Source organism: Elephas maximus, chromosome 7, assembly GCF_024166365.1.
Source record: "Elephas maximus indicus isolate mEleMax1 chromosome 7, mEleMax1 primary haplotype, whole genome shotgun sequence".
NCBI lineage: Eukaryota > Metazoa > Chordata > Mammalia > Proboscidea > Elephantidae > Elephas > Elephas maximus.
In genome coordinates this window covers 61168375-61240463 of record NC_064825.1, presented here as the reverse complement: position 1 = coordinate 61240463, position 72089 = coordinate 61168375, and the positions used below count along the sequence as shown (strand labels likewise).

Genomic DNA, 72089 nt, shown 5'->3' with positions numbered 1-72089 from the left:
AATTGGAAAGACATCTAATTTTTCTATCAAAGACCTTAAGTCCTTTTAGACATGGGCTGGGTATAAATAAATACAGTTGTATATACTGACACTTGGAACATATCTCTTTAATGTAGCAACAGAAATCTCATGAGAGGGTTCATCAAATACTTGAGTGAAATGCAGATAAACAATATTGATACTCATTCTTTAATCCAAGATCTAATATCAAATTCCTTGTAAAGCCTTTTCTGACCACCCTCCAGCTGGGTATAATTAATTACTCATTCCCTTGTGGTCTTAGCAGCATTTTAAACACATCCAATGTTTTTGTTTCATAATTATTTTTATATGTATGTCCTCTCCTGCAAATTGTGAGCTCCTCAAGGACACAAACCAGATCGTATTCATTGTTGTATCCCCATTATAGTGTCTGGCCACTGATAAATAACAATAAATGTTTGTTGAATTACTAATTAACATTCATTTTAATATTAGTTAATTGGCCTAACATACTAATATTTATTTTTAAAAGTTAATGAAGTTCATTGTCATAAAATTCCTAGTGAATCCATGGTGGGTTAAAATGATCATTATTATTTTTATAAAAATTACCTTGAATAATTTTCTAAATCACTGAATGGTAAGAAATATGGAAATAAGTGTAGAATTATAAAGCACTATACAAATGTTAATTCTTATTGTTATTATTTTTATTGATACTTCTATAGTTTCAAAAAGACTCTCGATCAAACCTTTGGTAATTCAGTGTTGTATAAATAGAAAGCAATCCGATGAAGAGTAGCTGAGACCCAGGGTGGCTGAAACCAGAGGAAACCAGCAACACAGCATAGATTGAGAATTTTGTAGGTACACACAACTAGGTGATACTAGTTAGGCACTGGCCAACATGTAACAACAAAAAAAAAAAAAAAGGAAAGAAAAATGTTTTCAGGATGAAAATTCAGAAGTTATCTAAGAGAATCTCTGAATGCCTAATTAATGAAGCTGAGGGAACTTCCATATGTCTAACAGCAGTTTTTTGACTTTCAAAACAGAGGAATCCCCTTATTAAAAACAAACAAATCCAAACAAACATGACAGGCAATCCCAATACTTAAATCCAGTAAGATTGAAGAAGGGGCATGAGCTCAGAGCCCCACTAGCTTGGCTTTTACCTTTCTCCTGCCTCCTGAAGTGGGCCCTCTTTCATCTTCTTAAGACTCTAGGGCTGCAAGAAACACAACATGAAAACATGGTTAAGGACTTTACCAGCCTCCTTCCTGTACTTGCAGCTCCACTTTTTCCTTGTTTTCTCTCTCACATTCCCCTTTCTTTTCATCTATACTTCCCTCTCTTTCATACCTTTCATCTTTTCTTCTATTTTAAACTTCCTATCTCTTTGTCCTATTAAGTAGAGGAGGAATGGTAGAGGGGAAGTTGCGGGGAAAGATTTTGAAGAATTGACTTTCTTGTAACTGCATAAGTGTAGTTAGGTTTGTAAGGATTTGTAATTCAGGTACTATTTTACTGCAGGTCTTGCAGAGCACAAAGCCTTTGGTAAGTGTGGTGGTGACTGCAGCTATAGAGATAGGGAGAGAGAGAACCTGGAAAGAAGGGAAAGTGATAGAGAAACTTAGTTGAGGTTGGCCGGTTAGCTACATCTGTCTGTAGTGTATGCTTTCAGAGGTAACATTTTGGAGGTTCTGTGCTTTGTTTCAACAGGAAGGATTAGGTAGCATACTTAAAAGAACTTTGTGAAACTACCATATAAATGATAGTCTGAGACCATATAATTATAATGGCAAGAGTGTAAGACTTCGGTGTCCTAAGTTTTGAGTTAAAGTACTGGTTATTGTTTTTTGCTGTCAGATTGTGAGCTAGTGACATGACCTCTTCTGAGTTGTGATTTCCTCAACTGTAAAATTATGATAATAATAAATGTTCTACTCACCTTACAGGATGGTGGTAAGAATAAGAATAGAGTGTGGTAATATATGTGTATGCACTTTTGACATTCTAAGCACAATGCATGTATTATTGTTTTCTATCCTTTCCCAGGTTCCCCAATTTGTCAATCCCTGTAAAACTTCATGTTCTTTACTTGAGACTTATGATCTCCTTATTTGCCTCTCAGAAATGTGTCAAGGAAGACACATATTTTGATGGTGAGCTATTATCCTCTCTATAAGAAATTTCAACCCTGTGCCCTATCCTCTCACCCTTTACTCACCTCCTTCAAGCGACATTTGTCTAGATTATATTCCAGAGAAGTCCTTGTCTATGTCAGTCACTCTGAAGATGCCTTATGCTATTTCTGAGTGAGTGAATTATGTCTGCCTGTGCAAGTCATTCCAGAGAAACTTTGGGATGTGTCTGTGTCAGTCATTGCAAAGAAACTCTGGGCTAAGCTTGTCTGGGTTCATACTGCTGTTGAACTCTGGGTTGTGTCTATGTCACATTCTCAAGCTTTACACCAGGGCTGTACCAGGACCCCAGGTAAATCTTGGCCTGTGGCTGGGTCACTCCCTTTAAAGAAGCCCTGAGCTATGCAACATAAGTCACTGCACAGAAGCTCTGAGATGGGCCTTTGCCAATCACTCTAGAGAATTCCAGGCTATGTCTCAGGGCTGTTTCAGTCCCTGCTGTTTACTATAGACAAGCTATTCCCCTAATGCTTCTTCCTTCTGAGGTGAAGTCAGAGGTTCACTTTCTGAAAGGTGTGAGTTTTGAGGAATTCTCAGGAGTGCAAAAATTCATGAAGATTCTTCAGTATCATAATTGGAGGAAGTTCTTCACTGTAGCTTCAATTTTTCCTGTACTTCAGAGGATTCAAGAGCAAAGGGACAAAACTCAGCCTGTCTATTCTCCAAGGTTTGTACCTGAGACAGGTTAGCATAGCATGTCAATCTTCTTTTACACATCCCCTTACTCTTGATTCTCATTGGGCTGGTTCAGGAGTATCTCTGGCCTGAACCAGAAGTTTTCAGGCAGGGAGAAGAAAACTCATTAATCATTGCCTGGACCAAGTGGAGAATATTAGTGAAGACTGTAAGTAGTGGATTGGGATGCCGTTGGCTGAAGAGGCTATTGACTTCAGAATAAGATGAGGAGAAAAGTCTGACTGATATTCTCAAAATCCAACCCCTCTGGAATATAAATTGAAGTTGAGGGAGTAAGGTAAAGTCTGTACCTTGTAATAAAATTGCCCCTAGATGATCAGAGTGTCTTCCAAAGACTCTAATGGACCTCCGAACTTCATTTCTTACAGTCCTTATGCGAAGATCATTTATTCTATGCATCTTACTATAACCACGTAACCATATTTGACCTCATTATTGCTTGCTTAGTACCCACCGTAGGCCATGCACATATGTTCTTTGTCCACAAAGTGAATGACTAAATTTATCGACAAGGAGTTTTTAAAATACTCGACCTTCCTTCTCACCCCCCATATACATAGTTTGCAGTTTTCCATTTTGATTGATTTCCATGGTACATTCACCTTGTACTTGGCTCTAGGGAAATGCCCATATTCCCAACACAAGTGATAGTAGTGAGGTGAATCAGTAGATTAAAAGAGAATGGCTATTTATTGTTCCCCTTGTTAGACCTTTCTTGTCTAGTGTTTAATCAACATCCCTGCTCACTAATATGTACCAGGCACTGGGGATTCAGTAATAAATTTAATAAATAACTGTCCCTGGAACCACGGAATATACAATTTAGAAAGGAAGACAAATATCAAAGAACCGTGTAAAAATGTGAAAGGACAGCTGTGATGAATGTGTGACTAAAATAACATGATGCAGCTACAAAAATTGCATCTCCATTTCCCCTTTTCTTGGATTTAAACTATGAGCATGAGACTTGAATAATAAGTAAATAAAGTTATTATGAACAGCAATCCCAAAGCCTCAGCCATATCTTTGGATAGCTGAGAGAAAAGTCTTTCAGAGGTTAATTAGTCAGCATGAGATACTTTCTCAGTCCTAGCAATCTCAAAGGGGCCCAATATGAAAGTGGGATATGAAGAAAAAGAACCATCCCCACCCTCATTGTAGTTTGAGTTCATTGTGAAGAAGATGAGAACAGTAAGAGAATATTTATATTCTACTTATGTGTTGGAAACCCTGGTGGTGTAGTGGCTAAGAGCTACAGCTGCTGACTAAAAGGCCGGCAGTTCAAATCCACCAGGTACTCCTTGGAAGCCTTATGGGGCAGTTCTACTCTCTCCTTTAGGGCGACTGGTTTGGCTTTTTTTTTTTTTTTAATGTGTTAGACTCTACTGTTTCTGCTATTTATATCCTTGGGAGATGAGTTTCAATATTCATATGGTTTTTAGTTAAAATTTTTAGTTAAAATTACTCAGAGAACTATCGAGAAAATTAGATGTATCAGCAACTCACATTGGTGGGTAAACGTTGAACTTGGGGAGGTCACCACATGTTGAACTATGTTTTAAGATTTGGGATTTCAACGGTCATTTTTGAATGTTCTGATTAAAGGATTTGGAGTTTTTCTTGACTCAAGGCTCAGACTTGATGAGGAGCACTTCTGAAGGGAAACCTGCAGCAGACATTGTAAGAGTTCCTCTTCAGTCTTCTTGAGTCACTGATGAGCTTGACTGCCCTCTCTTAGCCTCTGTAAACTTTGCTTCTAACAGATTGCACCTGAGCCTTTCTAATAACTGCCTCATGCACAGGAGCCCCTTTAGCATAGCAAAAGCCAGAGGTCCCTGGAATTTTACTTCGTCCGTCTTCCCCATCCCACAGACCTCCTATGGGGCAGTTCTGCTGTGTCCTATGGGGTTGCCATGAGTCAGAATGTCTCGAAGGCAACAGGTTTTTTGGTTTTTATATGCATGTATATATATCAGTGCCTAACATCAATAAAACAGCTATGTAACTGATGAGTTTTAAATGGATATTGTGCAGAAAGTATGGAGAATTCCTGTATATCTCCCTCTCCATGCACACTGTTTCTCCAATTATTAGCATCTTTCATTGCTGTGGTACATTTGTTAGAATTGATTATCCGATGATGATACATTAGAATTAGCTGAAGTCCATAGTATCCATTAGTTAACTCTTTATGTTATACAGTCCAATGGATTTTGACAAATGCATAATGTCATACGTTCATCATTACAGTATCATACATAATAGTTTCACTTCCCTAAAATTGTATTGCACTGTACCTATTCATTCCCACCCCCCTCCCACCCTGGCCCCCTGGCAACCACGGATCCTTCAGCATCTCTATAGTTTTTACCCTATTTTTAGTATAGAGTTTTGCAGAACATAAGGTGTTCAGGAATGCATATGTCATATGTGCAGTTTTTATTTTCAAAGAGTGACAGGTACATTGGAGAAGATAAACATAATAATAATACAGAATGGTATGCACATAAGTTATCTATTATTAAATAGATTCCATGGGTAGTACAAATGGTTAATATGCTTGGCTGTTTACCAAAAGGTTGGAGGTTCAAGTCCACCTAGCGGCACTTCAGAAAAAAAGGTCTAGCAATCTACTTCTAAAAAATCAGCCACTGAAAACCAGGTAGAGCACTGTTCTTTTCTGACACACATGGGCCACCGTGAGTCAAGATTCAACTCAATGGCATCTGGGTATTCTTAAACTTGGAATGGGTGCATATAGGAGAGGGTAGTTTATGTGGCTTGGTGGGTCACAGATGGACCTTGAAAGATGAGATGGATTTGGTAACAATAAAGGTGAAAACAACCTTTCAAGAAGTGAAAATAGCATACCAATATCATCAACTGCTAATTGTCTGAACTGTGAACTCAGAAGTTTGAATGATAGGCACACTTTCTCTGACTTACTCATCTATTCCTTTTTCTTCAAAATTATTTTGTTAAAATTAAAGTTTCATAGCGCTATTATTTTTACCTAGAATATTTTAAAAATTACAAATATTTGATGACAGATGTTATTGATGAGACTGTGGGGAAACAAGGAACTCTGGTAGCACAGCGGTTAAAGCATTCGGCTACTCAACAGTGTCAGCGGTTGGAACTCACCAGCCGCTTTGCAGGAGAAAGATATGGCAATCTGCTTCCTTAAAGATTTACAGCCTTGGAAACCCCATGGTTCTACTCTGTCCTGTAGGATTGTTATGAGTTGAAATCAACTCAACAACAGTGAGTTTTTGGTGGAGAAGCAAGCACCCTCGTACCTACTGGTGGGAATGAAAAATAGTACAATCATGTTGGAGAAGAATTGCTAATGTACAGTAAAATATCATACGTTTTTATCTTTTACCCAAGAAACCCAATTGCTAGTTTTCCATCTGTCAGCTACACTGGCCAAAATGTAAAAACACGTATGCATAAAGGTGTTCTTTACAGTGTGATCTGTAAAAGCAAAAAAATAGGTTAAACTATGGTATATCCATAAAATGAAGTAATAAAAAATCATGAAGAACCTTTCTGTTGTTAAAGAAGACTTATATTAGTGCGAGGTGAATCTTTTTAAGGTTCGGAGGAAGAAGTACCATGATCGCAATTTAAAGAATTACTTAAATAAGGCAGGAGAACCTAAAAACAAGATAGAGGGTCCATGGAATCTCAGGTTGTCTTTCTGGAAAAAAATTGATGCAGGAAAGGAAATAATTATTGGGATTATAAAAATGAATGCATGAGGATTTTTGATCCACTTTCCTATATCCACACTAAATATCAATAAGTTTTAAAGAACCTACTTTGCCTCAAGGGCATGAGAACTGAAATATGACAGTGAGTAAAGTTATGCATTGGGAGGAATCATAGATTTTTCTATCAGATGAATGAAGTCAGATTTTCCCAGAGGAAGAGAAAGTGACAAGATGATTTTAATGGATTTTTCTCTTTCATTATGTATGTTCCCAAGTTCAAATTACAAGCAATTTCATACTGTCCTCAGTGTATATCATGCAAATGCACATTAGGAAAGTGAACATCTGAAGTAACTTGGCTACAGAAGTGTCCAATACCGATTGCACCGGAAAAAAACTCAATATAAGTTGAGAATGGACAGGTAGAGGAATTCTGGAAGTAGTAGTGATAGCTCTAAACTACTTCTGTGCTTCGTTCCCTCCACTGAGCTTTCCGATAGCCATTTCAGCAGCTTAATTTCTTCCCAGTGGAGAAGTGAAAACAAGGAGAGAGGAATTCCAAATGTAAAACTGATTGTTCCGCAGTAAGTAGAACCTAGCCTTACATTTTTTATGTCTGTGGTATACGTTAGCTGAGGCGTCGGGCCTTGTGAAAGCTCCAGCTGAGGGCATTTTTCACCTCATTATTTCTCAGGCTATAGATGATGGGGTTCAACATGGAAGTCACAACAGTGTAGGACAATGAGAGGAGCTTCTTGCTGTCAGGGGAATTATTAGACTTAGGTCGAAAATAGGTGATGCTTAAGGATACATAGAAAAGGGAGACAACAAGGAGGTGGGAAGAGCAGGTAGAAAAGGCTTTTCGCTTTCCTTTTGCTGATGGAATCTTGAGGATGGCAGCAGCTATGTGAGTGTAGGAACATAGGATCAGCATGCAGGGTATCATGACAAACAGAATAGTTCCGATGATGGCATAGATCTCAAACATTGCTGTGTTTGCACAGACCAGCCTCAGCACAGTTGGGCTGTCACAGAAGAAGTGGTTGACCTTGTTGGTGCCGCAGAACGGAAAGCTGAAGAGCCACATGGTCTGCACAATACCTGCTGGAAAACCTGGAAACCAGGAGGCTGCAACCATATTGGCACAGGTCCTTTGGTTCATGATGATTGGGTAGTGCAGAGGGTTGCAGATGGCTACATAGCGGTCATAGGCCATGGTGGCCAGGAGGGCACATTCACCCACCCCAAAGAAGAAGAAGAAGGACATCTGAGTAGCACAGCCAAGGAAGGAGATGGTTGTGTCCTGGGCAAGCAGGGTTCCCAGCATCTTGGGTACAATGACTAGGTTGAAGCCAATCTCCAAGAAGGACAAATTCCTGAGGAAGAAGTACATGGGATTGTGCAGCATCGAGTCAGTCAAGGTAACCATAATGATGAAGCTGTTTCCCAACAGAGTGATGAGATAAACGATCAGAAATGTCATGAAGAGTAATGACTGTATTTCAGTAGGTAGGGAAGAGAAGCTCATGAGGATAAACTCACTTACTCTTGTCCTGTTTCCTCTAGTCATAGGTATAGGCATAAGTATAGACATAAGTGCTCAACAGTGAACATGCAAAGATATTCTTGATTGGAAGAGTCAGATTCTGGATTTGTTGTTCAGATTTTGTCTCAGTGTCAAGGTGAGAGAAAAAGTTACAGTCTCAGTTGGAAGAGGAGGGGTATCGTGTTTTCTGAGAATAAAGACACAAGGAAGAATGGCTAGAACCTAATCTCTGAAATGGGTCTTGATCAGCTTATGAAGGAATTGGTATTTCTCTATATGATTTTTAAATGTACAGAAAAGCCATACAAAGTCAGAAACATGAGATATTCAATTTCTGAAGGAACTACCAAAGGACAGATTTTGGAAGACAGGGATATTCCCGAAAGTAGCTAAAATTGTAGAAACATGCCCCATTGGTCATGATGTCACTAAACAACAGAGACATGTCAATTTATAAAACCTTCAAAAAGCAGACCGATGAATTTAGTAATTTTCCTGCTGTATATGAGTTTCTTGCCTGATTGAAATTTGGGAGATGAGAGAAGAGCTAACATGTATTGATGACCACTTACAGGCCACATAGTTTACATATGCTATTGCATGGTTTAGGTCCTCATATCTCAATTGTATAGGTAAGGAAATTGGGCTCAGAGAAGTTAAAGAACAACAATTACAGGGCAGATTATGAACCCAAGCCACATGTGTTGGGTGTCAAAGTCTTTCAGATTTTTACTAAACTATGCTTCATTTTATGCTTCATTGGACTGCTCTGCATTGATATGAGGACTAAGTCAGTAATACATAAGATAATTCTAATTGTGGAGAAACTGGAACCCCAATGTATTGTTGATTGGAAAGTAAAATGGTAGATACACTGTAGAAAATGGTTTGGCGACCCTAAAAAAAGCTGAACTTTAGAACTTCCATGTGATCCAGAAATGCTAATTTTAGGTATAGGCCCAGAAGAAGTGCATACTGCAATGCAAATAGAAACCTGTACACCAAATTTCATTGCAGCGCTTTTCAAAATGGCCAAAGTGTCCATCAACAGACGGATGGATAAACAGAATGTGTTATATCCATACAATGGAATGTTGCTCACTCATGAGGAGAAATGAAGTCCTGATGCATGCCACAACATGAATGAACATTGAAAACATTTTATTAGTTATTGGTAAGTGGCAGCGAGTTAAATTCGACTCATAGCAACCCTGCATACAACAGAAGAAAACACTACCAGGTTACACACCATCCTCAAAATCGTTGCTATGTTTGAGACTATTGTTGCAGCCATTATCTCAATCCATCTTGTTGAGGGTCTTCCTCTTTTGAGCTGACTCTCTACTTAACCAAGCATGTTGTCCTTCTCCAGAGACTGGTCCCTCCTGATGACGTTTCTAAAGTATGTGAGATGAAGTCTCACCATTCTCACTTCTAAGGAACATTCTGGAAGTAGTTTTTCAAGGATAGATTTGTTCCTTCTTCTGGAAGTCCATGGTATATTCAATATTGTTCACCAACACCATAATTCAGAGTATGAATTCTTCTTCTTTCTTTCTTATTCATTGTCCATATTTTGCATGCATATGAAACCCCTCCCCCTTGACCTTGAGTCAATTCCGATTCATAGTGACCCTATAGGAAAGAGTAGAACTGCTCCATAGGGTTTCCAATGAGTGCCTCGTGGATTTGAACTGCAGATCTTTTGTTTAACAGCCACAGCTCTTAAGCACTATGCCACCAGGGTTTGTGCATGCATATGAGGTGATTGAAAACACGATGCAGTTCTACTGTGTTCTGTAGGGTCACATGAATATATAGACACCTGTTATGGATTGAATTGTGGCCCCCAAAAATATGTGTATTCTTTTGTCTAGGCCATGATTCCCAGTATTGTGTGATGGTCCACCATTTCGTCATCTGATGTGATTTTCCTATGTATTGTAAATCCTATCACTATGACGCTAGTGAGATTGATTATCAGCAGTTATTTTAATGAGATGTATAGGATTAGATTGGGTCTTAAGCCAATCTCTTTTGAGATATAAAAGAGAGAAGCCTGCAGAGAGACATATGGACCTCATACCAGAAAGAAACAGAAGGCAGGAGAATAATGTGTCTTTTAGACCCAAGGTCCCTGCACTGAAAAGCTCCTCAACCAGAGCCAACACAGAGAGAAAGCCTTCCCCTGGAGCTGACACTCTGAATTTGGACTTGCACCCTACTGCACTGTTAGAGAATAAATTTCTCTTTGTTAAAGCCATCCACTTGTGGTATTTCTGTTATAGCAGCACTAGATGACTAGGACACCAACAGATTAAAAACATGTTACCATTTACAATCACTTAAAAGAAGAAATACATAGGTATAAATCTAACAAAACAAGTACAGGACTTGTAGGCTGAAAACTACACAACAGTCTGAAAGCATACCCCTTGAGATTGGAGACCAGACAAGGATGCCTTTTATCACCACTCTTATTTAACATTGTGCTGGAGGTCCTAGCCAGCACAATTAGGCTAGATAAAGAAATAAAGGGCATCCAGACTGGTAAGGAAGAAGTAAAAGTATCTCTATTTGCAGATGACATGATCTTATACACAGAAAACCCTAAATAATTCTCGAGAAAACTACTGAAACTAATAAAAGAGTTCAGCAGACTATCAGTATACAAGGTAAACATACAAAAATCAGTTGAATTCCTCCACACCAACAAAAAGAACATCGAAGAGGAAATCACCAAATCAATACCATTTACAGTAGTCCCGAAGAATATAAAATACCTAGAAATAAATCTTGCCAGAGATGTAAAAGACCTATACATAGAAAACTACAAAACACTACTGCAAGAAACCAAAAGAAACATCCGTAAGTGGGAAAACATACCTTGCTCTTGGGTAAGAAGACTTAACATTGTAAAAATGTCAATTCTACCAAAAGCCATCTAGAGATACAGTGCAATTCTGATCCAAATTCCAATGACATTTTTTTAATGAGATGGAGAAACAAGTCACCAACTTCATATGGAAGGGAAAGAGGCCCTGGATAAGTAAAGCATTACTGAAAAAGAAGAACAAAGTAGGAGGCCTCACTCTACCTGATTTTAGAACCTGTTATACCTCCACTGTAGTCAGAACAGCCTGGTACTGGTACAACAACAGATACATAGACCAATGGAACAGAATTGAGAATCCAGACATAAATCCATCCACATATGAGCACCTGATATTTCATAAAGGCCTAAAGTCAGTTAAATGGGGAAAAGATAGTCTCTAACAAATGGTGCTGGCATAACTGGATATCCATCTGCAAAAAAATGAAACAAGACCCATACCTCACACCATGCAAAAAAACTAACTCAAAAGGGATCAAAGACCTAAATATAAAATCTAAAACGATAAAGATCATGGATGAAAAAACAGGGACAATGCTAGAAGCCCTAATACATGGCATAAACAGTGTACAAAACATTACTAACGGTGCAGAAGAGAAACCAGATAACTGGTAGCTCCTAAAAATCAAATGCCTCTGCTCATTCAAAGACTTCACCAAAAGAGTCAAAAGATTACCTACAGACTGGGAAAAAGTTTTTAGTATGATATTTCCAATCAGCATCTGATCTCTAAAACCTACATGATACTGCAGAAACTCAACTACAAAAAGACAAAAAACACAATTAAAAAATGGGCAAAAAATATGAACAGACACTTCACTAAAGAAGACATTCAGGTAGCTAACAGATACACAAGGAAATGCTCATAATCATTAGCCTTTAGAGAAATGCAAATCACTCCAGCAAGGCTGTCATTGATCCAAAAAACACAAAATAATAAATGTTGGAGAGGTTGTGGAGAGACTGGAACACTTATGCACTGCTGGTGGGAATGAAAAATGGTACATCCACTTTGGAAATTGATTTGGCACTTCCTTAAATAGCTAGAAATAGAACTACCCTATGATCCAGCAATCCCACTCCTTGGAATATAGCCTAGAGAAATAAGAGCCTTTACACAAACAGATATATGCACACCCATGTTCATAGCAGCACTGTTTACAATAGCAAAAAGATTGAAGCAACCAAGGTGCCAATGAATGGATGAATGGATAAATTATGGTATATTCATACAATGGAATATCACACATCAATAAAGAACAATGATGAATCGGTGAAGCATTTCATAACATGGAGGAATCTGGAAGGCATTATGCTGAGTGAAATTAGTCAGCTGCAAAAGGACAAATATTGTACAAGATTACTATTTTAAGAACTCAATAAATAGTTTAAACAGAGAAAAGAATATTCTTTGATAGTTATGAGAGTGGGGAGGGAGGGAGGGAACGAGAATGGTTTTCACTAATTAGGTAGTAGATGAGAACTATTTTAGGTGAAGGGAAAGGAAGACAACACACAATACAGGAGAGGTCAGCACAACTGGACTAAACCAAAAGCAAAGAAGTTTCCTGAATAAACTGATGCTTCGAACGCCAACAGGGACAGGGGTTTGGGAACTGTGGTTTCAGGGGACATTCAAGTCAACAGGCATAATAAAATCTATTAAGAAAACATTCTGCATCCCACTTTGGAGAGTGGCTTCTGGGGTCTTAAACGCTAGCAAGCAGCCATCTAAGATGCATCAATTGGTCTCAACCCACCTGGAGCAAAGGAGAATGAAGAACACTAAAGACACAAGGTAATTATGAGCTCAAGAGGCAGAAAGGGCTTCATAAAGCAGAGACTACATTTGCCTGAGACCAGAAGAAGTAGATGGTACCTGGCTACAACTGATGACTGTCCTGACAGGGAACACAACAGAGAACCCCTGAGGGAGCAGGAGGGCAGTGGGATGCAGACCCCAAATTCTCGTAAAAAGACCAGACTTAATGGCGTGACTGAGACTAGAAGGACTCCGGAGGTCATGGTCCCCAGACCTTCTATTAGCCCAAGACTGGATCATACCCTAAGCCAACTCTTCAGACAGGGATTGGACTGGACAAAGGGATAGTAAATGATATTGGTGAAGAATAAGCTTCTTGGATCAAGTAGACACATGAGACTATGTTGGCACCTCCTGTCTGAAGGGGAGATGAGACGGCAAAGGGGCTCAGAAACTGGCCAAATGGACAGAAGAAGAAGGGGAGGGAAGGAGTATGCTGCCTCAGTGGGGGAGAGCAATTATGAGTATACAGCAAGGTGTTTATAAATTTTTGTATAAGATTCCAACTCATTTGTAAACTTTCACTTAACCAAACCAAAACCAAACCCAGTGCTGTTGAGTCGATTCCGACTCATAGCAACCCTATAGGACAGAGTAGAACTGCCCCCTAGAGTTTCCAAGGAGCGCCTGGCGGATTTGAACTGCTGACCTTTGGTTAGCAGCCGTAGCACTTAACCACTACGCCACCAGGGTTTCCAAACTTTCACTTAAAGCACAATAAAAATTAAAAAAAAAAAACAACTATACAACACTGATGAAAGAAATCAAAGACCTGAATAAACTGAGAGACGTTATGTTCATGGATTAAAATGTTCACCATAGTAAAGATGTTAATTCTGCCAAAATAGATATACAAGTTTAAGGCAATTCCTATTACAATCTCAGCAACATTTTTATAGATACAGACAAGATTATTAAAATTTATATGAAAACTCTAAAACCAGAACAGCAAAAAACAATTTTTAAAAGTAATTGTTAGTCGCCGTCGAATCAATACTGACTCATAGCATCCCATGTGTACAGAGTAGAACTCTGTCCGTAGGGTTTTCAAGACTGTGACCTTTTGGAAGCAGATTGCCAGACCTGCTTTCCAAGGTGCCTCTGTGTCAATTTCAATCACTAAACTTTCGGCTGATAGTGGAGTGCTTAACCATTTGCCGATAAAGTGAGAATAATCAATCTACCTAATTTAAAGACTTATTATATAGCTACAGTTACCTTTATCTAATTCACAGATCAATGGAACAGAGTAGAAAACCCAGAAATAGACCCATAAACATATATGCTCAACCGATTTTTTACAAAGTCGCAAAAGCAATTCAGGGGAGGAAAGATAGCTTTTTCAGCAAATGGTGTCGGAGTAAAAAGCTATCCATAGCTAAAAAAATGAACCTTGACCTGACTCTCACACCTTATGCAAAAATTAACTTAAAATGGATAATGGACCTAAATGTCAAACGTAAAATTTCTAGACAAAACAGGAGAAAATCTTTGGAACCTAAGGCTAGATAGACTTGACATCAAAATTGTAATCCATAAAAGGGAAAACTGATAAATTATGCAACTTCAAAATTAAAAACTTTTGTTCTTGAAGAGATATTTTGAAAAAGCCACAGCATGGGATAAAATATTTGTAAACATGTATCAGGCCTAAGGCTAGTATCTAGAACATAAAGAATTCTCAAAACTCACCAGCAAAACAAAAACAAAAAAGCAACAACAATCCAATTAGAAATGGGCAGCAGACTTGAAGAGATGTTTCCTTTAAATGGTCATGCAGATGGCAAATTAGTACAAGAAAAATTGTTCACCATCATTTGCTATTAGGGAAATGCATATTAAAACCACAATATCAGTACACTTCTGTGAGAGTGGGCAAAGTAAAGAAAGTAGTGACATCACCTAATCCTGGTGAGGATTCAGCTTGTATTCTAAAGCAGAATTCGTTAACGAAAAGATTTGTTGTTTTCACCATATAAAACATAAATAAATTTGAATATTAAAAACCCCAAATAGTGAATTAAAAGATAAATTAAAAATGGGGAACATGTCTATAAAATAGATGACAAGAGATCCTTATGGATTTCTCCAAGTGAAAATTAGGTGAATATGCATTCAATTCACAAAATTAGAAATGGAAGTGGCTAAAAAATATGAAAATATCTATGAAATATATGCAAGTTCAGAGTCATGAGAAAGGAAATACAAAAATTTTAAAAGGAGATTATTTTGTCTTTTATATTTTTATAAAATAATACTTATTTTGAGCAAAAGTGAAAGGACATAAACATTCAAACACAGTGGGTTCAAATAACTGGATTTCACAGTATGCATCCAGTCTCTGGAAGCCCTGGTGGTATAGTGGTTAAGTGCTACAGCTGCTAACCAAAAAGGCCCACAGTTCGAATCCAACAGGCACTCCTTGGAAACTCTGTGGGGCAGTTCTACTCTGTCCTGTAGGGTTACTATGAGTCAGAATCGACTCAATGGCAGTGGGCTTGGTTTTCTTGGTTTATCCAGTCTCTGAACTAGCAATTCCATATCTACAATTTTACATTATGTGTAATTTTACCTATTGGAATTCTCCTCTCCACTCTATAATAGAATAATTGGAATAAGTGAACAGCAACAACAAAAAAGGACAACCTAGTTATATAAAATAAAATCTTGCTTAAAGAAATTATGCTATATCCATACTATGGACCGTTATGCAATCATTTAAAAGTATGTTATGGAAGAATATTAAATTGCATGAGGAAATATTCAATACACTCTGCTGATTTGATAAGGTATGCTACAAAATAGTATGTTCAATGTAAAAACATGTATTTTTAAATGAATCTATCAATGTTTATTTAAATGAATATATTTAAAATAAGTCTATTATATATCATCAGAGTAGTAGTGGTGCAGTGGCTGAGAGCTATGGCTGCTAACCAAAGGGTCGGCAGTTTGAATCCTCCAGCCACTCCCTGGAAACCACATGGGGCAGTTCTACTCTGTCCTTTAGGGTCGCTTTGAGTCAGAATCAGCTGGACAGCAACCAGTTTTTCTTTAATTATTGTATATCATTAAAGGAATATATCATTGATAGATGAATGCTTCATGTATGAAGCATGCATTTAATTCTTAATATCTTAGTGGCACAATTAGAACTGTTTACATGTAGTCTTTGGGTTTTATATTTTTTACATTACCCACAGTGAAATGCATTACAGTACTTTCATTTAGATGAACAAACACAAATTATTAAGAATAAAATATTTTTAACACAGAACAACCCATAAACAAAAGAGAAAGGTAAATGAGAATCTGGAGAATATATTTTCAGTAATGGCAACAAATAATAATATGTGTCTGTCTACCTCATATATATATAAAGAGCCATATGGATCCTTAGAAAAAATACAGCCTCCCTGAAGGAAAACTGGCCTACACAAATATTTAATTCACACACACACACACACACACACACAATTGCCAGTGGCCAATAAGCATATGAACATTACTCTGCTAGTAATAAAAATAAATAAAAATTAAGGTAACACAGAAAATCAGTTTGGCAGAATAGTATGAAGATCCTTAAATATTTATACATGTTGATTTAAGAACTCTGTCTAATAGAAAAGATGGAGACAATGATTTTATGGGTAAGTTTGTTCAGTGCTCACAGATATAGAGAGAAATTGGAAATAATCAATAGTAGGTGGATGAATGGCTTATCTATGAAGCATGCATTTAGGAAAACATCCATGTAATCATTTAAGTAACTTTTGAAGACCACTTAATGTCATAGTATAATACCATATGACATTAAATGAAAAAAATCAAACACAACAGTCCACATGCATGATAAAATTCCAATTTTGTAAATACATGTATATGAAAATGGTATATGCAAAATTTTACAAGTGATCATCTTCAAGAGGTAAAAGAAGATTTATTTTCTTACTTTTATCTTTTGGATTTCCGAATTCTCTACAGTGATCTATTTTTATTATGTAATAGCAATGGAAGTACTAACAATAAAAATGAAGATAATGATGACCACAAAAATGATGAGAAGCTGGCAACATTTACTGAGTATGCAATAGAATTATGCTTTGTGCTTTAGATTCATTCTCTCATTTTGTTCTCACAGCTGTATGATTTAAGTGCAAGTATTATCCTCACCGTATGTAAGACGAATAAACTGAAATTTAAAACAGATACGTACTTTTGTAATTAAGGAACTTCATAGTTATTTACATGGAGAGTAAATGGCAGAGCCTACACTCAAATTCATAATCAGAAAAATTTATAATAAAAATATTTGTTTTCAACAAGGCATATAATAACACACTTTATCCTTTAAGTCTCATGTTTGGTCCCCCACCTTCCATCTAACTTCTTCCTGTCCTTCAGTGCTGAGCTTCTTACCATTTCCTGAGAAAGTGCTTTTCCTGTCTCTGCCTTTGCGCTTCACACCACCTCCGCTTGCACATGCCTTCTCTTCCACCTGGCTGACTTCTTTCTTCTCATTCTCATATCTCGGATCTGCCTCTTGTGTGATATTTCCAGATAGGATTAGTCATCTCTTTTTCTTTCCTGTGTGTTTAAAAAATATTTTAGTTATTCAAGTACTTCAATTATCTATTTACATTTGAATTTCCCAGGCTAATTTGTAATCTCTGTCGGAGCAGGAACTGCCTTGCTCATCTTTATAGGAAGAAGCCCAATGCTGGCCCCAAACAAGCTGTTTATATATATGTGTTTTGAGATGACAGATTGGATGCATGAATACATGTATTTCATAAAGCTCATCTTTGTGGAGTTTCCATTCACCATTGGTATTATTGCTTTTCTCAGAGTCTGCTCTCTTTTTAGTCACAACTACAGTTTCACTAGAAGCTCCATTTCATGACGGATGTGTAGTGTGTACTTCCGTTGGAGAAAGATTGGGAAGGAGGAGGGAGGAGTGATGAAAGAATCTGCTGTGTTTCCCAGAAAACGTCTGGAAACTGCTGAGGGAAAAAGAGATGGCACCCTGGCCATAGTGTGAGAGACATTGCAGAAGTTGGTGGTCCATGGCCTGCCCATAGGCTCCTTGCCATCCCTTAAAAAGTTCCACAGAGGGTGGAGCCAAGATGGCGGACTAGGCAGACGCTACCTCGGATCCCTCTTACAACTAAGACACAGAAAAACAAGTGAATCGATCACATACATAACAATCTACGAACCCTGAACAACAAACACAGATTTAGAGACGGAGAAAGAACTAATACGGGGAAGCAGCGATTGTTTTCAGAGCCTGGAGCCAGCGTATCAGTCAGGTACAGCACAAGCACAGAGAGCTGCTCCTCCCCCCTGAACTAACCCCAGGAGGGGGACCAGCCAGTTCCGCGGGCGGCGTGGGACGCAACCGGTAGGAGAAGTCCCCGGGAGGCAGTGACTGGTCTTGGAACGGGGAGAGCAGCGTCCCAACCGGGGAACTGTCCCGCCGGGATTTGGACTGGACGCAGGTACGGCATAAACACGGAGAGCTGCTCCACCCCCCTGAACTAACCCCAGGAGGGGGCCCAGTTGGGTCGCGTGGGTGGCGTGGGACGCAGCGGTAGGAGAAGTCCCCGGGAGGCAGCGACTGGTATTGGAGCGGGGAGAACAGCGTCCCAGCCGGGACACTCGGTCAGGGCATAAGCACGGGGAGCTGCTCCACCCACCTGAACTGACCCCGGGAGGCAGCCCAACTGGTTCAAGGGGGCGGCACGGCAATGCGGCTGGAGGGACGAGAAGTCCCCGGGAGGCAGCGACTGATTTTGGAGTCGAGAGTGCACCGTCCCAGTAGGGGTGCCTTGAAGCTGGGCGTGGGGCTGGAAGCGGAGGATCTGGCCTTGACTCCAGCGGGCCAGACCCCCCGGGGGCAATCTCCACACAGCCAGCACACATAGGCGACTGGCCCCGCGGGAATCTCAGATATAATAGTCATTCCAAGCAAGACAAGCAACTCTGGCTATATTCTGAGGTGCTACTCTCCTATCTCTCTGTTCCCTCCCCCACCCTCCCCAGGCGGCTTCATTAACATCCGAATAGCCTGAGCCAGAGAGAGAACTCTGATAGGGATCTGACTGCCTTTTTTTTTTAGCAATTTTCTGGAAAAACTAGTGTCCCAGTGATGGCTCGGAGACAACAATCCATATCAAACCACTTAAAGAAGCAGACCATGACAGCTTCTCCAACCCCCCAAACAAAAGAATCAAAATCTTTCCCAAATGAAGATACAATCCTGGAATTATCAGATACAGAATATAAAAAACTAATTTACAGAATGCTTCAAGACATCACAAATGAAATAAGGCAAACTGCAGAAAAAGCCAAGGAACACACTGATAAAACTGTTGAAGAACTCAAAAAGATTATTCAAGAACATACTGAAAAAATTAATAAGTTGCAAGAATCCATAGAGAGACAGCGTGTAGAAATCCAAAAGACTAAGAATAAAATTACAGAATTAGACAACGCACTAGGAAGTCAGAGGAGCAGACTCGAGCAATTAGAATGCAGACTGGGACATCTGGAGGACCAGGAAATCAACACCAACATAGGTGAAAAAAAATCAGATAAAAGAATTTAAAAAAAGTGAAGAAACCCTAAGAATCATGTGGGACTCTATCAAGAAGGATAACTTCCGTGTGATTGGAGTCCCAGAACAGGGAGGGGGGAGAGAAAACACAGAGAAAATAGTTGAAGAACTCCTGACACAAAACTTCCCTGACATCATGAAAGATGAAAGGATATCTATCCAAGATGCTCATTGAACCCCATTTAAGATTGATCCAAAAACAAAAACACCAAGACATATTATCATCAAACTCGCCAAAACCAAAGATAAACAGAAAATTTTAAAAGCAGCCAGGGAGAAAAGAAAGGTTTCCTTCAAGGGAGAATCAATAAGAATAAGTTCAGACTACTCAGCAGAAACCATGCAGGCAAGAAGGGAATGGGACGACATATACAGAACACTGAAGGAGAAAAACTGCCAGCCAAGGATCATATATCCAGCAAAATTCTCTCTGAAATATGAAGGCGAAATTAAGATATTTACAGATAAACACAAGTTTAGAGAATTTGCAAAAACCAAACCAAAGCTACAAGAAATACTAAAGGATATTGTTTGGTCAGAGAACCAATAATATCAGATATCAGCACAAAACAAGGTCACAAAACAGAACGTCCTGATATCAACTCAAATAGGGAAATCACAGAAACAAACAAATTAAGATTAATTAAAAAAAATACACATAACAGGGAATCATGGAAGTCAATAGGTAAAAGATCACAATAATCAAAAAGAGGGACTAAATACAGGAGGCATTGAACTGCCAGATGGAGAGTGATACAAGGCGATATAGAACAATACAAGTTAGGATTTTACTTAGAAATGTAGGGGTAAATAATAAGGCAACCACAAAAAGGTATAACAACTCTATAACACAAGATAAAAGCCAAGAAAAATGTAACGACTCAACTAACATAAAGTCAAACACTATGAAAATGAGGATCTCACAATTTACTAAGAAAAACGCCTCAGCACAAAAAAGTATGTGGAAAAATGAAATTGTCAACAACACACATAAAAAGGCATCAAAATGACAGCACTAAAAACTTATTTATCTGTAATTACGCTGAATGTAAAGGGACTAAATGCACCAATAAAGAGACAGAGAGTCATGGACTGGATAAAGAAACACGATCCATCTATATGCTGCCTACAAGAGACACACCTTAGACTTAGAGACACAAACAAACTAAAACTCAAAGGATGGAAAAAAATATATCAAGCAAACAATAAGCAAAAAGAAGAGGAGTAGCAATATTAATTTCTGACAAAATAGACTTTAAACTTAAATCCACCACAAAGGATAAAGAAGGACACTATATAATGATAAAAGGGACAATTGATCAGGAAGACATAACCATATTAAATATTTATGCACCCAATGACAGGGCTGCAAGATACATAAATCAAATTTTAACAGAATTGAAAAGTGAGATAGATACCTCCACAATTATAGTAGGAGACTTCAACACACCACTTTCAGAGAAGGACAGGACATCCAGTAAGAAGCTCAATAGAGACACGGAAGATCTAATTACACCAATCAACCAACTTGACCTCATTGACTTATACAGAACTCTCCACCCAACTGCTGCAAAATATACTTTTTTTTTTCTAGCGCACATGGAACATTCTCTAGAATAGACCACATATTAGGTCATAAAACAAACCTTTGCAGAGTCCAAAACATCAAAATATTACAAAGCATTTTCTCAGACCAGAAGGCAATAAAACTAGCTATCAATAACAGAAAAACTAGGGAAAAGAAATCAAATACTTGGAAAATGAACAATACCCTCCTGAAAAAAGACTGGGTTAGAGAGGACATCAAGGAGGGAATAAGGAAATTCTTAGAAAGCAACGAGAATGAAAATACTTCCTATCAAAACCTCTGGGACACAGCAAAAGCAGTGCTCAGAGGCCAATTTATATCAATAAATGCACACATACAAAAAGAAGAAAGAGCCAAAATCAGAGAACTGTCCCGACAACCTGAACAAATAGAAAGTGAGCAACAAAAGAATCCATCAGGCACCAGAAGAAAACAAATAATAAAAATTAGAGCTGAACTAAATGAATTAGAGAACAGAAAAACAATTGAAAGAATTAACAAAGCCAAAAGCTGGTTCTTTGAAAAAATTAACAAAATTGATAAACCATTGGCTAGACTGACTAAAGAAATACAGGAAAGGAAACAAATAACCTGAATAAGAAACGAGAAGGACCACATCACAACAGAACCAAATGAAATTAAAAGAATCATTTCAGATTACTACAAAAAATTGTACTCTAACAAATTTGCAAACCTAGAAGAAATGGATGAATTCCTGGAAAAACACTACCTACCTAAACTAACACATTCAGAAGTAGAACAACTAAATAGACCCATAACAAAAAAAGAGATTGAAACGGTAATCAAAAAACTCCCAACAAAAAAAAGCCCTGGCCCAGACGGCTTCACTGCAGAGTTCTACCAAACTTTCAGAGAAGAGTTAACACCACTACTTCTGAAGGTATTCCAAAGCATAGAAAAAGACGGAATTCTACCCAACTCATTCTATGAAGCCACCATCTCCCTGATACCAAAACCAGGTAAAGACATTACAAAAAAAGAAAATTACACACCTATATCCCTCATGAACATAGATGCAAAAATCCTCAACAAAATTCTAGCCAATAGAATCCAACAACACATCAAAAAAATAATTCACCATGATGAAGTGGGATTTATACCAGGTATGCAAGGCTGGTTCAATATCAGAAAAACCATTAATGTAATCCATCACATAAATAAAACAAAAGACAAAAACCACATGATCTTATCAATTGATGCAGAAAAGGCATTTGACAAAGTCCAACACCCATTTATGATAAAAACTCTTACCAAAATAGGAATTGAAGGAAAATTCCTCAACATAATAAAGGGCATCTATGCAAAGCCAACAGCCAATATCACTCTAAATGGAGAGAACCTGAAAGCATTTCCCTTGAGAACGGGAACCAGACAAGGATGCCCTTTATCACCGCTCTTATTCAACATCGTGCTAGAAGTCCTAGACAGGGCAATTAGGCTAGACAAAGAAATAAAAGGTATCCGGATTGGCAAGGAAGAAGTAAAGTTATCACTATTTGCAGATGACAGGATTATATACACAGAAAACCCTAAGGAATCCTCCAGAAAACTACTGAAACTAATAGAAGAGTTTGGCAGAGTCTCAGGTTATAAAATAAACATACAAAAATCACTTGGATTCCTCTACATCAACAAAAAGAACAACGAAGGGGAAGTAACCCAATCAATACCATTCACAGTAGCCCCCAAGAAGATAAGATACTTAGGAATAAATCTTACCAAGGATGTAAAAGACCTATACAAAGAAAACTACAAAGCTCTACTACAAGAAATTCAAAAGGACATACTTAAGTGGAAAAACATACCTTGCTCATGGATAGGAAGACTTAACATAGTAAAAATGTCTATTCTACCAAAAGCCATCTATACATTTAACGCACTTCCGATCCAAATTCCAATGTCATATTTTTAAGGGGATAGAGAAACAAATCACCAATTTCATGTGGAAGGGAAAGAAGCCCCGGATAAGCAAAGCACTACTGAAAAAGAAGAAGAAAGTGCGAGGCCTCACTTTACCTGATTTCAGAACCTATTATACAGCCACAGTAGTCAAAACAGCCTGGTATTGGTACAACAACAGGCACATAGACCAATGGAACAGAATTGAGAACCCAGACATAGATCCATCCACGTATGAGCAGCTGATATTTGACAAAGGGCCAGTGTCAATTAATTGGGGAAAAGAAAGCCTTTGTAACAAATGGTGCTGGCATAACTGGATATCCATTTGCAAAAAAATGAAACAGGACCCATACCTTACACCATGCACAAAAACTAACTCCGAGTGGATCAAAGACCTAAACATAAAGACTAAAATGATAAAGATCATGGAAGAAAAAATTGGAACTACCCTAGGAGCCCTAATACAAGGCATAAACAGAATACAAAACATTACCAAAAATGATGAAGAGAAGCCCGATAACTGGGAGCTCCTAAAAATCAAACACCTATGCTCATCTAAAGACTTCACCAAAAGAGTAAAAAGACCACCCACAGACTGGGAAAGAATTTTCAGCTATGACATCTCAGACCAGCGCCTGATGTCTAAAATCTACATGATTTTGTCAAAACTCAACCACAAAAAGACAAACAACCCAATCAAAAAGTGGGCAAAGGATATGAACACACATTTCACTAAAGAAGATATTCAGGCAGCCAACAGATACATGAGAAAATGCTCATGATCATTAGCCATTAGAGAAATGCAAATTAAAACTACGATGAGATTCCATCTCACACCAGCAAGGCTGGCATTAATCCAAAAAACACAAAATAATAAATGTTGGAGAGGTTGCGGAGAGATTGGAACTCTCATACACTGCTGGTGGGAATGTAAAATGGTACAACCACTTGGGAAATCTATCTGGCATTATCTTAAACAGTTAGAAATAGAACTACCATACAACGCAGAAATCCCACTCCTCGGAATATACCCTAGAGATACAAGAGCCTTCATACAAACAGATATATGCACACCCATGTTTATTGCAGCTCTGTTTACAATAGCAAAAAGTTGGAAGCAACCAAGGTGTCCATCAACGGATGAATGGGTAAATAAATTGTGGTATATTCACACAATGGAATACTACTCATCGATAAAGAACAGGGACGAATCTGTGAAACATTTCATAACATGGAGGAACCTGGAAGGCATTATGCTGAGCAAAATGAGTCAGAGGCAAAAGGACAAATATTGTATAAGACCACTATTATAAGATCTTGAGTAATAGTAAACCTGAGAAGAACACATACTTTTGTGGTTACGAGGGGGGGAGGGAGGGAGGGTGGGAGAGGGTTTTTTATTGATTAATCAGTAGATAAGAAATGCTTTAGATGAAGGGAAAGACAACACTCAATACATGGAAGGTCAGCTCAATTGGACTGGACCAAAAGCAAAGAAGTTTCCGGGATAAAATGAATGCTTCAAAGGTCAGCGGAGCAAGCGCGGGGGTCTGGGGAACATGGTTTGCGGGGACTTCTAAGTCAATTGGCAAAATAATTCTATTATGAAATCATTCTGCATCCCACTTTGAAATGTGGCATCTGGGGTCTTAAATGCTAACAAGCAGCCATCTAAGATGCAGCAATTGGTCTCAACCCACCTGGAGCAAAGGAAAATGAAGAACACCAAGGCCACGCGACAACTAGGAGCCCAAGAGACAGAAAGGGCCACATGAACCAGAGACCTACATCATCCTGAGACCAGAAGAACTAGTTGGTGCCCGGCCACAATCGATGACTGCCCTGACAGGGAGCACAGCAGAGGACCCCTGAGGGAGCAGGAGTTCAGTGGGATACAGACCCGAAATTCTCATAAAAAACCAAACTTACTGGTCTGACTGAGACTAGAGGAATCCCGGCGGCCATGCTCCCCAGACCTTCTGTTGGCACAGGACAGGAACCATCCCCGGAGACAACTCATCAGACATGAAAGGGACTGGTCAGCGGGTGGGAGAGAGACGCTGATGAAGAGTGAGCTAATTATATCAGGTGGACACTTGAGATTGTGTTGGCAACTCTTGTCTGGAGGGGGGGTGGGAGGATAAAGAGAGAGAGAAGCCGGCAAAATTCTCACGAAAGGAGAGACTGAAAGGGCTGACTCAAGAGGGGGAGAGCAAGTGGGAGTAGGGAGTGAGATGTATGTAAACTTATATGTGACAGACTGATTGGATTTGTAAACATTCACTTGAAGCTTAATAAAAGTTAATAAAAAAAAAAAAAGTTCCACAGAAATATCCCTTTGGTAATCATATCACTGACTGTCTACAAGAAGAGGAACCTGGTCTTCTAGGCCTTCTATTTCCACCGAATTGTCCCAAAGATGTAGTGCTCCTACTGTCCCCTGTCCCGTGCACTCCATTGAGGCTAGTCTTCCCTGAGTTATTTAGTGGAAAATCAAAACCTAGAGAAAGATATATATACATATACGTATATAATATATGGGGCAGTTCTACTCTGCCCTATAGGGTGGCTATGAGTCGGAATCGACTCGATGGCAAAGGGTTTGGTTTTGTTTTATATTATATATATATATATTTATTTCTACATCCCAATGACTATAAGAGTACATGACATTTAGTACTCAGTAAATATTTATTAGAGAATGATTATTGTATGGTGATTTTTATTACTATAAGCCAACTCATTTAATCACATGAAAAAATACACATACTATCATTAACAGTATAGAAATTGAAACTCAGAGAGTTTAATAAAATTGCTAAATATGTCAGAAGCTAGAGAGTTCCAAGGCTGGGATTAAATTAAGGTGAGTTTCACTTCAAACCTCTCTCTCTCTCTCTCTGTGTGAGTGTATGTATGTATATATATACACACACACATACATACATACTGTTGAGAGTCCAGATCCTGGAATTTATCTATCCCAGAAAGCTTTAGGGGACAGAACTGGAAAAAAAAAAAAAAAAAACCTGGGTAATGGGGGTGATCTCAGTCTTCTTGTAGCCACAAATCTCACTTATCCTATGACACAGGTAGGGAAAACTGAAGCCCAGGGAAGAGGAATTGCCAAGATCTTCCCAGCACGGATATAGGAATATAATTATGGTTCCCAGCAAACCATGCACAAACCTTGTTCAGTGAGCAATTTAACCTGGAGAGGGGCTCCTGCCCCTTGGCTCTCTGCCTAGTTCAGCTCTGCTTGACACCCTACACTTTGTGCATGTCCTTGAGTAGTTGAAGAGCTCTGGATTTATTGTCACAGGAGCCAGAAGAGGAACAAGGGAACTCTTAACTCGCTGTCCTGAATGAGTCATTAATGGCTGGAGCTGCATCCAGGCCACTGCTGTCTTTTTTGTGTCAGATATGACTGTATGGGTTGGCTGTATTCCCAGTCCTGACCTTATGAAATTTGTTCCCAGCTGTGCCTCTTTTGTCCTGAGGGCCAGTCAAAGTTCTGGTATTTGTATTTCCCCCAGGTGTTCCTGGGCTCACCCGCACACCTCTTCCTTTCCTTCCTTATGGGAACATGACCTTTCTTTTGGAATCTTTTGTTCTTTGGGACCCCGATGTATGTCAGATGCCAACAGAATGAAGTTCAAGAAAGGAAAACCAAATTCTAGGCTAGAGCAAGTAGTATTGTGCACAGAAAAGAACAGAAGTTTGAAGTCAGACTGACCTTAATTTAATCCCAGCCTTGGAACTCTCTAGCTTATGATATTTTTAGCAATTTTATTAAACTCTCTGATTTTCAGTTTCCATACTGTTAATGATAATATGTGTATTCGATCATTTAAATTATGATTAAATGAGATGGCTTATAGTAATAGAAATCACCATACAATGATCATTATGTAATAAATATTTATTGAATATTAAATGTTATGCACTTTTATAGTCTTAGGATGTAGGAATAATATATGTACATATGTATATATACATACATACATATATGGTTTCTGTACCCATGAAATATTGACAGAGAAATCATTCTGAACTGATTGTATTCTCTGACTTCAATATTGTTTTGACATAAGATTAACAGAAGTGTTACAGTGATAGTAAGGATAGTTCCATTATACATTTTACCGAGGCTCCCCTAATTTTAACATTTTACATAACCATGTTTCCTTTGTCAGAACTAAAAAACTAAACATTTGTACAGAACTATTAACTAAACTACAGGCTTTATTCTAATCTGATCAGTTTTCACACAAATGTCCTTTTTCTATTCCAAAATTCAATCTAGGATCGAATTCATTGCATTTATTTGTTATGCTTCCTTAGTTTTCTCTAATCTGTAAAATTTTTTCATGTTTCCGTTTTATCACAGTATTGGCACCTTTGAAGATTGTTGGTCATTTTGTACACTGTCCCCAAATGAGGGTTTGGCTGTTGATTTTTCATTAGACTTGGTTAATTGATTTCTGTGAATACTATGACAAAGGTGAGGTGCCCCTCTCCTATCAATCATATCACATTAATGTCTACCTGACATTAACATGATTTACCACTGGCTATGTTTTATGTTAACCTTGATCAATTGGTTAAGGTTCTGTCTGCCAGGTTTCTCCATTGTAAAGTTACTCTTTTTCCCTTTCTATACACTATTCCTGGAAGCCCTGGTGGCGTAGTGGTTAAGTGCTACAGCTGCTAACTAAAAGGTCAGCAGTTCAAATCCACCAGGCGCTTCTTGGAAACTCTATGGGGCAGTTCTACTCTGTCCCATAGGGTCTCTATGAGTCGGAATCGACTCGATGGCACTGGATTTGGTTTTTTGTTTATACACTATTCCTTAGAAGTAAGTCTAACTCACAGGCAATGAAGGGGAATTAATCTCTAGCTCCAGGAATCCAAATTTTTATCATGCGTAAAAAATGTTTTTAATTAAAAAAGAGAGTTGAAAGGAAACAAAACCTCTGTCCTGATTTCTCCCCCTTTGATTCCTAATGTCATGATCTGGAGAAAATTACTCTGTCTCAATTTCTCATTCCTACAATGTGAGACTCCTGTTGTGTGAATGAAATGAGATAAAGTGTTGCAAATATGTGAAGCCCTGGCCAATATGGCATAAGGTAAGTTTCCATCAGAATACTGTTTGACCTGGGTCTTGAAGGTTACCACTGAGGAAGGGAAGGGACATTCAGCTAACTGGTATGATGTCTAGCACCACTGCTGTTACTGCCATCAACACTATTTCTGCAATTACTCCAAATTATCGTCAGATTAATTTCTTTCTTTTCATCTGGTGCACTCAACTCTTTATTGCATTAAGATCTTTGCATAAACTTTGAATATTGTTTCTCCTAATTTCCACTACTCAATCTTCCAGTACTGCATTAAAAGGGATCAGACCTCCCAGCAAAGTCTTCTCTGGCCCCAAATATAAATTAGAACTCCATCCTTTTATTCTTCCCCAGAGTATATGCTCTTTTCCTCCACAACGATATACATTTGTAATTGCATATTTGTTTGTGAAATTTTATAAAATGTCTCTCATCCCCATGGGACTGTAAGCTCCCCGAGGGCAGGGACTCTGTTTTCCTCATCACAGTAAACACAGTATGTATATGTAGAAGTTTTGGGTAGGAGAGGGCTGGGTAGTGAGTCTGGAATTAATAAGAATAGTAAGTAGGCTCTTATGATAATAATTCAGGAATAAGGGCCTGGTTAGGCTAATAGCAGTGGCAATGGAAATGGGAATTGAATCAAGGGATGAGTAAGAAGAATTTTGCCAAGGAATCGTTTGCAGAATTAGGAGACTGGTTGAATAGTACTACAATAACACTTATCAAACTGCAGAATTGTGAGATAGTAAAGCACTTTGAACAACACTGTCTTTTTGTTCATATAGCTATTTGTTTACTTGTCTGTCTCATTCATGGGGCCAGCAGTCCTAGAGGGCAGCATTGTTGTACTTTCAGGGCTCAGCATATAAATGTTCAGTGACTCAAGGAAAGAATATATCAATGAAATGTAGGTTAAAAATGAGAAATAAGTAACAAGACATATTTCTTGAAGATTTGGAGGACTTTGTCTGAGAGCATATGCTTAACATATACCTTGACAACTAAGTAAAGGTGTCTTGTAGTCTCTCTTGGTTACTGTGTTAGGTATAAAGTGCTGCTTTAACAGAAATACCACAAGAGGATGACTTTAACAAAGAGAAATTTATTTCTTCACAGTAAAGTAGGCTAAAAGTCCAAATTCAGGGTGTCAGCTCCAGTGGAAGGCTCTCTGTCAGCCTTCTTATCAGTCTTCCACTGGAGTAGAAGCTTTTGCACAGGAACCCCAGGTCCAAAGGACGCGCTCTGCTCCTGGCACCGCTTGCTTGGTGGTATGAGGTCCCCAACTCTCTGCTTGCTTCCCTTTCCTTTTATCTCTTGAGATAAAAGGTGGTGCAGGCCACACCTGAGGGAAACTCTCTTTACATTGGATCAGGGAGGTGACCTGAGTAAGGGTGGTGTTACAATCTCACCCTAATCCTTTTAACATAAAATTACAATAACAAAATGGAGGACAACCACTCAATACTGGGAACCATGGCCTAACCAAGTTGATACACACATTTTTGGAGGGACATAATTCAATCCATGACAGTTATCTAGTGCTGGTGTAACAGAAATACCACAAATGGATGGATTTAACAAACAGATATTTATTCTCTCACAGTTTATGAGGCTAGAAGTCCAAATTCAGGACAGCAGCCCTAGGGGATGGCTTTCCCTGTAGGCTCTGCAGGAAGGTCGTTATCATCAATCTTCCCACGGTCTAGGAGCTTCTCTGTGCAGGAACCTCAGGTCCAAAGGACATGCTATGCTCCCAGCATTAATTTCTTGGTGGTACGTGGTCCCCCTGTCTCTCTGTTTGCTTCTGTCTTTTACATTGTAAAAGAGATTGGCTGAAGACACACTCAAATCTTGTAGATTGAGTCCTGCCTCATTAACATAACTGCCAGTAATTCAATCTCATAGAGATAGGAAAATCACATCAGATGATGAAATGGACAAGCACACAATATTGGGAATCATGGCCTAGACAAATTGATACACAAGTTTTTGGGGGACACAATTCAATCCATGACAGGGTCCACAGAAAATATGGAACTCGCATTTGGGTGAGAGGTCTGGGCTAGAGGAAAGAAATTTGGGAGTTATTCATTCATGTAATTATTGCCTACTGTGTGCCAGGCACATGACTGGGCCTCAGGAATACAAACACCAGTGATAAACTATCCTTCATGTACTCTATATGCATATAAAAATACGTCTTAATGCTGTAAGAGTTATATACCAATAGTTACATACCAGTTTATATACTGTATGTTTACAAAAGAGAGTGCACTCTACTTCTTCTAGAGGGATCAGGGAAAAATTCACGAAAGAGAAAACATCAGAGTTAATTTTTAAATGATAAGCAGGAGTTAACTTGGTTTGGGGAGGATGGCGTGAAAGGCAGAAATTCTAGATAGAGGAACTGAATAAAGATATGAATAGAATAACAATTTCTACCTTTTATTGAAAGCTTACTCTGTTCCAGGTAGCTTTCTTTAGAAAATAAAAGTAACTTTATTAGTGATTTCAATGATATCAAAGAAATAGTTCACCATAAACCCTATAGATCATCCATGTATGTCTCAGTTTTTTTTCTCTTATGAGCCTCTTGAATGCAACCTATCATTCTTTTACTTTCCTCTGAACTCTTCCCAGCTTCTGCTTTCATATTTTAGAGAAGTTATATATTACATTGAAAAGAACATGATTTTGGGGGGTCAGATAGACCTGTACTCAAACCTAAGGTCTGACACTTATTAGTTGTGAGTTTGTCCTGGTCTGTACATTATAATACCTGTGAGGATTAAATGATAGTTTGTTTAAAATACATGTCACCTGCCAGTATTAGTTTTTTAAATTTCCTCTGCTTCCTGAGAAAAGGGGGAAACTAATAGTTTACTTTTGCTACAATTGGTAGCAAACATCTGTTGAGAATACTGCATAGCTGATATTCTACCTTAAACTGCAAAAAACACTAATGGTCCAAAAGTGGAAACAGTTGGCTAATTGATTTTTGAACATGGTGTCTCTCCTGCTACAGAACTAGTGATTCTAGATGTTCACAGTCGGTTTTATTATTTTCATTTACTTTGCACCAATCCTATGAAGTATGTGTTACCACCTCATTTACAGATGAGAAAACTGAGCCATGAAAATTTAGAGTAATTTGCATGAGCTGGTATAACTGGTTAGCAGACACAGGGCTTGAACCTAGGTCATTTAGACGCCAAATTGTGCAGAGGAATAAAAAAAGACCATGGTAAAGAAACTTTAAAAAAAATATAGTGTGAGGAGAAAGAAGATCATCCAATATGACTTATAGTTGAATGAATGAGGGAATGAGAACTAGAATTGGAGATTTAGAGCTGATTTAAAAAGTGGTTTATATGACATTGTGAAGACATTAGTCTTAGACTGAAAATGAAGGTAAATCATAAGGATTTTCAGAATGCTAATGACAGATCATCACATTGGTGTGTTAGCAAGAATTCTGGAGTGTGTATGGAGGATGGATTGAATGGAATGAAGTATATGTGTAGGTCTGGAGTATGACTGGAGGCATGGAGACCAATTAGGAGGCAATACCAATAATCCTGGTGGGAAACATGAGTCATCTCCACAGGAAGGATCTGTTAAAATCCTGGGAATAGACAGGATCTCTAAAAGATAGTACACAGGCAGGAAAGAATAAGACTGCCAACAATTGAATTCCCAGAACAAATACAGTTTAAAAGGACTTAGAAAATAAAACAAAGAACCTGCACTTGGACATGCAAGAGGAATAACAAAGGAAGCCATGCTTATGGAAAACAAGATGATCAAAACTTTATGATCCATTTTCTATTTATACAAGCATCAAAGAAAACCTGAACAACATAAGATTTTCTCAAGAATCTCTCTGGACCAAGATCTGTTCCAAACCTGGGATCACTGGGCTGATATAACTACATCCACAAACGGCCTTTTCCTTTCAAACTCCTATCTCTAGAACCATAGTCTCTGAAAGCTGGATGGGGCCCTGGAGACCTGAGAGTAAAACTCTAGCAGGCTCTCTGCTATGGGGACTTAGTTTTCTCTCCCTCTGATGCAGCTACACTTGTCATCACTGACTTCTATCCTCATCTCCTCCACCCATGGGGTTGCAGACTAACCGGTCTATTAATGAGCAGTCACAGGCTGTGGTCTCATTAAAAAGTGGTTAATGAGGCACTCTGCTGTTCAGGGAGCACAGCTGACTGAGGCTCCCAGCGGACTATCCCGGGGCCTGGTGGAAAAGCCTAGGTGAACAGACAGGATGAGGTCTGGGGAGAGGGCTAATGAACTCAAGCTGCTAAAGCACAGCTCCTAATGAACTCTGCTTAGCAAGCAGGCCAGCTTTGAAGCTCAAGTCCCTGCTGGCCTGCAGGCATGCTGGATGAGTGAGGTCCAGATAGGCAGAGATTTTCCTCTGGGCCGTCAGGTCTGCTTATAGCTTGTGTCCCTTTGCCACCCACTGTCCACATCCCTGCCAGGAGCAGTGTTTCCAGAATACCGATATGATCATTACTTCATGCTGAAAACCCTTTAATGGATGTATATAGTTCACAAAATAGTGTTCAAACACCTCAGCTTAGAAAACCTCTCAAGATTTGACTCCTTATACCCTCGCCACCCTAACCTCCCTCCAGCTTTCCCTCCCATATCGTAATTTTCATCACTGCCATTATCAACACCACCACTGACATCAGCACATAATAGTATTTCTGTAGAAAGCAGTAAACGCCAGCATTGTTCTTTAGTGATTTACACGTATTAACTCATTTAATCCTCTTACCCAAGCTATGAAGTAGTTGCTATGATTATCCTCATTTTACAGAAGTGGACACTGATGTACAGAAAACAATACTAAATAACTTGCCTAATGTCACAGAGTGAGCTGTTAAGTGGGAGAGCTAGGGTTAAAACCGACATTTTGGCTTCGGGGTTCTTGCTCTTGCTGAAGGAAGTGGTGGTGAACTATAGCCTATGGACCAAATCCACCATCCCCTGACTTTTATATGGCCTGTTAGTGAAGAGTAGGTCTTACATTTTTAGATATTTAGAAAAAATTAAAAGAATAACATTTCAAGACCTGTAAAAATTATATAAAAGCCAAATTTTAGTATCCATAAGCAAATGTTTTTTGGAATACAGTCATGCTCATTTACATATCCTCTATGTCCGCTTTCATAGTATAAGAGTGAAGTTGAGTAGTTCCAGCAGAGTCTTCATGTGGTGCTCTCATCTCTGCACTCTTGCTTCATGCAGCAAAAACTGCAGGGACACAGTTATAACTTGACAGTTTTTTAAGTGCCATGCATCTCTCTGCGCAGCAACATTTAATTCCCAGAGTACACCCATCATGTGTAAATGAGAAAAGTGGACTTCAAATGTCACAGTTTTAAGGGACGGTGGAGTGTGGATTATTCTGTTAAATTAGATGGCAAAGCATTCTGTTTATTATACAATGGTACTACCGCTGCGCAAAAAGAATACAATATACATCGTTATCACCAGACTAAACACTCATCACAATAGTTCGAACACAAAGCGAGTCAGAGAAATCAGAAAATTTAAATGGAGTATCTCATCACAGCAGAATTACTTATCGAAAGTAAAAAATGAAAATGCTGTTGCAACCAAAGTGAGTTAGAGTGTGTCCTTTTTTTTTTTTTTAACCCAGGTAAGCAAAATCTTTACCAATGATGAGGTAATTAAAACATGTTTGATTACAACAGCCAGAGAGGTCTCCGGAGAAATTAAACTTGCTTAAACTATCAGCCTTTCGGTGAGAACTGACCCTCGAAAAGTTGAGACTGTGTGCGCAACAACAATAGTCAATTAAAAAACACAGCAAGTAGGTCACCCATCTTTCCGCCCCAGATCCTCCCTGGGTTCCCAGCGCCTCTGGAAGGCTCCCACACCCGTCGCTTCCGTCTTCCCCGCCAGCTTCCGGGATCAGACCCCAGGCCTCTACGCTGTCGCCCCGTGCAGTTCCCTTACTCGGGCTCCGCCCAGGTCTCCTTGGCCTTCCTACCCAGGTCGCCTTCCCGTCCCAGCACCCATTCCACCCTTGTCGTCCTCTCCCTGCAGGCTGGGGGAGGGCACTTGGCCTGAGGGTACTGTGGTTTCCCGGGAGGAGGGAGCAACAGTCTCCGGAAGTGACGCAACGGGACGTCTGCGTGTGTGGGGAGCGCCTGCGTCAGACAGCAGCATAAGATAGTGATCTCCGCGGAAGTTAAATTAGTCGTGATTTCAGCTCGTGAAAGAACGTGGAGGACAAAAGGGAGTAGACCATAGTACGGTTAGCTGGAGCCTTGAAGAAGATAATACACTTACAGAGTAGATAGGCATGATTATTGTGCCATCAAGGACAAATTACGATAACAATATATAGCCTGAAAGTAGAATGTGAACCTAAATACCCAGAAGCTCCATCATCACTTCGATTTTTAACATAATATGATTGAAATAAATATTTCCAGTTGGATGGTGGGTGCACGCAGGACGCCAAAATGGAAAATAGCAAAATTTGTATAGTGTTAAAGTTGTACTGAGACATGTAATGATGCCCAAAGAAAATACGAAGCATCTACAGCCAGCAGAAAGACAAACACAATTTTAATGAACCTCAAACTTGTATTAAATCAACCACCTTCAACGAAGTTAATATCTCTATTAAGTATCACAAGCCACACATTAAGAATTCCAGAAGGTAAACATGACCTGGACATTGGTAAAAATATATTTCATATATTACACCCATTACGGTTTCAGGAAACAAGAAGAAAAATGCAACACAATGTTTTTTCCTCTTTCATCAAGGTACTGTCATTTAAGCATAGGCATAGAGTGCTTAAAATAGAATTCATTTTACAAGATGAAAGCATGGCGAGAAGTTTCAGATGTCTGTGTAGGGATGTATGTTACTGAAAAGTAATCTCAAAGGGGGGAAAAACAAACACCAATTGCAAGCTTTATCTGTTTTGCTTAGTGGAAGAGCAGATCAAATCGTCTATAGTAGCATATTCCTGCAAATTGTGTGAATTTTTGAACCAGTGTGGGTGCTGACTACTGTTGTTGTTGTTACGTGCCGTCGAGTCGGTTCTGACTCATAGCGACCCTATGCACAAGAGAAGGAAACACTGCCCGGTCCTGAGCCATCCTTACAATCGTTATTACGCTTGAGCTCATTGTTGTAGCCACTGTGTCAATCCACCTTGTTGAGGGTCTTCCTCTTTTCCGCTAACCCTGTACTCTGCCAAGCATGATGTCCTTCTCCAGGGACTGACCCCTCCTGACAACATGTCCAAAGTATATAAGACACAGTCTCGCCATCCTTGCCTCTAAGGAGCATCCTGGCTGCACTTCTTCCAAGACAGATTTGTTTGTTCTTTTGGCAGTCCATGGTATATTCAATATTCTTCGCCAACACCACAATTCAAAGGCGTCATCTCTTCTTCAGTCTTCCTTATTCATTTTCCAGCTTTCACAAGCATATGATGTGATCGAAAATACCACGGCTTGGGTCAGGTGCACCTTAGTCTTCAGGGTGACGTCTTTGCTCTTCAACACTTTGAAAAGGTCCTTTGCAGCAGATTTACCCAAATGCAGTGCGTCTTTCGAATTCTTGACTGCTGCTTCCATGGCTGTTGATTGTGGATCCAAGTAAAATGAAATCCTTGACAAGATCAATCTTTTCTCTGTTTATCATCATGTTACTCATTGGTCCAGTTGTGAGGATTTTTGTTTTCTTTATGTTGAGGTGTAATCCATACTGAAGGCTGTGGTCTTTGATCTTCATTAGTAACTGCTTCAAGTCCTCTTCACTTTCAGCAAGCAAGGTTGTGTCATCTGCATAACTCAGGTTGTTAATGAGTCTTCCTCCAATCCTGATGTCCCGTTCTTCTTTATATAGTCCAGCTTCTAGGACTATTTGTTTCAGCATACAGATTAAATAGGTATGGTGAAAGAATACAACCCTGACACTCACCTTTCCTGACTTTAAACCAATCAGTATCCCCTTGTTCTGTCTGAACAACTGCCTCTTGATCTATGTAAAGGTTCCTCATGAGCACAATTAAGTGTTCTGTAATTCCCATTCTTCGCAGTGTTATCCATAGTTTGTTATGATCCACACAGTCGAATGCCTTTGCACAGTCAATAAAACACAGGTAAACATCCTTCTGGTATTCTCTGCTTTCAGTAGGATCCATCTGACAGCAACAATGATATCCCTGGTTCCACATCCTCTCCTGAAACCGGCCTGAATTTCTGGCAGTTCCCTGTCGATACACTGCTGCAGCCGTTTTTGAATGATCTTCAGCAAAATTTTGCTTGTGTGTGAGATTAATGATATTGCTCTATAATTTCCACATTCAGTTGGATCACCTTTCTTGGGAATAGGCATAGATATGATTCTCTTCCAGTCAGTTGGCCAGGAAGCTAGCTGTCTTCCATATTTCTTGGCATAGACGAGTGAGCACCTCCAGCTCTGCATCTGTTTGTTGAAACATCTCAACTGATTTTCCATCAATTCCTGGAGCCTTGTTTTTCACCAATTCCTTCAGAGCACTGATACTACTAGTAGTATCAAAAATAGGTTTAGGATTTGTGTGTGTGTGTGTGGTCAAATATGTTTCACACAGGATTTGCTGTTTCAGCCAGTCTTGAATGTACAATTCAGTGACATGAATCACTTTTGCTATGCTGTGAAACTATCACCACTACCCATTTCCAAAAAAAAGAAAAAATCCCCAGTTAGAAACCCACTATGCCCCTTAAGCAATAACTCCTCCTTCCATTCTCTGGTAATCACTGATAAACTTTTCTTTCTATGAATTTCCTGTTTTAGGTATTTCATATAAGTGAAATCATGTAGTATTTTTCCTTTTGAGTCTGACTTATTTCACTTAGCATGTTTTCAAGTCCCATCCATATGGTAGCATGTATCAGAACTCATTTCTCATGGCTGAATCTTATTCCATTGTATGTATGTATGATACTTTGTTTATCCATTCATGTATTGATGGACTTTTGGGTTGTTTCCACCTTCAGGCTATTGTAAATAATGCTGCAGTGAACATTGCTGTACAGTATCTATTTGAGTCCCTGTTTGAAAATTTTTTTGGCTTTATACCTAGTGGTGAAAATGCTGGGTCATATGATAAATCTATGTTTAATTTTTGGAGGAACCTCCAAACTATTTTTTTTCCCATAGTTTGCACTGGTTTATATCCCTGACAGCCATGGATGAGAATTCCAATTTTTCCCACATCCTCTCTAACACTTGTTTCTGTTTTTCTGAAAATAACCATACTAGATGGTGTGAAGTGGTATTTCATTGTGGGCTTGATTTGCAATTCTCTGATAACTAATGAAAAAGTCCCTAGGTGGTGCAAATGGTTTGCACTTGTCAACTAACCTAAAGGTTGGTGTCTTAGTTAACTGGTGCTGCTATAATAGAAATACCACAAGTGGATGGCTTTAACAAACAAATTCATTTTCTCACAGTTTGGGAGGCTAGAAGTCCAAAGTGAGGGTGCTATCTCTAAGGGAAGGCTTTCTGTCTCTGTTGGCTCTGAAGGAAGGTCCCTGTTTCTTATGAGCTTCTGGTCCTGGGCAGTCTTGTGTGGCTTGGCATTTCTCTTCCCCTATCTCTGCTTCTCTTGCTTGCTTGTTTAATCTCTTTTATATCTCACTACACTAACCCTGTCTCATTAATATAACAAAGACAGTCCATTCCCAAATAGGATTATAATCACAGGCATTAAAACAAAACAAAACAAAACAAAAAACATTCCTATGGAGTTGATTCCAACTCATAATGAACCTATAGGATGAAGTAGAACTGCCCCATAGAGTTTCCAAGGAGCGACAGTGGATTCGAGCTGCCAAACTTTTGGTTAGCAGCCAAGCTCTTACCCACTCTGCCACCAGGGCTCCAACCTTAGGAATAGAGGTTTTTTTCAGGAACACAATTTAATCCATAAGAGTTGGTGTTTCAAACTCACCTAGTGGCACTGTGAAAGAAAGATCTGGAGATATGCTTCCAGAAAGATTACAGCCAAGGAAACACCATGGAGCAGTTCTACTGTGTAATTCAGTCCTGTCCTGTGCCTCTTCACAATTGTTGCTGTGTTTGAACCCTTTTTTGCTGCCATTGTGTCAGTCCATCTCATTGAGAGTTCTCCTCTATTTTGCTCCCCCTCTAGGTAACCAAGCATGATGCCCTTCTCCAGGAACAGGTCCCTCCTGATAACAATTCCAAAGTATGTGAGACAAAGCCTTGCCATATTTGCTTCTAAGGAGCATTGTGGCTGTGCTTCTTCTGAGACAGATTTGTTCCTTCTTCTGGTAGTCCATGGTAGAATCAGTATTCTTTGCCAACATTATAATTCAAAGCCATCAATTCTTCCTTAGTCTTCCTTATTTGTTATCCAGCTTTCGTATGCATATGAGGTGATTGAATATACCATGGATTGGCCCAGGTGCACCTTAGTCCTAAAAGTGAGATCTTTCCTTTTTAACACTTTAAAGAGGTCCTTTGCAGCAGATTCGCCCAGTGTAATACCTTGTGTGATTTCTTGACTGCTGCTTCCATGGGTGTTGATTGTGATTCCAAGCTGGTTGTGGATCTAAATGAAATCTTTGACACCTTCAATATTTTCTCCATTTATCATTATATTGCTTATTGGTCCAGTTGTGAGGATTTCTGTTTTCTCTATGTTGAGATGTAATCCATACTGAAGGCTGTAGCCTTTGATCTTCGTCAGTAAGTGCTTCAAGTCCTCTTTGCTTTCAGCAAGCAAGGCTGTGCCATCTGTATATCACAGATTATTAATGAGTCTTCCTCTAATCTTGATGCCATATTCTTCTTCATATAGTCCAGATACTCAGATTATTTTCCATCATACAGATTAAATAAGTATGGTGAGAGGATACAACCCTGACATACACCTTTTCTGGGCATTAATGATCCATTTTCCTCCATCCATACTAAGTATTAATAAGCTTAGGAGCCAACATTGCCTTAGGGATATGAGAAATAAAATCAAAGAACAAAACGAATTCTGTAGTAGAAGGGATTGCTAGTTTGTCTGTTTGCTGAATGAAGTCAGGCTTGTCCAAAGTAAGATAAAGTGCCAAAATGACTTCTGATGTATACTGATGTCTTTCCCTTTGTGTGTCCCCAAGTTCACATTACAAGCAGTTTCATAGTTTATACAGTATGTGTCACATTAGCAATGAAAATACTAGAATGGCTTGGCTACTGAAGTGTCAAAATATCAATTGCCTGAATAAGAAAAAGAATGAAAATATTCAATGGACAGGCAGAGGAGCTTGGCAAATGGTAGTGATAGATCTGAACTACCTCTGTGCTCTTTTCTCTCCACCGTGCTTTCCAATAGTCACTTCATCATCCAGATGTCCTCGCAATGGAGACATGAAAAAGGTAGAGAGGAATCCCAAACATGAAGCAGATTGTTCCTCATTCAGTAGACTCTAGTCTTACCTCTTTGTGTCTATAGAATGCAGTTTCTGAGGCCGATCACCTTGTGGAAGGTCCTGCAGAGGGCATTTTTCACCTCGTTATTTCTCAGGCTATAGATGATGGGGTTCAACATGGGAGTCACAACAGTGTAAGACAATGACAGCAGCTTTTTGCTTTCAGGAGAATTATTCGATTTAGGTCGAAAGTAGGTGAGGCTTGAAGATACATAGAAAAGGAAGACAACAAGGAGGTGGGAAGAACACGTAGAGAATGCTTTCCGCTTTCCTTTTGCTGATGGAATCTTGAGGATGGCAGCAGCAATGCGAGTGTAGGAACATAGGATCAGCATGCAGGGTGTCATGACCACCAGAATAGTTCCAATAATGGCATATATCTCAAACATTGCTGTGTTTGCACAGACCAGCCTCAGCACAGGTGGGCTGTCACAGAAGAAGTGGTTGACCTTGTTGGTGCCACAGAAGGGAAAGCTGAAGAGCCAGGTGGTCTGCACAGTAGCTACTGGAAAGCCTGGAAACCAGGAGGCTGCAGCCAGTTTTGCACAGGTCCTTTGGTTCATGATGACTGGGTAGTGCAGGGGGTTGCAGATGGCTACATAGCGGTCATATGCCATGGTGGCCAGGAGGAAGCATTCAGCCACCCCAAAGAAGAAGAAGAAGTACATCTGAATAGCACAACCAAGGAAAGAAATAGTTGTGTCCTGGGCAAGCAAGGTTCCCAACATCTTGGGTACAATGACTAGGTTGAAGCCAATCTCCAAGAAGGACAGGTTCCTAAAGAAGAAATACATGGGACTGTGCAACATAGAATCAGCCAAGGTTACCATAATGATGAGGCTGTTTCCCACCAGGGTGATGAGGTAAATGATCAGAAATGTCATGAAGAGTAATGACTTTATTTCAGTAGGTAGAGAAGAGAAGCTCATGAGGATAAACTCACTTAGTTTTGTCCCATTTTCACCAGCCATGGGTACAGGCATAATTGCTCAGCATTGAACATGGAGAGATATTCTTGATTGGAAGTGTCAGATTCTCGATTTGGATTTGTTGTTCAGGTTTTGTCTCAGCACGAAGGAGAGAAAAAGTCACAGGCTCCGTTGGAAGAGGAAGGGCTTTTTTTTTTTTTTTTAAATAAAGACAAAGAATGGCCAGAACCTAAACTCTCAAATGGATCTGGATCAGCTTCTGGAGTTTATTTTTCAATATTTGCACATGAACATGTATAGAAAAGCCTTACAAAGTCAGAAACATGAACTATTCAGTCCCTGAAAGGACCACACAGACACATTTTGAAAGACAGTGATATTCCTGAGAATAGCTAAAATTTTAGAAACATGCCCCAATGTTATGATTTCACTGAACAACACGTACACATGAATTTATCAAAACTTTAAAACATATAATTGAAATGCTGAATAATGAATGCGCCTAATGATTTTTTTCTGGTCTTTATGAATTTTTCATGCCTGGTTTAGAAACTGGGATGTGAAAGTAAGCTAACATGTAGAACATGTTACCAAGTATATGTAACTTGAAATGACATGAAGACCAAGTATGTGTCAGAAGCTCCACATATGTAATGGTGTGGTTTTATCTATTTTTATACTTATAGGTGGTAAATTGGGCTCAGGGAAATAAAGGAACTTGGCCAAATATACACAACAATTAAATGACAAATCCAGAATGAAAGCTACATCTGTCAGACACCAAAGTCCAAACCTATGCTTTACCTGGATTGTCCTGCCTTCATCTAAGGGCTAAATCTTTAATGCATAAGAGAATTCAAACAGAAATTCTTACAAAATCGTAGTGAACATAGAGTAAAAGAGGACCAAGAGCACAATGGTTACATCAAGATATTCAGGAGCCTCTTTGAGACTATTGGATCTCCCTTTAGAAATTAGTTTTTAGTTTTAAATTGATTATTAAAGGGCTTCTCTCTTCTTTTTATCTTGGTAATCTTGAACTTGTAATCTTCACAGAGAAATGGTGAAATCAGCCTGGAAATGGAATTGGCTGAGTGGCTGGGATAAATGAAAAATGAATTGAATGCGATTAGGGAAATGTTGCAAGAAAAAGACAACAACTCAATTAAAAAATAAAATCATCATTAGGATCAGAAAAAGACAGACTGGACACCAGATAAATTAGGACCAAGGATGTGGTTGATAATTCCCACACATTACGGAGTTAAAATGGCCTCATATGCTGTGGTAAGGAGTTTGGAATTTATTATATGGATTAAGAAGAGCCACTGAAAATTTTGCACCAGGGGAGTGACACTGTCAGTTATGCCATGTAGAAAGATTACTGTAATGTATAAGAATGTGAGAGTAAGAGAGCGATGAACAGCGTATGCCTGGATTCAAGGAGAACAGCTGAGAGGCTAAAGCAACAGCTCATTCTTGCCTGCTCCTTTAAAAAATGATGCATTTTCCACTTTGTTACCATATTTGGTAGCCAAATCTGATCATATCCATGCATACTCACTTTCTGCTCCACGCTACCTTTGTAGTGGGGTTAAGGGAGAGGGATCTTGAGGCAATGGAGTGAACCCAGATGGAAAAAAAAAAAAAAAGGACGAAATTTCCATTCATACCCATTATATATTCCCTTATTTGGAGAGTCAAAGTTTTCATTCTATCCACCTCCTGACAACATTACTACTTGTCTTTCTAGGTCGTTTTAAGGACTGCAATCCAAAACAATTTGAGGGTTCTTGTTAGTTGCCATTGAGTAGATTCCGACTCATGATGACTCCACGTGTTAAGAGTAGAACTGCTTCATAGAGTTTTCAAGGCTACGGCCTTTCGGTAACAGATCCCCAGGCCTTCAAGGCACCACTGGATGGGTAGGAACCACCAACCTTTCGGCTAGTAATTGAGCACTTAACCATTTGTGCCACCCAGTGGCAAAATTATTTTGTTGTTTCACATCATGTTTTGAAGGGATGCAAAGTAGGAAAGGAGCGTCAGGGAGATGAATGGGAACAATATCTATGTTGTTGTTTTTAGGTGCCGTAGAGTCAATTCCAACTTGGAGTAACCCTGTGTACAAAAACACTGCCGGATCCTGCACCATCCTCACAATTGTTGTTATGTTTGAGCCCACTGTTGTAGCCACTGTGTCAATCCATCTCACTGAAGATCTTCCTCTTTTTTTCCACCCTCTACTTTACCAAGCATGACGTCCTTCTCCAGGGACCAGTCCCTTCTGATAACATGTCCAAGTATGTGAGATGAAGTCTTGCCATCCTTGCGTCTATGGAGCTTTCTGGCTATACTTCTTCCAAGACAGATTTGTTTGTTCTTCTGGCAGTCCATGGTATATTCAGTATTCTTCACAGACACCATAATTCAAAGCATCAATTGTTCTTCAGTCTTTATTCATTACCCAGCTTTCACATGCATATGAGGTGATTGAAAATAGCATGACTTGAGTCAGGTGCACCTTAGTCCTTAAAGTGGACCTCTTTGCTTTTTAACACTTTAAAGAGGTCTTTTGCAACAGATTTGCACAATGTAATACCTTTTGTGATTCCTTGACTGCTGTTTCCATGGGTGTTGATTGTGGATCTAAGTAAAATGAAGCCCTTGACAATGTTGAATTTTTCTCTGTTTATCGTGATGTTGCTTATTGGTCCAGTTGTGAGGATTTTTGTCTTCGTTATGTTAAGATGTAATCCATACTGAAGGCTGTAGTCTTTGATCTTCATCAATAAGTGCTCAAGTCTTCTTCACTTTTAGCAAGCAAAACCAAAAAAACCAAACCCAGTGCCATCGAGTGGATTCCGACTCATAGCAGCCGTATAAGACAGAGTAGAACTGCCCCATAGAGCTTCTAAGGAGCATCTGGCAGATACCTACTGCCGACCGTTTGTTTAGCAGCCATAGCACTTAACCACTACACCACCAGGGTTTCCTTTAGCAAGCAAGGTAGTATCATCTGCCTATCACAAGTTGTTAATGAGTCTTCCTCCAATCCTGATGCCACATTCTTCATATACTCCAGTTTCTCTGATTATTTGCTCAGCCTACAGATTGAATAAGTATGGTGAAAGTATATACAGCCCTGAGGCACACCTTTCCTGATTTGAAACCACATTTTTTTTTTTTAGTACCCCCTGATTCTGTTCAAACTACTGTCTCTTGGTCTATGAACAGGCTCCTCATGAACACAATCAAGTGTTCGGGAATTCCCATCCTCTGTAATGTTACCTGGAATTTGTTATGATCCACACAGTTGGATGCCTTTGTATAGTCAGTAAAACACAGGTAAACATCTTTCTGGTATTCTCTGATTTCAGCCAAGATCCATCTGATGTCAGCAGTGATATTCCTGGTTCCATGTCCTCTTCTGAACCCAGCTTGATTATCTGGCAGTTCCCTGTGGATGTACTACTACACCTGCTTTTGAATGATCTTTAGCAAAATTTTACTTGTGTGTGATATTAATGATATTGTTTGATAATTTCCACAGTCTGTTGGATCACCTTTCTTTTAACAGGTAGCTGTCTTCCAAGTTTCTTGGCATAGACAAGTGAGTACTTCCAGTGCTGCATCGTTCATTGAAACATCTCAATTGGTATTCTGTGAATTTCTGGAGCCTTGTTTTTTGCCAATGCATTCAGTGCAGCTTGGACTTCTTCCTTCAGTGCCGTGCGTTCTTGATCATATGCTACCTTCTGAAATTATTGTCAACCAACTGTTTTAGGTGCAGTGAGTGTGTGTATTTCTTCCATCTTCATTTGATGATTCTTGCATCGTTTACTATTTTTCCCCATAGAATCCTTCCATATTGCACTTTGAGGCTTGAATTTTCTCTTCAGTTCTTTCAGCTTGAGAAATGCTGAAAATGTGCTTTCTTTTTGGTTTTCTAACTTTAGGTCTTTGCGTGTTTTATTATCATACTTTACTTTTTTTTCTCAAGCCACCCTTTGGAATCTTCTGTTAAGTTCTTTTACTTCATCATTTGTTTCTTTCCTTTTAGCTACTCTATGTTTAAGAGCAAGTTTCTGAGTCTCTTCTGACATCCATTTGGCCTATTTTTTTCTTTCCTTTTTGATGACCACTTGCTTTCTTCATGTATGATGTCCTTGATGTCATTCCACAACTCCTCTGGTCTTCAGCCCTTAGTGTTTAATGAGCAAATCTGTTCTTGAGATGGTCTCTTAATTCCGGTGGAACATACTCAAGGTCATACTTTGGCTCTTGTGGACTTGTTCTAATTTTATTCAGCTTCAGCTTGAACTTGCATTTGAGCAATTGCTGGTCTGTTTCACAGTCAGCCCTTGGCCTTGTTCTGACTGATGATATTGAGCTTTTCCATTGTCTCTTTCCACAGATGTAGTCGATTTGATTCCTGTGCAATCCATCTGGTGAGTTTCATGTATATAGTTGCCGCTTATCTTGGTGTAAAAGGTATTTGCAATGAAGAAGTCGTTGGTCTTTCAAAATTCTATCATGGGATCTCCATCGTCATTTCTATCACCAAGGCCATATTTTCCAACTACTGTTCCTTCTTTGTTGTTTCCAAATTTTGTATTCCATACACCAGTAATTATCAATGCATCTTGATTGCATGTCTGATCAATTTCAGACTGCAAAACTTGGTAAAAATCTTCAATTTCTTCATCTTTGGCATTAGTGGTTGGTGCATAAATTTGAATAATATTCATATTAACTGATCTTCCTTGTAGGCGTATGGATATTATCCTATCAATGATAGAGTTGTACTTCCGGATAGATCTTGAAATGTTCTTTGTGATGATGAATGCAATGCTGTTCCTCTTCAATTTTTCATTTCTGTCATAGAGTAGGAAACCCTGGTGGCGTAGTGGTTAAGTGCTATGGCTGCTAACCAAAGGGTCGGCAGTTCGAATCCACCAGGCCCTCCTTGGAAACTATGGGACGGTTCTACTCTGTCCTATAAGGTCTGTATGAGTTGGAATCGACTTGACGGCGCTGGGTTTGTTTTTTGTTTTTTGGTCATATAGTATACCATATGATTATCTGACTCATAATGGCCAATACCAGTCCATTTCACCTCACTAATGCCTAGGATACCGATGTTTATGCATTCCATTTCATTTTTGATGATTTCCAATTTTCTTAGATTCATACTTCATTCTGATTATTAATGGAAAATAATTGTTAATGGATGTTTGCAGCTGTGTCTTCTTATTTTGAGTCATGCCGCATCAGTAAATGAAGGTCCGGAAAGCTTCACCCCATCCAAGTCATTAAGGTCAAGTCTACTTTGATGGGGCAGCTCTTCCGCAGTTGTATTTTGAGTCCTTCCAACCTGAGGGGCTCATCTTGCAGTGCTGTATCAGACAATGTTCTGCTGCTATTCATAAGATTTTCACTGGCTAATTTTTTTCAGAAGTAGCCCACCACGTCCTTCTTCATAGTCTGTGTTAGTCTGAAAGCTCTGCTGAAATATGTCCACTGTGGGTGACCATGCTGGTATTTGAAATACCAATTGCATTGCTTCCAGCATCACAGCAGCATGTGAGCCACCACAGTAAAACAAACTGACAGATGTTTGGGGAACAGTTTATGTAAGGTGTGGCAATTTTAACACACCTTTTTTCTTTCACTCTAAGGATTGTCAACTACTTCAAAACATGTAATACTGATTTCTTGTTTCCGAGTCACATTACCAGGTAACAAACGCATGAGCTTCTTCTTCAGTCCAGCTAAGCTATCATTGACGATGGACGATCAATTGTCCAGTATATCCACTGGCTCTCAAAATTAATATCTGAAAGGAATATTACAGTACAATTAAGTAGAAAGTGTATATGTTAAGGAGAGCCCACCTCCTTCTCTTTGAATAAGTGAGTAACTTGAAAAAAATAGATTCAAGTAAAAATGGTGTAAAAAATATGAGGACCGTTAGAGTTAAGGATCAGAAGAAAACATTCAAGAACACGGAGTTAGCATAGGCTATATGAAATAAGAGATATGATCTTAAATGATATAAGAAAAATCTGCATTTTTTATTTATTGAAGCACTGATGATACAATGATCTGATTGTTCACTGGAGCTTAGAATTTAGTGGGGGAGATATTTAAGAATCAATATAATAATTCATGATGAAGGTCATGATGACGATGTATACAATACTTTGTGAGCATATGAGAAGCAGAGGCACCTAATATAGGCAATGAAGGATTTCTAGGTAACAGACTTCATGAAAATGAAGTTCGCTTAGAGGTAGGCATAAACAAATAGGAGCTAAATGTAATTAGGAAATAATTGTAATAACAACAAATTGCAAATCTATTGTCCTGAGATAATCTTTAAACTTTCAACCTTAAACCAAAATATCTCCTGAAGTCTTTTTAAACCAAAGAATAGTTTAACTTAATGCTTAAGTAGCCTTTAGCATTGTACTCTTTTAAGATCTATTTATATATATAGAATGAAACTGATAACAGCAACTAGAAAGATTATATAAGAACCTCAGGGGACAGTGAGTTTATGTTAATGACAGAGGAACAACTCGAAAAGGAGGGTGAGAATGGTTGTGCAACTCGAGGAGGGTAATCAATGTCACTGAACTGTGCATGTAGAAACTGTTTAATTGGTGTATGTTCTGTGTGTATTCTCAATGGCAACAACAAGAAGCACGATATTTAAAAAAATTTCAATAGTAGAAATAAAATCTTTGTGGAAGAAATACAGGCTCAATTCTAACTAAGAGAGAAAAACTACATAGACAAGGTGCTTTCCCAGAAGAAGCAGAAAATGGGGAAATGGGTGAAATTAAGAAAGAAAATAAGATGAAATTGGAAAAACAGAAAACAAAAATCAAACTAACAATTAATGTCCCTGAAAAAGAGAACCAAACAAATGAAATAGAAAAATAAATTGTAAGGAAGATGAAGACTTTACTGATCTAAGAAAAGTCAATTAGACAATAACAAGAACTCATGAAGCAGCTGGCAAAATCAATGAGAAAAGGCTATGTCGTCAGCCAGTCATGCTTTGGTGAACACTTTGATTTTCAAGAATACATTAAATTCATTACAGCATCCATGCAGGAAAAAAAATTTTTTTTTTTAAATTATACTTATCACAATGGTCATGAATTTCTTTGCAGCACTAAAAAGTAAATAAAATAAAGTCTATAGTTTTGAGCAGTTTGGAGAATTTAGCAAACTGTGTTTAGTCTTTTGTTGCTGAAGCTCATACATATACAAAATAAAATCCATAAAACTTTGAAAAATAATAAAAAGATCAATGATGTAAAGCAATGTATCAGGTATAAACTACTTAAATTTTATTAGTACAACCCAGCCATCTGTCTTGAGATTATTAAAGAAGTAAAGGCATGAGAGAGATGGACACAATAATTTCTATTAGTGGGACATATTCAAGATATGAAAGATGTCCCTCTTCTGGAAAAAAAATGGGATAGAAGAAACAGCTAAACATTTTTAATCTATACCCTTAAACAATACAATTAAATATTGAATAGGGAGTTATGAACATGATGAATTTATTCAGAAAAAAATACTTGAAAATAAAAATTGTGATTACCAAACTAAAAGGCTGTGAAAAACAGAGCTGAATACTGAAGCAAATGGAAGAAGAGTATGTTTGAGAAATTACACCTTCATTTTTTAGAAAATTATAAAGAAATAAAAATGATAAGGGAAATAGAAAAGTCATGAAGTAAAAATAAATAAATTTACTGGGAATGCTCGAATGAGAGAACAAAACAGAGAGATGAAAACAATTCTTATGTAAATAATAAACATTACTGAGCTAAGGGAAGATACTAGTTTGTGTACTTAGTACAAAACAAAATAAATAGAAATATATTTACACCAATATGTCTTAGTTTTTGTGTTGTTTTTCTTTTAATTTGAAAGATAAAGAAAAGTTACTTTAAGCATCCAGACAGGAAACAATTCAAAATGAAAAAGCAAAACCACACAAACTACAACCAAAAAACCTTCTAGACTACCTACAAGAAAAATGAGAAGTTGAGAGAGCAGCAGATTTCTGCTGGCAAACAACATGACAAAACAGTGTAGATTCAGGTTTGTAAAATTTGGAGAGGACAGTTGAGACTTTTATTGGCATTACGTAAGAAATAATGAAAATATGTTAACTGGATTTTCAAATTATTTTAGAAAACAAACTACACAGATAATGAAGGAAATAGTAGAATGAAAAGAGCAAATTAATTTAAAATTATGAAACTGGTAAGTAAATCTAAAAATTGGCCCTTTGAGAAATTAAAATTGGAGACAAATTATTGGCAAATCGAATGAAGAAATAAATGGAGAAAACAAAAATATGCAATATTAGGAATAAGAAATGGAAAATAACCCCAGATATAGATGAAATTTTTTTGAATTATAAGAGAATACTATTATATTACTGAAAGTGTTATTTTTAAATAAAATTGATGGTTTTATAGTAGTCTTAAGGTTCAATCTTGGTTTAAAAACATAAAAATATGAGTGGGTGGAAGTAGTTTTATGAAATGATTCAAACAAGAAAGCCATGAGTCTTATGGATTAGTTCCTTTCATTCTTAAAAGGAGTAGTGAATAAATCTTGCAATAAACTACTTCAGGAGAAAGAAAAAAATGCAGTGCTTTCTATTTAATATTATGACCTATTTAGATCCAAAACAAAAACCCCTTGCCTTTTAGTAGATTACGACTCATAACAACTCTATAGTATAATACACAGAAAAGCCCAAAGATCAATCTCACTTGTGAATACAAGTGCAGAAACAACAAATTGAGACCACTGTTAACCGAAAACTGTAAATACATGGCCAAGTAGGATTTATTCTAAGAATGCAAATATGGTTTAGAATGAAATATTCAAATATAATTAATCCTGTAAGGAATGCAATAGAAAATATGTTAATTTCAATCCTAAAAATGTTTAATGAATTCAGTATTTATTCCTGATTTAAAAAATATAACACAGTAAAATTGAGTAAATCATGAATAGAAGACTGCTTTCTTAATATAACCCAAATAAATTACAAAACAACCAATACTGTGCTTAACAATATAATGGTAGAGCAGTGGTTATTTAAATTTGGGCATCATGGAGCCCTTTTATAACTTCCCAAATGCTATAAACCCTTTCTGCTCCCAATGTACATATATCCATATATACAAAATTTTGCATGTAAGGTTTTGGAGGTCACAGATATCCTGAAGACCACCCATAGATACTGTTGAGGTTTTAGTTCCACTATTTGTTTTGGAAATGATGGCCAATGCAATATGAAAGAACAAATAAGGCATAAATGTTGAAAAAGAAAATATAAAATTATCATTACTCACAGAAGAAAAGCTATTATGGCTAGTAACACACTATATATTAAAAATCAGTATTTTTTCTATATATAAGCAAAAAGCAGTTAAAAAATAGGTTACAAGTTACCAGTAAAATACAAAAAGTTTAGAATAATCATATAAAATGTATAATATGCCTTTTAAGAAAACCCCAGACCCTTATGAAAAGTTATAAAATCATCTTGAACAAATGAAGTCTCATATTCTGTTCAGGCAGAGAAGTAGTACTATAAAAATGTCAATTTTATCAAATTATTAAAAACATTTAATGTAATACAAAAACAAATATCCCAATGGCACTATTTGTAACTTGGCAAAGTGATTCTAACAGAAATAAAAACTGAGAGATGGTAAATGCAAAGAACACTAAAAGAAAAAAATCAAGGAAGGAGTATGTGCATGACCATATAGTAATATATTTTATAAAATATTTTATTATTTTATGATATGAAAATATTTTGCAATATCTTTATTCAAGCGTGGTTTAAGTATAGTAAATTGTATTAGACAATTTATTGAAATAGAAGGAAGTCCGGAAGTAGTGCACACACAAGAAAAAATAAATAGCTTCAGGGCAAGGTGAAAAAGTTAAATTCCCATCTTTTATAATAAAAAAATTATACTCTCTAAAGATTTATGATTTAAATGTAAAAATTAAGGTGCAGTTGAATGAAGAAACTATGTTCATATTTAGTTTAGATGCTGAAAGCCTTCCAAAGCAGCATAGTAGACCAGAATTCATTTAAAAAAAAATTGATCCGTTTGCCCATATAAAAACAAATGATTTTCAACATTAAAAATGCTGAAATAAAAAAATTAAATGAAAATTAAAATATCTAGAGATACATGGCAAAAGATTGGTACAGATTCCCCATGTGAAAACTTGAAAAATTATATAATCATACTTTTGAAATAAAAATGCTATAGAACATGGAAAAAAGTTCAAAGTTACCTACAAAAAAGCAAATGAAGATTAAAAAGTATTTAAAAATTACAGTAGTAAGATATGCTAAAAGTGAACGAAAATAAATACTACAAGTCAAAATGAAAAATAGATTTCAGAATATATATTGAAGATGCTTAGAACTAGCAATTCCTTATCTACAATTTTAGGTTAATTTTGGGTGTAAATTTTATTTACCAGAATGCTCTTTGCAGCTTTATTTACGATAATGAAACAGTAAACAAATGTGATGTCACCTCTGCCTGCACATGCCCGCCCCTTCCTCTACCTGGCTGAATTCATCCTTCTCTCTTCTAAACTCAACCCTGTCTTGCCTCCCTTCCATGCTTCCAGATACGGTTAGTCATCTTCTGTGTTTTCCTGTATGCCTTTAAAATACTTCAGTTGTTCAGTTGTATTTTAACTGCCTCTTTACATCTGAATTTCCTGGTTTAATCTGCAAGCTCCTTCAGAGCAGGAACTGTCTTATTCAGCATAGTGCTGGTCCAGAATAAGCTATTGATATGTATTTTTGCCTGAACGAATACAAGAATCTCACAAAGCACATTCTTTCTGGCCACTGACATTCTTACTTCTTCCAGTCAGTATATTCACTCAGATTCCATACCCACAAACTATAATTGCTTTCACTAGAAGCTCCATTTTGTGACAGGTGTGTTGTGTGTGGTGCTGGTGGGAAAGGATTTGGAAGCAAGAGAGAGGCATGATGAAAGAGCCTTCTGTATTTCCCACAGAATATCTGAAAACTACTGGGAATAAAGGAGATGGCACTCTGGCTCCACTGTGAGAGACATTATAAAAGCTGGTGGTCAACGGCCTGCTTACAGGCTTCTTACCAGTTCCTCTAGAACTTCTACAGTGACATTCCTTTCCTAATCATATCACCAACTGTCCTGGGAACAGGAACCTACTCTTCTAGGCCTTCTATGCCCATAAAATTGTCACAGAAATGTGGTGTCCTGTGATGTCTTCTGCTCCATGAATTTCCACTGAGGCATGTCTTCCTTGAATTCCTTAGTGGAAAATCAAGACCTGGAAGAGGATATATATATATGTATATATATATATAATTGAGGTTCCAGAGCCTGACATTTCCATGACTCAGAAAACTTTAGGGGGTAGAATTGAAAAAAAAAAACTAAGAAACAAAAAAAAATCTTGGGTAATCTCAATCTTCTTGTGACCTCAGATCTCACTTATCCTATGACATAAAAAAAAAAAAAAATGACATAGGCAGGGAAAATCAAAGCTCAGGGAAGAGAGAAACTGATGGGATCTTCCCAACGTGGACACAGGAATAGAATTATGTGTCCCAGTCAACCCTACCTAAACCTTGTGCAGCTGAACAACTGAACCTGGACAGTGGCCCTGACTGATCTGGCTCTTGGTGAGGAGTCTTACCTGTGCTCAACAGGGAGATCTGCCTTGTTCAGCTCTGTTGACCCCCTATGCTTTGTGCATGTCCTTGAGTAGTTGTCACAAGAGGCAGAAGAGGAACCAGGGAATTCTCACTCCCTGTCCTGAATAAGCCACTATGTAATAGCTGGAGCTGCATCCAGGTCACTCTTCTCTTCTCTGTGTCAGACATGACTATATGGGTTAACCATATTCCCAGTCCTGACTTGAGGAGATTTATTCCCAGCTGTGCCTCTTTTGTCCTCAGGGCCAGTCAAAGGTCTGACAATTGTATTTCCCCGAGGTGTTCCTGGGCTCACCTTAGTTTCTCTTCCTTCTCTTCCCCATGGGGACCTGACCTATCTTGAATCTAGTGTCCTTTGGGTGTCTTGATGAATGCTAGATGCCAATGGAATGATGTTTAAGAAAGAAAAAGCAAACTCTAGGCTAAAGGAAGTAGCATTGTGCACAGAAAAGCCCAAAATGTTTGGGTTCTAAGTGACCTAAATTTAATCCCAGCTTTGGAACTCACTGACTTGTGGTATTTGGGGATTTTGTTTAACTCCGAGTTTCTCCGTATTGCTTAGGTAGAGATAATAATGCTTATTTTACAGGGTTGATCTAATGAGATGGGATGGAGAGGCTGGTGGATTCGAACTGCTGGCCTTTCTGTTAGCAGCGCAGTTCTTAACCACACTACCACCAGGGCTCTGATATATTAATATTTGTTATATTATATTACAACTTATGTATTAATATACACTATTAACATTAATATACACTATTAATATAACTTGTCATATACCAAATAATCATTAATTTATTAAACAATGTATATTGAGTTATCACTACATGCTAGGCATGGTTATAAGCCCTGAGATATAGAAATGAACAAAACAAACTCCCTGCACTCATAAAACTTACATTTTAATGGGGGAAAGGGTGGAGAGAAGTCAGGCATTGAACAAATAACTAAGTACATAAGACTAAGTAGCTGCTATCAATAAAACATTAGTGTGAAGAAATAGGAAATTGTTGAAAGAAAGGACTCAACCAAGTAGACTTCTATTAATATAGGACCTAATGTTTGTATAGACCTAGTCTGGTCATTCTTAAAGAAAATGTATAAGCAGAAGATGTAATCTCGTACCCAAGATTGATTGTGCAAATTGAAGCTATTGGAATTTGGAAATGGCCATGGAACAGTACAAGATACAGTTGTTCAGGCTTTAAGAGTAGAAACAGTTTAGAGATAGGAAAAAGTATCAATAGTTTTTATTGTAGCACAATTACTAACAGGAAAAGAATTAGAAAATTACCTTAATTCCTTCATTTGGGTACTGCTTTAAAAATGTGAATTTTTCATATCACGGATTTCTATGGCACTGTAAATATAAGTTAATGTTGAATAAACTCTCAGGTAAATTTTTAGGTGAAAAATCAAGGTAAAGGACATTATACGCACACCACACAAACTACTTGTATTTTATAGAAATAACACACATACATATAAAGTATGTAATGAGAAAATTTCTGGAAGGACATATAAGAAATTGATAATAGTTATTGCTTTTGGAGCAGAAAAATGGGCAACAGAGAGGTCAGTATTGAGAGGGAAATCTTTTGATTGTATATTATTTTATACTGAATGAATTTTTATCATGTGTGTTTATAACATCTTGATAAAATAGTGAGATACATGAAACATACAAGACTTCTCTTTTGATTTCTGACTCTTTAATGAGAAAACATGCCAAGCCCTGGGAAATGTCATATAAGTCTCCAGCAAGACATTATTTGACCTGGGACTTGAAGGGTGCCATCAAGGAGTGGAAGAAGTAATCAGTTGACTGTGTGATGACCACCACCACTACTGTTACTGCCACCAACACCATTTCTGCAATTACTCTAAATTTGCATCAGATTCACTTTGTTCTTTTCCTCTAATGCACCAAACTCTTTCCTGCCTTAGGACCTTCACATATGGTGATTAATTTGGTGTGTTCCTAATTTTCAACTGGTAAATGCCTATTCAATTTTCTCATAAAAGTCACTTCCTTAGAAAGGTCTTCCCCGACCCCCTTATGTTAGAACTCCCCTTTTATTCATTCTCTTATCATTTTGTTCTTTTCATAGCAATGATACCAATTTATAATTGTGTATCTTTTGTGAATTTTTTGTTTAATTCTATTTTTATTGGATTGCAATATCCTTGAGGGCAGGGACACTGTTTTGCTTATCACTGTTAATTCAGCAATTAACAGTTAAGCTTAAAGGAGGACTGCGAAACAATGATAACAGTGATGCTATGGATTGAATAGTGTCCCCCCAAAATGTGTGTCAGATTGGCTATGCCATGATTCCCAGTATTGAGTGATTGTCCACCATTTTGTCATCTGATACGATTTACCTATGTGCTGTAAATCCTACCTCTATGATGTTAATGAGGTGGGATTAGAAACATTTATGTTAGTGAGACAGGACTGAATCTACAAGATTAGGTTGTGTCTTAAATTAATCTCACTTGAGATACAAAAGAGAGAAGCAAGCAGAGAGACAGAAGGACCTCATACCGCCAAGAAACAAGGGTCAGGAAAATAGCATATCCTTTGGACCTGGGGTTCCTGCTCTAAGAAACTCCTCGACTGAGGAAGATAGATGACGAGGACCTTCTCCCAGAGCTGACAGAGAAAGAAAGCATTTCCCTGGTGCTGGCACCCTGAATTCAGACATCTAGCCTCCTAGACTGTGAGGGAATAAATTTCTTTTTGTTAAACCCATCCACTTGTTGTATTTCTGTTATGGCAGCAGTAGATAAGCAAGACAAGTGAGGAGTCTCTTATAATAATTCCATGCCTAGGCCAATGGGAGTGGGCTATGGAAATGGGAATTGACACCAAGGGATGAGTAAGAAGCACGTTGCAAAAGAAGAATTTGTAGGCCTTGGAGACTAGTTGGATACTGCTATGATGTTGTTGTTAGCTGCTCTCAAGTCAGCTCCTGACTCATAGGGACTCCATACACAATGGAACAACACACTGCCCAGTCCTGTGCTACTCCTATGATGGGCTGCGGATCGGACCATTGTGATTCACAGAGTTTTCATTGACTGATTTTGAAAGTAGATCGCTAGGCCTTTCTTCTTAGTCTGTCTTAGTCTGGAAGCTCTGCTGGGACCTGTTCAGCATCATAGCAACATGCAAGCCTCCACTGACAGATGAGAGGTAGATGCACATGAGAAGCATTAGCCAGAAATGGAACCCAAGTCTCCTGCAGGGATGTTGGGAATTCCACCACTGAACCTTCAATGCCCTGTGATAGCAATGATAACGTTGTGGCATTATAACATAGTGAAGTACATTGAGTGACATTTTTTGTTTCATAATTGGCCGGTTACTTCTCTCTCATTTACTGGACAAGCACCAACTAGACAGAAGCTCCTTATTCACCATTGTACCATCAGCACTCAGCATATAATGTTAAATGATAGAATGTAAGAGAAACCAAAAAACCAAACCAAACCCACTGCCGTCAAGTGGATTCTGACTCATAGCAAACACGTAGGACATAGTAGAACTGCCCCATAGGGTTTCCAAGGCTGTAATCCTTACGGAAGCAGACTGCCACATCTTTTTCCTGCGGTGGGTTTGAAACACTGACTTTTCCGTTTGCAGCCAAGTGCTTTAACCATTGCACCACCAAGACTCCTCTGTAAGATAAATCAATGACAAATTTAGTCAAAAAGTGTGGTAAATAGCAAGAAAAAGAGATCCGATTTGATGACTTGAAGAATGAGTTTGTATTCTAAGTAAATCTCGTGTTTAGAATGTCAAGTAGGCATACCACAAGGGGGTTGGAGTTTCTGGTCTGTCTGTGACCCTCAGCTAGCCAGTTCAGCACAGTCCTGAGAGACTGTGATCCTTGATCCATGTTCTGCCAGGCTGGGCTTCCGTGCTAACAAAAGTGCCTGGGTGCTCAAGTGTACCTCTCTCCCATTCTATCGGCTCACAGTAGCATCATTCATGTTTTGGTTGGTTATACTCAAAATGCCCACAAACATTACATTAAGGGTAATTTGTTTGCATCTCTGGGGTATGCCTATCACTTTTGGGTGAGGTGTTTATCTCAGTGCATGCAGACAAGCCCTTACAAACAGCACATACTTATTAGTAGACCCAAGATCAAAACACAAACAAACTCACTGCCATTGAGTCAATTCCTACTCATAGCGACCCTACAGGACAGAGTACAACTGCCCCATAGAGTTTCCAAGAAGTGCCTGGTGGATTTGAACTGCTGACCTTTTGGTTAGCAGCCACAGGCCTTAACCACTATGCCACAGAGTTTCCATTAGTAGATCCAAAACCCGACACTTCTGACTCATAGCGACCCTATAGGACAGAGTAGAACTGCCCCATAGGATTCCCAAGGAGCAGCTGGTGGATTCGAACTCCTGATCTTTTGGTTAGCAGCTGAACTCTTAACCACTATGCCACCTGGGCTCCTACTTATTACTAGAGGGGTAAGCGTATTTGCATTCCTGTTGGGCATTTTGGATAACAATTTTGGTGGGCTTTTTAGATTAAAATTTGGCTGGGCTTTTGAGATAAACATGTTTACAAGTAAAAGAGCGTTTTTGGTTAGAAACTGCTTACCAATTTCAAAACGTATCTGCTGTGTTTATTGTCAGTCTTATTAGGCAGGGTGGCATATCCTCTACAAGAGTTTCTTACATTACATTACATTATGGTTTGGGAGCGAGGTGTTAAACAAACGATGCTCCAGCAGAAATGTCTTGGAGGCAGTTGGGAATATGGATCTCACATTTGGGCGAGAGGTAAATGATAGAGATGATGACTTGGGAATCAATCATTCATTTAAACATTTTTTGACGCCCTAGGCACAGGAACACAAACATGAACAAAAGGCACTCCTTACACTCAGGAGATAGATGTGAATGTAAAGTGCAATTACACTGTCTTAAATGGTTTAACAGTAATATGACTGAGATACAGTGTTCATACAAAGGCGAGTGAACTCCGCTTTGCGTAGGAGAATCAGGGAGAGTTTCTAGAAGGAAAAATATTAGAATTCTATTCTGAAGAATAGACTTAGAGCTAAATCTTGAAAGGTGAGTTGGAGTTAACTTATTTTGGTGAGGGTGCGGTGAGAGAAGAATTTTAGACATAAAAATTGTGCAAAGATATAAAGGTATAATAATAATGCCATTTAATTACCTGTACACTTACTCTGTGACAAGTAGCTTTTGTATTCAGAGAATAAAAGTAACTTTATAACTCTTTTTAATGGCCCCAAAGAAATAACTCATCACACAATAACCAAACCAAAAATACCCATTGCCGTCTAGTGGAATTCCGACTCAGCATCACACAATTGATCAGATAATTTCCATGTAAGTTGGCCTCTACTGGGCTGTTTGGTTTGTTTTGTTTGCTCTTTAAGAATTCTTAAGGGCTCTCTTGGCCTTCCATGTTTTATCTCATTTTTCTATTTCCCCTCAACTTCTTCCAGCCTTGACATTTAGAGAATGTGTATGCAATATTCCAAAAGAAAGCGATATTTTGGATTCACTCTAGATTCACAGCCTAGCTCCGACACGAAAATAGTGGTTACTGTGGGCAAGTGACTCACCCTCTGGAAGCCAGAACGCTATATTATATGCAGTGATAATACCTGTATTAAGTGATTGTTTATTTTAAACTATGTGACTCATATTTTCCTGTCAATAAAAGTTAGTTGTTTATTTCCCGTTCTCCACTGGAAAAGGGGGAGCTTACACAGGGTTCTTATGTTATAAATTGTAGCAAACAACTGCTGAGAATTCTGCATAACTGATAGTGCACTTTAAATTGCAAACAAACAAACAAACAAACAAAAAACCACTGTAGGAAGGGTCACAGAGGTGCAAAAGTGGAAGCGTTTGGCTAATATTTGATTTGCCTACATGGTGTCTCTGCTGCCACAGAACAACTGGTTTAAAACTTTTTCAGTGGGTTTTATTATTTTCATTTAATCTTGGCATCAACCCCATGAGGTAAGTATTGTTATATAGAAGAGGAAATTCGGGGATAGATATTTAAAGTAGTGCACATGAGCTTGCATTCTTAATAAGCAGCAGACACACGATTTGACAACAGGTCATTCAGACTCCAAATTGTTGAGAAGCTTAAAAAACATGGTGTTGGGGAAAAGAAAACAGTTTGATATGACTATAGTTGAATGAACAACGGAATGGTGAAAACTGAAATTGGAAAGATAAACTAGAGCTGAATGGGGCTTGTGTGACAGGCTAAGGACATTAGTTTTATTCTGAAGATGAGGGTGAATCTAAAGAATTTTTGGTACAATAAGGACAGATCATCATGTTTGTGTTTTAGCAAGAACTTCGGTTAGCATATGGAGGATAGATGAGAATGAAGTGTATAGGTAGGTCTGGAGAATGACTGGAGGCAAGGAACTCAATTAGGAGGCGTTAGCAATAATCCTAGTGGGAAACATAAGTCGAAATCCTGGTAATGGCTTTTTCACAACCGGTTTGCCACCAGAACACAGGTGTTGGTGAAAACTATTGCAAAGTCTAACCCAAAATAGGAAAGGAAAAGACTCATATCAACATCATTTTTATTGGACATGTAGATTTGGGTAGGTCCACCACTATTGGTCACCTAATCTACAAATGTAATGCGATGACAAAAGAACCATCAAAAATTTTGAGAAGGAAGATGCTGAGATGGAAAAGGGCTCCTTCAAGTATGCCTGGGTCTTGGATAAACTGAAAGCTGAATGTGAGTGAGGCATCACCACTGATATCTTCCTGTGGAAATTTGAGACCAGGAAGTATTATGTGACCATTGCTCATGCCCCAGGACACAGAGACTTTATCAAAAACATGATTACAGGAACATCACAGGGTGATTATGCTTTCCTGATTGTTCCTGCTGATATTATTCATAAATTTGAAGCTGGTATCTCCCAGAATGGGCAGACCTGTGAGCATGCCCTTCTGGCTTACACACTGAGTGTGAAACAACTAGTCGTTGACGTTAACAAAATGGATTCCTCTGAACCACCCTATAGCCAGAAAAGATACGAAGAAATCGTTAAGGAAGTCAGCACCTGTATTAAGAAAATTGGCTACAACCCTGACACAGTAGCATTTGTAACAATTTCTGGTTGAAATGGTGACAACATGCTAGAGCCAAGTGCTAACATGCCTTGGTTCGAGGGAGAGAAAGTCACCTGTAAGAATAGCAATGCCAGTGAAACCATGCTGCTTGAAGCTCTGGATTGCACCAACTCATCCAATTGACAAGCCACTGCATCTGCCTCTCCAGGATGTCTACAGAATTGGTGGTATTGGGACTATCCTGTGGGCAGAGTGAAAACTAGTGTTCTCAAACCTGGCATGGTAGTCACCTTTGCTCCAGTCAATGTCACCACTAAAGGAAAGTCTGCTGAAATGCACCATGAAGCTTTGAGCAAAGCTCTGCTGGGGACCAATGTAGGCTTCAATGTCAAGAATGTCTCTGCCAGATGAGTAGATAAACAAAGTATGGCATATACACACAATGGAGTACTACACAATGATAAAGAACGATGATGAATCTGCCAAGCACCTCACGACACAGATCAATCTGGAGGACATTATGATGAGTGAAATAAGTCAATCACAAAAGGACAAATACTGTATCAGACCACTCCTATAAAAATTTGTGAAAAGGTTTACACACAAAAAAGAAGCACTCTTTGATGGATACAAGGGAGAGGAGGTTTGGGGATGGAAAAACATTAAATAGACAATAGATAAGAGGTAACTTTGGTGAAGGATAAGACAGTACACAATACTGGGGAAGCCAGCCCAACTTGTATAAGGCAAGGTCATGGAAGCTCCATCGACACATCCAAACCCCCTAAGGGAATGAATTACTGGGCTGAAGGCTGTGGGCACCTTGGTCTTGGGGAACATATAGCTCAATCGGATAACATAGTTCATAAAGAAAATGTTCTACATTCTATTTTGGTGAGTAGGTCTGGGATCTTAAAAGCCTGTGAGCGGCCAGCTAAGAGACTCCATTGGTCTCACCCTTTTGGGAGCAAGGGAGAAGAAAGAAAACTAAAGATACAAGGGAAAGATTAGTCCAAAAACTAATGGACCACGACTACCGCAGCCTCCACCAGACTGAGTCCAGTACAACTAGATGGTGTCCAGCTACCACCACTGACTGTTCTGACAGGGATCGTAATAGAGGGTCTTGGACAGAGCTGGATAAAAATGTGTAGTGAAATTCTAACTCACAAAAGAAAGACCAGACTTACTGGCTTGACAGAGACGGGCGAAACCTCAAGCGTATGGCCTTCGGACTCCGTTTTAGCTCAGTAATGAAGTCACTCCTGAGGTTCACCCTCCAAACAAATATTTGACAGGCCCATAAAATGAAACAAGACTAAAGGGGCACACCAGCCCAGGGGCAAGGACTAGAAGGCAGGAGAGGACAAGAAAGCTGGTAATAAGAAACCCAAGGTCAAGAAAGGAGAGTTTTGATGTGTTGTGAGGTTGTTAACTAATGTCATAAAATAATATGTACCCTGTTTAATGAGAAACCAGTTTGTTCTGTAAACCTTCATTTAAATACATTAAAAGAAAGTCTCTGTCAAAGATGTTTTTCATGGCAATGTGGCTGGTGATGGCAAAAATGACCCACCAATGGAAGCAGCTGGCTTCACTGCTCAGGTGATCAGCCTGAACCACCCAGGCCAAATCAGTGCTGGCTATGTACCTGTCCTGAGTTGCCACACAGCTCACATTGCTTGCAAGTTTGCTAAGTTCAATGAGAAGATTGATCCCTGTTCTTGTAAGAAGCTGGAGGATGGCCCCAAATTCTTGAAGTCTGATAATGCTGCCATCCTTGACATGGTTCCTGGAAAGCCAATGTGTGTTGAGAGCTTCTCTGACTGTTCACCTCTGTGTTGTTTTGCTGATCACGTTATGAGACAGACAGTTGCTATGGGTGGTATCAAGGCAGTGGACAAAAAGCCTGCTGGAGCTGGCAATGTCACCAAGTCTTCTCAGAAAGCTCAAAAGGCTAAATGGATATTATCCATAACACCTGCTACCCTAGTCATAATTAGCGGTGAAAGAATGGTCTCAGAGCTGTTTGTCTCATTTGGCCATTTAAGTTTAATATTAAAAGATTGGTTGGTGATAACAATGCATCATAAAACCTTTAGAAGGAATGGTTTGTGGACCATTTGTTTCTTTTTTGTGTGGCAGTTTTAAGCTATTAGTTTTTAAAATCAATACTTTTTAAGTGGAAATGACCAAAAATCTGTCAAAGAATTTTGAGACCCATTAAAACAAAGTTTTATATGAAAAGCAAAACAAAACAGAACAAACAACAACAACAAAAAAAACGCTGGTAATGGATGGAATCTGTAATAGATAGTACGCACAGGAGAGAAGAGAACCCACAATTGAACTGTCAGGATAAATATAATTTAAAAGGACTTGGAAAATAACACAGAGTCTGTACATAGACAGGCAGGGAAAACAAAAGAATCCATTGCTATGGAAACCAAGATGATCAAAAGTTTCAAGATCAATTTTCCATTTCTACAAGCATCACAGAAATCATGTAGAGTATTTGATTTCCTCAGGGACCTCTCTAGACCAAGATCTGTTCCAAGCCTGGGATCACTGGTCTCTATCGTAACTTCACCCCACAAAATGCCCTGGTCCCTCCAGATCCGTACTTCCAGAACCATAGTCTCTGAGAGCTGGATGGGGCCCTGGAGACCTGAGGGTAAAACTCTAGCAGGCTCTCTGCTATCAGGACTTAGTTTTCTCTCCCTCTGATGTAGCTACACATCACTGACTTCTATCCTCATCCCCTCCACTCATGGGGTTGCAGACTAACCAGTCTATTAATGAGCAGTCACAGGTTGTGACCTCATTAAGATGTTGTTAATGAGACACTCTACTGTTCAGGGAGCACAGGTGACTGAGGCTCCCAGTGGCCTATCCTGGGGCCTGGTGGAAAAGCCTAGGTGAATAGACAGGATGAGATCTGGGGAGAGGGCTAATGAACTCGGGCTGCTGAACCACAGCTCCTAATGAACTCTGCTTGGCATAAAGATCAACTTTAGAGCTCAAGTCCTTGGTGGCCTGCAGGCATGCTGGATGAGTGAGGTCCAGATAAGCAGAGGTTTTCATCTGAGCTGCCAGCTCTGCTTAATGCCTGCTCTGCTCACCCATTTTGATAAGGGCTTCAATTTGTGAGATGAAGATGTGGTTTTGTGTTGCCCTGAGTTTGTGGCTTGTGAACAATTTTGCAAGACCTTTGACTCTATCCCATAAACTGTGACCCTGTACCACTCATTCCCTGCATTGCTGCCAAAGCAATATTTCCAAAATATATAGTAGATGGTTAATTTATGCTTAAAACCTTTTAATGGATCTGTATAGCTCTTGAACAAAGATTTAAACTCCTCAGGCCATTCAATGCTTGACTCCTCCCTACCTTCTACACGTTTTTCCCTTCAGGTTTCTCCGCCATGTCAACATTGTCCATATTATTTCCACAACCACCGCCACCACCACCACCACCATGGTTATCATCATCATCAACATCTCTGTAGTGCTTACTACGTACACAGCAGTGTTTTACATATATTAATGTATATTATTTAACCTTACAACAAAGGACTGAAGTAAGTGCTATGATTTTTCCCGTATTGTAGAGGAAGACACAAAGGCAAGGCCTAATGACTTAATGTCCTAACTCACTAACTCATTGCTGTTGAGTGGATTTCAGCTCATAGCAATGCTATAGGGCAAAGGGTTTCCAAGGCTATAATCTTTATGGGAGCAGACTGCCAAATATTTCTCCTATGGAGCGGTTGGTGGGTTTGAACCACGAACCTGTTGGTTAGCAGCTGAGTGCTTAGCCTTCAGTGCTCCTTGCCCAATGTCCTATGGTTGCTGTTGTTAGGTGCTATCAAGCTGGTCCCGACTCATAGCAACCCTATGTACAACAGAAGGAAAAACTGCCCAGTCCTGCACCATCCTCACGATACTTGTTATGCTTGAGCACATTGTTGGAGCCACTGTGTCAATCCATCTTGTTGAGGGCCTTCCTCTTTTTTGCTGGCCCTCTACCAAGCATCATGTGCCTGTCCAGGGAATAATCTGTCCTGAGAATACCTCCAAAGCATATGAGATATAGTCTCACCATCCTTGCTTCTAAGGAGCATTCTTGTTGTACTTCTTCCAAGACAGACTTGTTCTTTCCTTTGGCAGTCCATGGTATATACAATATTCTTTGCCAACACCACAATTGAAAGGCATCAATTCTTCTTTTTTTTAAAATATTTTTTATTGTGCTTTAAGTGAAAGTTGACAAATCACGTCAGTCTCTCACATATAAACTTATATACACCTTACTACATGCTCCCACTTACTCTCCCCCTAATGAGTCAGCCCACTCCCTCCTTCCAGTCTCTACTTTCATGACCGTTTTGCCAGTTTCTAATCCCCTCTACCCTCCCAACTCCCCTCTAGACAGGAGATGCCAACATAGTCTCAAGTGTCCACCTGATGCAAGTAGCTTACTCCTCATCAGCATCTCTCTCCAACCCATTGTCCAGTCCAATCCATGTCTGATGAGTTGTCTTTGGGAATGGTTCCTGTCCTGGGCCAACAGAAGGTTTGGGGACCATGACCACTGGGATTCTTCTAGTCTTAGTCAGACCATTAAGTCTGGTCTTTTTATGAGAATTTAGGGGTCGCCATTCCACTGCTCTCCTGCTCCCTCAGGGGTTCTCTGTTGTGCTCCCTGTCAGGGCAGTCATCAGTTCTGGCCAGGCACCATCTAGTTCTTCTGGTCTCAGGATGATGTAAGTCTCTAGTTCATGTAGCCCTTTCTGTCTCTTGGGCTCATAATTACCTTGTGACCTTCGTGTTCTTCATTCCCCTTCGATCCAGGTGGGTCGAGCCTCATTGATGCATCTTAGACGGCCGCTTGTTAGCATTTAAGACCCCAGATGCCACATTTCGAGGTGGGATGCAGAATGTTTTCTTAATAGAATTTATTTTGCCAATTGACTTAGATGTCCCCTGAAGCCATAGTCCCCAAACCCCTGCCCTTGGTCCGCTGACCTTCAAAGCATTCAGTTTATCCAGGAAACTGCTTTTGGTCCAGTCCAGTTGAGCTGACCTTCCCTGTATTGAGTGTTGTCCTTCCTTTCACCTAAAGTAGTTCTTGTCTATTATCTAATCAGTAAGTAGCCCTCTCCCATCCTCCCTCCCCCCTCCTTTCGTAACCACAAAAGAATGTGTTCTTCTCAGTTTAAACTATTTCTCAAGATCTTATAAAAGTGGTCTTATACAATATTTGTCCTTTTGCAACTGACTAATTTCACTCAGCATAATGCCTTCCAGGTTCCTCCATGTTATGAAATGTTTCACAGATTCATCATTGTTCTTTATCGATGCGTAGTATTCCATTGTGTGGATATACCATAATTTATTTATCCATCCGTTGATGAATACCTTGGTTGCTTCCCGATTTTTGCTATTGTAAACAGTGCTGCAATAAACATGGGTGTGCATATATCTGTTCTTGTAAAGGCTTTTATTTCTCTAGCATATATTCTGAGGAGTGGGATTTCTGGGTTGTATGGTAGTTCTAACTTTTTAAGGAAATGCCAGATCAATTTCCAAAGTGGTTGTACCATTTTGCATTCCCACCAGTAGTGTATAAGAGTTCCAATCTCTCCACAGCCTCTCCAACATTTATTATTTTGTGTTTTTTGGATTAATGCCAGCCTTGTTGGAGTGAGATGGAATCTCATTGTAGTTTTAATTTGCATTTCTCTAATGGCTAATAATCGAGAGCATTTTCTCATGTATCTGTTAGCTGCCTGAATATCTTCTTTAGCGAAGTGCTTGTTCAGATCCTTTGCCCAATTTTTAATTGGGTTGTTTGTCTTTTTGCAGTTGAGTTTTTGCAGTATCATGTAGATTTTAGAGATCAGGAGCTAATCAGAAATGTCACAGCTAAAAATTCTTTCCCAGTCTGTAGGTAGTCTTTTTACTCTTTTGGTGAAGTCTTTGGATGAGCACAGGTATTTGATTTTTACGAGCTCCCAGTTATCTAGTTTTTCTTCTACATTCGTTACAATGTTTTGTATACTGTTTACACCATGTATTAAGGCTCCTAACTTTGTCCCTATTTTTTCTTCCATGATCTTTACCGTTTTAGTCTTTATGTTTAGGTCTTTGTCAATTCGGAGTTAGTTTTTGCGCATGGTGTGAGGTATGGGTCCTGTTTCATTTTTTTGCAAATGGATATCTAGTTATGCCAGCACCAGTTGTTAAAAAGACTATCTTTTCCCCAATTAACTGACACTGGGCCTTTGTTAAATATCAGCTGCTCATATGTGGATGGGTTTATATCTGGGTTCTCAATTCTGTTCCATTGGTCTATGTGCCTGTTGTTGTACCAGTACCAGGCTGTTTTGACTACTGTGGCTGTATAATGTGGGGGCTGTATAATATCTTCTAAAATCAGGTAGAGTGAGGCCACCCAATTTGTTCTTCTTTTTCAGTAATTCTTTACTTATTTGGGGCTTCTTTCGCACCCAAATGAAGTTGGTGATTTGTTTCTCCATCACATTAAAAAATGTCGTTGGAATTTGGATCCAAGTGCATTGTACATATAGATGGCTTTTGGTAGAATAGACATTTTTACTATGTTAAGTCTTCCTATCCATGAGCAAGGTATGTTTTTCCACTTATGTTTGTCTCTTTTAGTTTCTCGCACTAGTACTTTGTAGTTTTCTTTGTATAGGTCTTTTACATCTTTGGTGAGACTTATTCCTAAGTATTTTATCTTCTTGGGGGCTATTGTGAATGGTGTTGATTTGGTGATTTCCTCTTCGATGTTCTTTTTGTTGATGTAGAGGAATCCAAGTGATTTTTGTATGTTTATCTTGTAACATGAAACTCTGCCGAAATCTTACATTAGTTTCAGTAGTTTTCTTGAGGATTCATTAGGGTTTTCTGTGTATAAGATCATGTCATCTGCAAATAGAGATACTTCTTCCTTGCCAATCCAGATGCCCTTTAATTCTTTGTCGAGCCTACTTGCTCTGGCTAGGCCCTCCAGCACAATGTTGAATAAGAGCGGTGATAAAGGGCATCCTTGTCTGGTTCCCATTCTCAAGGGAAATGCTTTCAGGTTCTCTCCATTTAGAATGATGTTGGCTGTTGGCTTTGTATAAATGCCCTTTATTATGTTGAGGAATTTTCCTTCAATTCCTATTTTGCTGAGAGTTTTTACCATGAATGGGTGTTGGACTTCGTCAAATGCCTTTCCTGCATCAATTGATAACATCAAGTGGTTTTTGCCTTTTGTTTATTTATATGGCAGATTACATTAATGGTTTTTCTAATATTGAACTGACCTTGCATCCCTGGTATAAATCCCACTTGGTCGTGGTGGATTAGTTTTTTGATATGTCGTTGATTTCTATTGGCTAGAATTTTTTTGAGGATTTTTGCATCTATGGTCATGAGCGATATAGGTCTGTAATTTTCTCTTTTTTTTTTTTGTGGTGTCTTTACCTGGTTTTGGTATCAGGGATATGCTGGCTTCATAGAATGAGTTAGGTAGTATTCCATCCTTTTTTATGATTTAAAATACCTTTAGTAGTAGTGCTGTTAACTCTTCTCTGAAAGTTTGGTAGAACTCTGCAGTGAAGCCATCCGGGCCAGGGCTTTTTTGGGGGGGATTTTTTTGATTACCTTTTCAATCTCTTTTTTTGTTATGGGTCTATTTAGTTTTTCTGCTTCTGATTGTGTTAGTGTTGGTGGGTAGTGTGTTTCTAGGAATTCATCCATTTCTTCTAGGTTTTCAAATTTGTTAGAGTACAATTTTTTGTAATAGTCTGATATGATTCTTTTAATTTCAGTTGGGTCTGTTGTGATATGGCCCATCTCATTTCTTATTTGGGTTGTTTCCTTTTCTGTATTTCTTTAGTCAGTCTGGCCAATGGTTTATCAATTTTGTTAATTTTTTCAAAGAACCAGCTTTTGGGTTTGTTAATTCTTTCCTTTTTTTTTTTTTTCTGTTCTCTAATTCATTTAATTCTGCTCTAATTTTTATTATTTGTTTTCTTCTGGTGCCTGATGGATTCTTTTGTTGCTCGCTTTCTATTTGTTCAAGTTGTAGGGGCAGTTCTCTGATTTTGGCTCTTTCTTCTTTATGTATGTGTGCATTTATCGATAGAAATCGACCTCTGAGCACTGCTTTTGCTGTGTCCCAGAGGTTTTGATTGGAACTGTTCTCATTGCATTCTATGAATTTCTTTATTCCCTCCTTAATGTCTTCTATAACCCAGTCTTTTATGAGCAAGGTATTGTTCAGTTTCCAAGTATTTGATTTCTTTTCCCTGATTTTTCTGCTATTGATTTCTACTTTTATGGCCTTATGGTCTGAGAAGATGCTTTGTAATATTTCGATGTTTTGGATTGTGCAAGGGTTTGTTTTATGACCTAATACGTGATCTATTCTAGAGAATGTTCCATGTGCACTAGAAAAAAATATATATACTTTGCAGCTGTTGGGCGGAGTGTTCTGTATATGTCTATGAGGTCAAGTTATTTGATTGTAGCAATTAGATCTTCTGTGTCTCTATTGAGCTCCTTACTGGAAGTCCTGTCCTTCTCCGAAACTGGTATGTTGAAGTCTCCTACTATAATTGTGGAGGTGTCTATCTCACTTTTCAGTTCTGTTAAAGTTTGTTTTATGTATCTTGCACCCCTGTCATTGGGTGCATAAATATTTAATATGGTTATATCTTCCTGGTCAATTGTCCCTTTAATCATTATGTAGTGTCCTTCTTTATCCTTTGTGGTGGATTTAACTTTAAAGTCTATTTTGTCAGAAATTAATATTGCTACTCCTGCTCTTTTTTGCTTATTGTTTGCTTGATATATTTTTTTCCATTCTTTGAGTTTTAGTTTGTGTCTCTAAGTCTAAGGTGTGTCTCTTGTAGGCAGCATATAAGGCAGCATATAGACAGATCGCATTTCCTTTTCCAGTCTGAGAATCTCAGTCTCTTTGTTGGTACATTTAGTCCATTTACATTAAGCATAATTATAGGTAAGTATGAGTTTAGTGCTGTCATTTTGATGCCTTTTTGTGTGTGGTGTTGACAATTTCATTTTTACACTTACTTTTTCGTCCTGAGGTGTTTTTCTTTGTAAATTGTCTATTCCTCATTTTCTTAGTATTTGACTTTATGTTTGCTGAGTCGTCACGTTTTTCTTGGTTTTTATTTTGAGTTATGGAGTCGTTATATCTCTTTGTGGTTACCTTAATATTTACCCCTATTTTTCTAAGTAAAAACTTAATTTGTGTCATCCTATATCGCCTTGTTTTCCTCTCCATAAAACAGTTCTATGCCTTCTGTATTTAGTCCCTCTTTTTGATTATTGTGATCTTGAACATAATGACTTCAATGATTCCCTGATTTGAGCCTTTTTTTCTTTTTAAAATTAATCTTAATTTGTTTTTTTGATTTCCCTATTTGAGTTGATATCAGGATGTTCTGTTCTGTGACCTTGTGTTGTGTTGGTATCTGATATTATTGATTTTCTGACCAATTTCCTTTATTATTTCTTGTAGCTTTGGTTTGGTTTTTGCAAATTCTCTAAGCTTGTGTTTATCTGTAAATGTTTTAATTTCACCTGCATATTTGAGAGAGAGTTTTGCTGGATAAATGATCCTTGGCTGGCAGTTTTTCTCCTTCAGTGCTCTGTATATGTCATCCCATTGCCTTCTTGCCTGCATGGTTTCTGCTGAGTAGTCTGAACTTATTCTTATTGATTCTCCTTTGTAGGAGACCTTTCTTTTGTCCCTGGCTGCTTTTAAAATTTTCTGTTTATCTTTGGTTTTGGCAAGTTTGATGATAATATGCCTTGGTGATTTTCTTTTTGGATAAAACTTATATGGGGTTCGGTGAGCATCTTGGATAGATATCTTTTCATCTTTCATGATGTCAGGGAAGTTTTCTGCCAACAGACCTTCAACTATTCTCTCTGTGTTGTCTGTCATCCCTCCCTGTTCTGGAACTCCAATCACATGCAAGTTATTCTTCTTGATAGAGTCCCACATGATTCTTAGGGTTTCTTCATTTTTTTTAATTCTTTTATCTGATTTTTCTTCAACAGTATTGGTGTCAATTGCCTTATCCTCCATCTCCCCCACTCTGCATTCCAATTCCTCGATTCCGCTCCTCTGACTTCCTATTGCGTTGTCTACTTCTGTAATTTTAGTGTTAATCTTTTGGATTTCTGAATGCTGTCTCTCTATGGATTCTTGTAGCTTATTAATTTTTCTACTATGTTCTTGAATAATCTTTTTGGTTTCTTCAACTGCTTTATCAGTGTGTTCCTTGGCTTTTTCTGTAGATTGCCTTATTTGAGGTCATCCCTGATGTCTTGAAGCATTCTGTAAATTAGTTTTTTATATTCTGTATCTGACAATTCCAGGATTGTATCTTCATTTGGGAAAGATTTTGATTCTTTAGTTTGGGGAGTTGTAGAAGCAATCATGTTCTGCTTCTTTATGTGGTTTGATATCGACTGCTGTCTCCGAGCCATCTATAAGATATTGCAATGATTTATTTTATATTTGCTCACTGAGTCTTGTTTTCTTTCAGTATACTTAGATGGGCTACTAGATTGTGCTGTCTTGATTGTTGTAGCCTTTGAATCACTTGTGTCCTATTACCAGCTGGTTTGGGCTGTTACCAGATATATAAACCTAAGAGTCTTTTCACTATTCTTGAGTAGAATCTTATTTTTGGTCACCAAGTGTGTGGTGTAGACTGTCACCTATTCGCTTAGAGGAGTAGTGGTGATAGCTGTGTGCACCAGATTCTAGTAGCAGCAGGGGGTCACATTCCTGGGGTGCAGGATGCTGACAAGCTTCCCCCAAGTGCCAGTGAGGTAGGTGTGTCTCTATTCCTAAAGCACTTTGGTGAGTGGGCTCTGCAGCTGCTCCTTAGGCACCCAATGTATGTACCTCTACAGATTGGTAGGTGTCACTATCTTCAGACCCCTATGGCAGGAGGCTAGGTGGTTTGGGTGGAGCTTCAGCCCTCAGTTCCCCATTGTGGGTCAGTGAGGGCTCTGTTTAATAGGTAGAGATATCAGACCTGGAAAATTGTCTTTCCAGTAATCCACTAAAACAATTACAGTCAGATCACTATCAGAATTGCCTTTGCATTATAATAGCCGCCTTGTTGCCTGTAGGGATGAAAGCCCAAGACTGTGGTACTGGTATGCTTGGCTGGAGCTGGTTCTGTATTTTTAGTCCAATTTCGGGAAGTCAGAGAAGGATTTTTGGTCCCTGAGTTTTTTTGTAGCTGCTTCTCTCAGGGCAGGAGAATGGGTTAGGAAAAGTCAAAAAAAAAAACAACAAAAAAAAAAACCCTGCAAAGCACTTCACTCTCTGGTCCAGGAAATTCCAATGTTAATGAAGCCGCCTGGGAAGGGGAGGGTAGGGATCAGATAGATAGGAGAGAGTAGCACCCAGGAATATAGACAAAGTTACTTATCTTGCTTGGTGATGACTGTTTTATCTGAGATTCCTGAGGAGCGTGTAGCCTGTGTGCTTTGGCTGGGTCAAGATTGCCCCCGAGGGTCAGGCCCACAGTCCTGTGCTTGTGGTGTCTCAGAAGCCATGGTCAGTTCCCCAGCTCCCAGTCCAAAGCTCAGTGCCAAGGTTTCCCGGCTGGGAAGCCACACTCCAGGCTCCAAAACCAGTCACTGCCTCCCAGTGACTTCTGCTCGTGTCAGCCACGTCACTGTGCTGCCTGCGTGCACTGGCTGGGCTTCTCCCGAGGTCACTTCTGGGGGCTAGGGCTGTGTCCCATGTTTGCGCCATCTCAGGATGCTGTGCCCAGCTCCCCTATGCCCAGTCCAAAACCTGGCGCCAAGGTTTTCTGACTGGGACGCTGGCTCCAGGCTCCAAAAACAGTCGCTGCTTCCCCATGGTTGCTTGTTCTCTCGTTAGCCGCATCAGTGTGCAGCCTGCTTCTGCTGGCTGAGTCTCTATGGAGGTTACCCCAGGGGGCTAGGGGTTAGAGTTGTGTCCTGTGCCTGCCCCACCTCAGCAAGCCGCAATCAGCCCTGCCACTCGGCACCCGGGACTGTGAGGGCTCAAGGCTGTGGCACGGGTCGCTGGTTCCAGAAGCGGTTGCTGCTTCAGGGTGCAGCTTTTTGCTCCCCTGTCACTCAGGTCAACTCTTTAGATCTGTGTTTGATGGTCAGGGTTCATAGATTGTCATGTATGTGATCGACTCACTTGTTTTTCAGAGTTGTTGTTGCAAGAGGGATCCGAGGTAGCTTCTACCTCGTCAGCCATCTTGGCCCTGCCTCCTCTCTCTCCACTTATAATATTTCTTGTTATTTTTGTTAGCTGCCCTGGAGTCGACTCCAACTCATGGTGAGCTTACATACAATAGAACAAAATGGTGCCCAGTCCTTTGAGTAGCATGATGGAAAGAAGTGGAGATTTACAGGGAAGAAGTCATAGAGAGAAATACATGAGTTGTAGGGGTATCGTGATATACCCTCTTTCATGTAACTTTTCTGGTAAACTATATTTTGAATTTTACAAACATATCCTTTTCTTGGCTCTGTCCCATTTTTCTTTTCTCTCGTATCTCTTTT

At 38.8% G+C, this 72089-nt stretch overlaps 2 protein-coding genes and 1 pseudogene across 2 annotated transcripts; 1 reads left to right on the top strand and 2 right to left on the bottom strand.

Moving 5' to 3' along the window:
- Positions 1–7226: 7226 nt before the first annotated feature.
- LOC126080090 (olfactory receptor 10A2-like) lies at positions 7227–8168 on the bottom strand. Its single transcript, XM_049891396.1, has one exon. It carries the CDS (start codon positions 8166–8168, stop codon positions 7227–7229), a length of 942 nt encoding a protein of 313 aa, XP_049747353.1.
- Positions 8169–39643: 31475 nt separating this feature from the next.
- Positions 39644–40597, bottom strand: LOC126079309 (olfactory receptor 10A2). Its single transcript, XM_049890242.1, has one exon. The coding sequence runs from the start codon at positions 40595–40597 to the stop codon at positions 39644–39646; it is 954 nt and encodes a 317-aa protein (XP_049746199.1).
- Positions 40598–57103: 16506 nt separating this feature from the next.
- On the top strand, positions 57104–61625 carry LOC126080089 (elongation factor 1-alpha 1-like; annotated as a pseudogene).
- The last annotated feature ends 10464 nt before the right edge of the window (positions 61626–72089 follow it).

Excerpts from the sequence above, each read along its gene's own strand:
- LOC126080090 (XM_049891396.1), bottom strand. The coding sequence starts at position 8,168 with ATGACTAGAGGAAACAGGACAAGAGTAAGTGAGTTTATCCTCATGAGC.
- LOC126079309 (XM_049890242.1), bottom strand. The coding sequence starts at position 40,597 with ATGGCTGGTGAAAATGGGACAAAACTAAGTGAGTTTATCCTCATGAGC.